Consider the following 72,089-nt stretch of genomic DNA (forward strand, 5'->3'; position numbering starts at 1 on the left):
CACCGGAATTCGTAAATATCATTTATTATATGTATATATTCTTTGTTTCAACTTATTTTTCCTCTTAATTGAATCCGTAGAAGAGTTTATATAGCTCTATAGCAGAGTTTCTCATAGTTTTGAAGTTATATGAAGTTTGAAGTATATGTTTTGAAGTAGAGTTTGAGTTATCTATTATTAATGACTTCATATGATTAACTTGGCCCTATCAATTACCATTCAGGCGGTTTTTTTTTCAACTGAAATTTTGATAGGTTAATGAAATGGAAGACGTTGATTTTGTGAATTTTACCAATATGAAAAAAAAAAGAAAAAAGAGAAGAAAACAATTATTAATCTTCAAAATCTTTATACGAAACTTTCAAAGAAATCTGAATGAAATCGGGAGATCGGATTTTTTGGATCACTCTAGCTTCGGAAAAATGAAATTTGGGTTGTTTTTTTCTAGAGCAACTGTCGACTTATAGACATCTTTCTTTTTAAGGTGACTTTTGTGCTCACTCAATGTACATTGCAGAATGTGTTCCTGTTTGACCGATGTAGCCTTATATATTGTAGATGTCCCATTTCTTTGTTGATGAAATGACATTTTTCGAGGGCCTTTGACGGAAGTTATGGGTGGGGGGAAGTCGATGGTATGTATTTTAACACGGTGAAAAATATGTTTGTCAATAAGTGCCTAATGTTCTTTTTATACTTAAGCTAACTATGCCTAAAAGCTCTACCTTATTTGAACAATTTGGTGAAACAGATAGTGAATTTCTCTTTGACTTGAACCTCTGTGTATAAGGTGAATGATTTCAGAAAGTTTTGTTAAACTTATTGGAAGATGGGTTGCTCCATTTACGGTAATAAATTTATAGTAATAAACCAATCATCAGTGATGAAACTAATGTCATAGTTGATCAGAGATCTTGATGAAAGAAGCTTTCAAACAATTTTGCTGCTTTTAAATTGCTGGTGCAAAAACCCCCACATTTCTATACTTAAATAATAAATTTTTGTCATTAATCAATATAAGTATATGTAAGTAGCTTAATTAGCGCTAACTACTCGCTAAATAAAATGAAAAATCAAAGATTTATTACTGTCAAATGTATTAAAAATTTTTTTTTCTTGTCGTTAAAAATAAAAAATAATGAAACTGTTTGATTCTGTCATCAGAATTATTCGAAGTAAATCACGAATCCATGATTTTGGACGTTTAATTTCTATAGTTCAGTAAAAAATGGAAGACCTCGAACACCATTTACTCAGAATTTAGTCTTTGTAAAACAATATATTTCAGTTCATTTAAAGAACAAGATAAATAGCCTACATATATATATATATATATATATATTCGAGTACCTTTTCGACACTCTTTCAGGAATTCGCATTGTATATTGCGGTTTTTCCTATCAGCTCAATCGCATAATTCACATTTTTAAACCTGTTCTATAAACAGTCTTTGAAGTCACAAAACATCTCTGTGAATGTTCAAACTACAGTTAGTTTATATCAAAATATGTGTATACCGTATTATATTTGGTATCACTCCGAATTCTTGAATACGAAAACCCGAGTAGGGGTTTTAAATAAAGCACGTATTTAAATCGAGTGACACATTCCAATTGCAGCTTTATATATTTCAAAAACGTTTCGAGTATTTACCTAAATAAAAAAATCTGTTTCATCCGAATTCCGTCATTTCGAAAACATAATATCACTGATTTCTAGAGAGAAATACAAATACAAATACAACGCCACAACAGGCAAAATGCCCAACGAGGTGGCTGAGATCTTACAGAATATACAACATACCATAAATTCCCAATAACTTTTTTTAGACATTTAATTTTGAATAAAATGGAGGAAAACATTCTCCATCAGCACAATTGGAAAATCTCCGACACTTTTATTATGTTTTGATATGCGTACGTACGCATATTTATGCAAGCGATATTCGTTCTGCTGGAGAAGCGAAAATGCCTAGAAATAGAGATTCTCTTCATACACATATCGTATATACACGTAATATTGATTCTCCAATATCTCTGTGATGGCGAAAAGAAAAATGAGCAGCGAGCGCATTAATGCGATGCCCTGGGAATAATTCAGCAGCTTGAGAAGAATATCTTTACCCTCGGATGGACGTCTTTTCTGAACAGCATTAATCGAGGTTGATAGTTTTCTTCTGCGTATATATGCATAATGTAATACAATATCTTCTTACAGGGAAAAACACATCAATTCCTTTCTCCCATAATGTTTTAATTTATTCGAGAGTATCTAATTGGAATATAAAATAACAACACAGACTCTTATTGCAATTTTTTACAGCACTTTTTTTTGTGAAAGTATAAATTTTGCTCAAGTGGAGACTGATATCAATATTGGGAGTAAAATTTTGTGTTTCTTATTATTCAAAAATTTGCGATGGAAATGGCAATTAATGGACGAGTTGCATGAAGTTTTAGATATTCTTCGTTAATGGTGCGTTATTATTATTTCTTCACATTTTGTGATTAATTATTCAAATATTCAATCATTTTTAATGCAGTTTTATTTTGCATTTCATATTTTTCTGGGAAAAAAAACCATCATATGTAGTGTGTAGTTAGTTCTCTTGCAACCAGATGTATATAGTTCTGGAAACGACTGGCTTGACGTTAACGCACAGAATTTTGGCAACAAATATGGACAATCTCCATCGTGGATGTATTCGCAATTATACTAAAAAGGCTGGTTTATTTGTTTGCATGTTAGAAAAATGTCGAAGGAGAAAAATGATAGAAGAAAGAAAACGAAAAGGAATATAGAAAAGGGGGAAAACAGCACACAGTTGTGGAAAGGAGTAGGTTTCTCTTTCTTCTCAACCTCTCATTCTTACCCTCCCCTACATGTCTCTTTTTCTCATATACATGAGGAGTAGGATGATATATTTGATCCCATGCTTGTGGTGACAAGAAAAGAAAAGAGGTAAAAAAAACCAGGGACAGTTGGAATGAATGAATATCTTCTATTTGCGTTTGGACGAGATATCTCGTCCGTGGTTGTTAAGGATCCGTTTTATAAATAATAGGAGCTTTGTGATGGCTTCACCTGGTTCGGTATACACGGCCACAGAGGGGAATCATCTGAAGTTGGTTTGGTGGTTTTTTTGCGGGTTTTCAACTTTCCAAAAAAATGGCCACCACCGGAACAACTGAGCGACAACAAAGCAATACAATCATTACTCATTCTCTGATTGCCAATTTCTGGTTTTCTGCTTGGAAGATTACGCTTGCAGCATCGCAATGTGTTGTATCATGCTAAAGTTTTTAGAAGGGAAAGCCTTCAAAATAATATAATGACAAGAAGTTTGGGTAGGCCGTGACATAGACACGTCTGTAAGTTTTGACGTGAATGCGTTCTTTGTGCCTTGAATAGCGTAGTAGGTACGGACTTGATGAAATGAATATCATTCGATTTGTCTGAGAGAAAAATATCTATCAGAAAGTACAGTTTTTATTTGCGTGAAGCTCCCGAGATATAGTGTAAAACGATTTCGTTAGGTAAGCGGGCCTCAGGTTTGGTGCTCAGACAGAAAGTTATCGAAAACCAAGTGATGTCATTGGATTTGTCCTAATGCGATCTACTCGCAAAAATAAAATATACTGATAGATTTTGAATACTTCCTAAGGTATGAAATTCACTTGGGTTTAGCATATTTTGTCACGTGACTTTTTGCGAATGCATCCAGTATCGTCAGCGGATTTCAGAAACGTATTCACGTTAAAAATCATGTAGGGCTACTACTTGAACCAGTCAGAGAAGGACGAAAAACATACTCACAAACTATCCACACACAACGGTGAGTTAGGAGAAACGGTTTCAAAGATGGATTTATTTTTCTCAGCCTACATGACATTCAGAAAAGAGATATTCTGGATATCAGACCTAGGTAAACATTGGGGGGAAAAAGTTAGTTGTCTCTTCCGGGTGTCGATCCCGTCATATTAAACCGAGCAAACGCGCTAACTAGTACATATAATAATATGTGTGCCTTAGCATAATACCCAGAAACTCTCTTTCCTTGATGTGCGTTCTTCGATCATCGGTCCGTGGGAGTTACTGCCTATCCACGAAACATTTCGCCCAATTCATGTAGCCACACCATAATTTTAGATTTCATTAATAAAGTGTCATCTCTCCAAATTAGCATTTATTTGCCTCAGCGTTTATGATGCTATGGTGATGCTATGGTAGCCCCATACTTTAGCTGGAAATAAACAGCCTACATATTTGCTATTTATTTTCAAAATTAATTGTACTATACAAAATATCATATCACTTATGGGCATGAGGCCCCTCACAAGAGTGGGACTGACAGAGCTACAGCCCGGGGCCTAATATGGTTTTCATCTTTTTTTTTGTTTTTCATACAATAAATTTCAAGGGGAAGGGGGTCTGAAAAATTTAGCCGGGGACTTGAGAAAAACCCCATCCTAGGGAACTTGTTGCAAAATGTAGGCGGTGAGGCCTGGGTGGTCCCATGCCCTAAAGAAGGCCCTGGTTTTATGGGTGGTTTTGCTGGATTCTCTTTCCCACTGTAAGTGTTAGTCACTAATATAAAAACTTTATTTCTTCACACCTTAATTTTTCTTCTCAGCTCTCCAAACCACTTGTCATGGCCCCTTTATCCATTTTCTTCCGTGGCCCCCTTGAAATATCCCAGTACCAACCATTAGAGAACCACTGCTCTAAATCATAGTTTCCCAACCTTTTTTGTCCCATCTCCCCCTTCTTCAGAAATTTTTTTCTCCCATCGCTCCCAACGGAATCTAACCCATAGGATCCTATGCTATATCCGTAGCTTCTCACCGCCCCTGGAACTTTCTATCGCCCCCAAGGGGGGCGTCAACGCCCACGTTGGGAATCACTGCTCTAAACGAACGGTTGATGGAATAAAGACCGCATTAGCACTTTATGGACACCTTGTATATTAACCACTATGCACATAATATTTTTATCAGATAAAAAATTTGTCAAAATCATAGCAAATATATTGTGAGTTAAGAGTTATAGGTAACGTATATAGATTTGGGACCTCGGAGTTTTTTCAGCACATTTAGTTATTTTTGTCCTCTGTTAGGCGCATAGGGGACGCTAAAATTTTTGATTAAAGTAGGAATCTTAAAACTTGTACAAACGTCATGGCTTTATGCATTGTCTTGAAATTAGAAAAAAAAAATTACCACGAAAAGAAACAAAATTATGTTTTTGCAAGAGATTCAATAGTTTTTTGTGTTTTGATGAATTGAAAAACAAAAACACAAAAAAAGCCAAATAATTACAGTGTTGAATTTCTGAATCTCAGATATCAATCATTAACGAAAATTCTGATGGAGACTGGCGAAAGAACTGAAGCTTGATCAGAAAACGCATGAGACAAGGGTTTCAAGTTGAAAGAGCCAAAAAATTAATTTATCAATGATAATATCAGTATCATGATTAGGCAGAAAAACAGATTAAATCACCAAAAAATTTCAGACTTTTTCTGCTTAAAAGTATAGTAACATAGCTGGCAGACTGCAAAATATATGGCATTTTTCAAAATAAACTCACGATGTGAAATTGCAATTGCATTGCTCTCCACACAATCGATTACCTCGCTTTATCATATACAGTAGAACTTGATGAATTTGAATTGAGATTACAAACTCCCTTTGAGTTTTCTATCTAATTTAATGTTAAAATTTCTAGTTTGATTCGAACTTTTTTTCGTAATTTTTGGATAATTTGATATTGGGGGAAAAAATCGTGAATATTATATGAGCAAATTTAGTTTAAAAAATTATACAAAAAGACAAGCTTTTCTGTTCTCGACCAACTTGTTTAATACATTTTTAAAGACAAATTAGAATTTGAAAATTCTGTTTTTTCTACTCTTTTTATCGATAATTTAATGTCCATTTCAACATTGTTCAACTGGAATGCATCGATACTGCGTACCACTTAATACTGGTTATGCTTCTTCAACCTATACTTTGGTTGTACCATTTAAAATCCAAATCTTTTTGTCATCATTACCAGAACGAAAAGTATCGGGAAGCTAAAATATATAGTAATATTTTAATGAAAGTATATTTCCTTAATATAGCATAAAAAATAATGATAAGCAAAATTTGTGAAATAGTTTCGTAACGGATGATCATGAACCATTTCTATAAATTAGGCTTTGAACATGTTCATGAAATTTTTCAGCGGCGCTGAGATTGCAGAACACTGGAATAATGCAGCAGCTAAGATCATTATTAAAATAATAAATTATTAAAATTTGGGAAACGGTTTGTTATCTATGATAAAATTTTAATAATTGATAGTCATTATTCTATGTGAATATTGATGATCAAGTTCCCAATTTGCAGCCGTTTTCAGATCCAGGATAGATTAATACGATATTTGGATATTTCGAACCTTTTTACAGTGACTTTGATCTTCAAATTGAACAAGATTCGACTGTATTATGTGCTGGAACCATTGGAATCCGTTCTAGAGTAGCCACATATACCTGGAAATTGATACTGAATATTCATAAGAAAAATAATTATACTTCAAGCTAGACTCTAATTGATGTAAATTGTGAGCAATAAAATCACATTCTCATTCTTTCTTGACTCTACTTCTACTTAAGGTAATATTACTACGTAAAAGCCTTCTTATACTGTATAGCAATTGAAGATTTTATTCGACAAAAGCGTCAAAGAGACACCCTGTCAACCTTCAACAGCTATAAATTCAACTCTTCGTTCCGAAAACCTTAGGGGTAATCAAACGAATCCATTTTATATCTATCGGCAAGTAATGCAAGACCATTTGAGAATGTGAAGTGAATTAATGCGAAATAAATCAAATGAAACGATAATCTCGGTACCATTTCTCAAAGCTGGGAGAAGTCTAGTCGAGTGGAGAGAAAACTGACGGAATGGAATTCATTACAGAAACCGAGAGATTTCCAAAAAAAACCAAACTTGGAAATTTAGAAACTCTTGAATTCGAAGAAATAAGTTTTTATTTTCTCCCCTTCACTTCCTCCTTTTAAGTGAGAAGTGAGATAAGAAGCAATCAGTCTGGTGCTAAGATGGATTCCGGCATTTTGAATCGATTTAGACGAAGGGAGTGAAAAACTTTAAAAATATATAAGTTTGGCTTCACTCTGCTCTCGGATATAGTATTTATTCCCTTCAGACTCGAGTGAATTTCTCCAGATCAGGGGGAGCATTGACAGAATTCCTGAAATGTCGCGATGTTTTCCCCGAAACATCCAACTAGTTTATCATCGGGAGAATTGAAACCTCCCTTTTTCACTTTTATTTTATTTTGGAAATAAGTGGAACTAAGGCACGCGTATATGCTCGAGACAATTTTATCTTTGATTCGGAATTTCGAGTAAATGAGGTTTGCGCATCGAGGTCTCATTACTGATAATATTGATCATAATATAATGAAAATAGCAAATTTTAAATATTTACTAAATACTACTACTACTGCTCACCCGTACATGCACCTCGTACACATTCACCTACGAATTTCTAACGTACTGGTGTATGTGCTGTGAACCTAACGTGAAGTTTGTTTCTGTGTAACGTTCGTTGTGCGTAGTGCTGCCATCTGCCAACAATTTATCTAACTATGAGCGAAGTGTAATGATTGAATGATTGTGTATTTGTGGGATTTTTTGCTCCCTGTGACGAGATTTTTCAACCGAGGGATCGGCTTGTATTTGCGGCTCGATGTTGGAAACCACAGGAAACCAAATTCAGCAGATATTGATCAGTCAATGGTAACTTAAAAACAATCATCTATGATTTTTTTTGTATTATACAAGTATATAAAACCATCTTTTGGTATGAAAAAGGTTGAACATTTGACAATTATTTACACAAAAATAATGAACTACGGTGAAAGGTTGCAAAAATAATTTTCAGAGCATTTACGCTGTTTTACATATTTAAAGTAATCTCGAAGATTGCAAATATTCTCCTTCTCTGCAATATTAAATAATCCAATTTCGCACATTTTGCAAGAATTATCAGTCTTTACACAACATAAGTTTACAGCATATTTCAGTTCAGAGAATGTATATGTGTATATACATGGAAACCTCCTCAATGTCATCAGAATTATTTGACGTGACATTTGGCAAATATATTAGACAAAGACAAAAGAGAGTGGAAGGTTACTAATTGCTATTAGAATTTACAGAGCATTAATACACCCCCCCTACGATAATACCCGAATCATTTGATGTTACTTTTGAGTATCTGACAATTATATTAGATACAAAATCTAGACTAAAACGTCATATAACAAATGGTTATATAATTGACAAAGCATTTATATTAAATTATATACCTTTCAAAACGTTACAATAATCAATTTAGCGAATAAATGTATTTAAATTAAATATTCTCACTCTCTACCATATTAAATAATATAATTTATCTGTAGTGATTAACATTGCCATCATCTGCAGCATTTTGCAAAATAATTTATATAATTTGTTTACAGTAATATTTGTCCATACTGTTGATACATTATTAATTGAAGGCGCATGGTTTCTTCAAAATCATAACTTCAATATGATTAGCCATTATCACTTGTTCTGTAACAATTAAAAATCCTTTTGAAAACTTGTAACCAAGCTATTCTTTGGTCTTGGCTGTACCAGCTGGGTAGTTGGATGCTGAGTTGGTGACATACGTTTCTGAAGAATGTTGTTTCTCAAATTGTTTTTTGTTGGCCAGTTTCTTATGGAATTTGAGGATCGGCGTGCAGGTCGGTTACTCTGAAGTATTTTGGAGCACCCGTGGATCTCCTGTGAGAATATAATTTTGATGTTTCTGGAGGTTGTAAGTATTTCCTTTCTGAGCGAAAAAGCCCAATGTAACCATATGTGCACCATGAGTAAGAACAGGTCTAATAATTTGTTCATACATTATTTTCTTGTTCTTTAGTGATACATCTGACTGGGTAGCAAAAACGAAGGAGACTTTCCATTGCAATTTCGGTTTTATCACTTGCTCTATATGACAGTTAGAATTCAGGCGTGTTTATATATACTGAGTACTTTGTCCCTGTGCTTGGATCAAATGCTTGATGTTCAATAAACAAGTGAGAATTTGGTGGAATTTATGTGTTAGCCACATAAAAACACATTTTTAGACATTTAATTTTGCCCTTTTCGCCAAATTCAATATTTTACTTCTTCCATCAGTTACTGTAGGTTGCTAAGAGAATTAAAAACCCTCCTCTCTGAACATATCGTTAGAACATCGTCAGCATATCATAAGAGAATTTCCTTAGGCAACTGTGGATAATCATCCCTAAAAAAATTGTGTAATATATTCTAAATTCATAAGACAAACTTTAAGAGGCGATATAAGACACCTAAACAAGCATTTTCGATCGTAGAATGTGCGGTCGGATAGCAATGTCAAAGACGGTAAATGATGTTTTTAGATAGTGCACAATAGTATTTCACCAAAAACAAATATGATATGTTCACGACGGATTTGCCACGATATGTGATGTCAACTACTGTATATGACGCTGTATATGCACCTTCGTATTGGGTATGAGTTTGTTTTTTTATTGGTACAAGGCCCATCAAAGTTATTCTGCGCCAAAGAGTTATCGAGCAGTATATGGTCTTGTGGTGGAATTTGCGTTACCCAGGTTGCACCATGAGAAGGTCTACCACATCATAATACCCTGCATCCTCGAATGGGTGATTTGCACGTCTTGCAGCAAATCCGTCAGAAAAATGAGAATTGCTTTTGATGAAGTGCTGTTGTGCACTCTCTAAAAACACCCTTTACCGCCACAATTGACAAAATTGCTCTTAAAGATTGTCCCATGAATTTAGAAATCCCTCCCCCCGTATATCATAACCGTTGTAGTGAACCGATATGGATTATCGGAAAGTTCACAGTGACGTCAGAAATACAGTGCTCCGGTAAAGAAGCTTGATTCGTGAAGTAATCTGAATTACTTCAGAATGTTCTGCATTTCAAGCCACGTTCATACCATGTGTATCGCTGCTTATTCCTGTTCGTCACTCACGCCGCTTGTAACATGTTGAATAAATTTTGACTATTCTTTTAAATTTGTAATGTTTGAAAGCGTCAATTAAGTTTAATTATTTCCTTTGTAATGTTGCATGCTCTTGTTGAAATAAGTAAAAACAACTATCAGAAGAAATTGAGTTAATTAAACGATGAACATTTTATTATTACACAAGAAATTCATCAACTTTACGAAACTTTATTCATCAGGTCTTATTCATAAGATGAAAAATGACTAATTACTGTAGAGATTAGGAAAACTGGATATCTGGAGCTAAATACACTGACATGAAATTATGAATGTCACACAAGTGAAATGTTGCTATAGATCAGAATTTAGACAGTACAAAATCTGAAAGTATGGTTTCATTTTTTTCTGCATGGGAATCAAGTATGTCTTATGTATACAAGTTATATTATATATATATATATTATCTGTGTCTAATAAGTATGGATTTTTCTCTCTCTCTTTCTTTCACTTAAAACGATTTATTTAATGCATAGGAGTCTAAGCTACAACTTCAGAAATCAAACCTTTAGTGAGTACGCAATGTTTAAACTAGAGCAACTATATTTAAGTTGATTCTTGAATTAAATATAACTACAGACTTTTTTGAGTATGTTTCAAAAAAAATATATATTATATATTATTAGTATAGTATAAAAATACAACTCTCAAAAATTCAAGAAATGAGACGGATAATTTTAAAACAAATTCCCCGCAATTCTGTCTAAATTAAGAGAATTGCTCCAAATGATTCACAAAAAAAAAAAAAAAAAACTAAGAAAAAATATATGTATAAATACTACTACTACTACTACACACACACACACTATTCGGTGCGAAATACAAATTTGTGGAAACTAAAAAGTAACGATAAACACCAGAAGGCAGTTATACATCAAAATCTAACCAAATATGGCGTATAATTGTAGTACATCAAATGGCCCGAGGATATAATGTGAAGGCAGAGAGAGTCAAAGATGGAATTTCAAACTTTCTTCAATATGTTGGATTTAGAAACTTTCAATAGAACAGTACTCTCCAATTTTTACCTCGAGAGTTGCAACCGCAATTCACCCCTTCAGCTATGGGTTTTAAGCAACAAATTTCATCGATACATAGTTGAAGTACGAGTGACAAATTTCACTGGTACTTCAACAAAAGAAACTGGTATCTTTGTCAACATAAACTTGAAAAACAATACAATTTTTTTAACATATTAAAATAAAGGGGGAAGAATATTTAATGAAGTAGGTTTTTTTCCCTTCGTTATATATATAAAGCGAACCATTGTTTTATAAACTGCACAATATATAGTGCATTCGGTAATATGGAATAACACATTTTCTCTACCTTCAAGTGTGGCCCCCCAAGTGGAACAGCGATAAATAATTTCAAAATGCCCCCGTGATGCTATAGAGTCAGTGTCGATCGGTTGTCACCATCATCACGACTACTATAGGAGAATATTTTTTCCCCACTTCCAGAAATTGGCTTAGACAAGTTTGCAAAGGTGTTTATTAATCATTGGAAATATGGCCAATAATTTGAAACTACGCACAATGTATCCCGCAAGTGATGTGTTTTGTTGTGCTGCGGTCAGTTTTAGCTACCGATTCTCTCTCCGGGTAGATGTAACACTATGTTTTCACATATACTATTTTGTCCGGTAATATGGAATATCAAAAGTACCATCTGAGTTGGGCGAGAATATCCCTTCAAGATATAAATTTTAGAGAGATAGAAGAGGAACGGAGGTCTAGAAATATAATGCGTGTCCTGGTCTCTGTGGACCCATCTTGACTGTTTTGGGATATTATGGGAAGATTGCATTTATGACTCTTGACACCAATAGACTATGACACCACCACATCATCAACTACTACGAAAAACGATGAATTTTTCATTGTCACGGACTCATTAAATCTTGTTTTTGATCAATTCGTAGTTTAGTTAATATTTGTAATATATTAGTTCTCTCTTAAACTCTATTTAACCAACGAAAATGATTTTGTTAATGTCTTTTTTTTCTTAAACGTAACATTTATTTTCAAATACGATATGCGCTTATCAATGCAAAGACAAGAAGCTACATTTTATAGAAATATAAGTTGTATCAAGATATTTTATTCACGAGACACGTGAGGATGAAGTTTGTATCGAGAGACGAAGACATTCTCTAGGAGTTCGATTTTAACCTTCATGGCAAAGCTGAAAAAAAATGAATAAATAAATCTTGAACCCCCCTTTGCTACATGGCGAAGGGTTGTCAGTTCCACATGTTAACGTAGAGTTGTTCTGTATAAACGTAGAATAAATGAATTTTCCATGTTCGCCGCTCCGTATACACCTCGCCGACACTGTCACAAAGTTTCAAATTTTTACTATTTTTCAAATCGGAATAATCAAAAAGTTAAAAGTGATATTTTATATTACCCGAATTTACTATACATATTTTTATGCTTCAAAAATGTAGCCTCTTTCCTTCTCACATGATTTTCAGTTCAGAATACTTATTTGCATAAATGACGGGGACGAGATCGAGGGAGAAAAAATACTGACGTAGACCGAAAAAAGAGAAGTTTCATTGAATACGTTTATAATGAAATAGAAACAAATTATAACACAAACATACATCTAAGAATACATAGCCATTGCCTGGAGAAGAATCAATGCCATTTCCAAGAAATAGATATTGATCGGGAATACAATTATTTAAGGGTATCGCAATACAGAATGAACTTAAATGGAACACGCACTGTGATATTTTAATAGAAAAGGTTAGAAAATATGCAGTGATCATTTACAAAATAAAAAACTTAATTGATGAACATTTTTTAAAAGATTTATTCTATTCATGGAATATATTCAATTGTCAATTGTGCAATCAGTGCTTGGGGAGGAACATATTACAAGAATACTCGGAAATTAGATTATATATATAACAGAATAAGATCACAAATATTAATCGATAGTTCCAAAACACAATGTCATACTCTAACATGAGACAAAACACTTTTTGTACGGAATCATCGAATTTTCACAATTAAATTAAAATTACTTAACGGAAAATCAAAATAGAACTACAAATAGATATAATCGAGTTTATTAAGTGCCAAAACCAAATAAAACATTATATAAAAAGATCTTTTCCTTCATTGCCCCTAAGATATTAAACATTTTTCACACTGAAAATCAATTTAATAATAATAAAAACATAAATCATGTGATTTTTCTAACTTCGTCAGACAAATAGATTGCGAAACCATTTAGATGAAACTATTGAAAGAGTACATAAAAACAATATTGAACTGAGTAAAAGTAAAGAGGGAGAATAATAATAAAAAAGAGAAATGATGTACGATAATTATATTATATCGAGCTTCACGAAAGCAACTTAGATATACAGTATACATAAACGAAAATACATGTGAACACATATCGTATAAATATAATAATGCTGATGCAAAAACAAAATGCTATAGCTTATTCCTTTAGACCTGCTGGAAGGACGTTTCAGTCCCTTAAGGCTACAAAGTGTTTGTAATATGTGTGCATCTATTTTTGTGTATTATATGTTTGTATTCGTGTAACACATGTTTGTATTCGTGTAACACATGTTTGTATTCGTGTTACACATGTTTGTATTCGTGTAACACATGTTTGTATTCGTGTAACACATGTTTGTGTTTGTGTAACACATTTCTGAATTTGTGTAACACATGTCTGAATTTGTGTAACACATGTCTGAATTTGTGTAACACATGTCTGAATTTGTGTAACACATGTCTGAATTTGTGTAACACATGTTTGTATTCATGTAACACATGTTTGTATTCATGTAACACATGTTTGTATTCATGTAACACATGTTTGTATTCATGTAACACATGTCTGAATTTGTATATTACATGTCTGAATTTGTATATTACATGTCTGAATTTGTTGTGTATATTACATGTCTGAATTTGTTGTGTATATTACATGTCTGAATTTGTTGTGTATATTACATGTCTGAATTTGTATATTACATGTCTGAATTTGTATATTACATGTCTGAATTTGTATATTACATGTCTGAATTTGTATATTACATGTCTGAATTTGTATATTACATGTCTGAATTTGTATATTACATGTCTGAATTTGTATATTACATGTCTGAATTTGTATATTACATGTCTGAATTTGTATATTACATGTCTGAATTTGTATATTACATGTGTTCATGTTTGTATTCGTGTAACAAATATTTGTATTCGTGTAACAAATATTTGTATCCGTGTAACACACATTTTTATTCGTGTAACACATGTCTGAATTTGTGAAGTAAAAAAAAAACGAAATTTTGCATTGATATGAGGGAAAGAAGAGAAAAAGCTCTGTGAGATGTGCATTTCTTTCATCTATTCTTAGACGGGATATTATATCGACCTTGTAAGGGTTGAATATCTTATCCAACTTGCTCTGTAGGTCCACGAAAAGTTACCAGAGCGATCGCGGATGGCGAAGTGACAGAATAGGTCTCTTGTGACGTTTGCACATTATCTCTAGTATCTTCGGAATTCAGAAATAAAGTTTTAGCTCGTGGAAAAACGTGTTATTCGGGAATCTTATCGCAACATGTGCTTCAAGAAAACATAAAACCCCTCTAAATAGCACCTCCAAAGGAAAAAAATCGCCCACTATTGACGAGAAATTATTGCATTGATAGCTTACTATCGCTTTTATCATCGAGATATTGACTTTGTCTAGGGCAGGAAGTAAGCTAACTGATCCTTTCTCTCGGGATTTTTTTTTTTCCATTCCTTTGTCCAGCGATGTCCCTCGGTTAGCTCTCTATTTTTTCGGCATCTTAGCGGACGAAATATCTTTGGCCATTCTTCATTCCACGGGCAATTGGACGATATCCTTCTATGTCCGAATTCATTTCCGGCCGATTCCTTGGCTATGGTCCAAAGTCTCATTTCAAGAACGTTTCCGTCCGTCGCTTTATTTACTGTACGGATCACTTACACTTTCCCCTTTTTTCCACGTCGTCTAGAACAATACTGTAGTGACTACGTACTTTTGACATACTATTTATAGATTGTCCAAAAGATGTATTCTATTATACATACGGTAGAAACGTTTGAAAACATATGGAACAAAAACAGGATCAACAAAAATATGTCTTACTTTGTATTAATGATTTGCAACATGTGTTTTACAGATAGGAAATATGCCAGGAAGAATATACACATCTGAATGCTAACACATTCAGGCCCCCATATCAGGGCCATAACTAGAGCGAGGTGGGGGGCAACTGCCCCCGGCGGCAAAATTTAGAGCGTGGCGATTTTAGGTGAGAACAAAGAACGCCATTGCAAAATTATCGAATTTTAAAATTGTGTGGGTGGCAAAATAATGTTTGCCTCGGGCGGCAAAAATCATAGTTACGGCCCTGCCCCCATATAACAAACTCCTATTTGATGAATTCTAAAATAGCATTTATCAAATTTACCAACGGTGCTTGTTCATTATGCATGTTGCCGGTACAGTTGAAAATCTTCTTAGTATTTATCAAATTTACTAACAACGTTTGCCAAGTTGTAAATGTTACGGTAAATGTGATAAATCAGTTGTCATCCATATTAACCGGTTATTATGCATCATCGCTAATCGGATCGGTAAGCTTTTTAAATTTATCACTTTTACCGGCTGTTAGACATAATACCCAAACTTCGTTGGTAAATTAGATAAGTACTAAAGATATTTTCACTTTTTATCGGCGATATGTATAACGCACAAGTACCGTTAGTAAATTCGATGAATGCGATTGTAGAATTCGTCAAATATGCGTTTGTTATATGGGGGTCTGAATGCGCATACGCAAAAAGAAAACTATGATAATTTCTTATATCGAAGAAGTTGTTTAATAAATTGTTAATTGAATGTCGCCATATCGGGGTGCGATCGTAAAATTTGTAACGTATGAATTCATTATATCGGGATAAATTGCTAAAATTTGTTAAATGGGAACTTTTTACATGTGGTGCGATCGTAAAATTTGATAAATAGGAGATTTTTACATCGGGGTACGATCGTAAAAATTATATGGGAGATCATTATATTAGGGTACAATTGTAATATCTGTTAAATGAGAAATTTTGTTATATCTGGTTACGATCATGAAATTTCCTTAAATAGGAGTTCGTTATATTCAGGTACGATTTAAGAATTCGTCAATTAGGAGCTAATTATAGGAAGTTATTTCGAATATTTTTGGAAAATTTCGTTGCATCAGATTCTATTATATCTGGTTCAGACTCTGGCTGTCAGTTGCTTTCATCTATATGATAATTCATATCACGGCAATAGAAAAAATGCATCATATTTACCAATAGGAAATGACCACCAAGTACGCATAATAACCGTTATGTGATGAATTTAGTACCATTTATCATGTTTACCAAAAACACTTCGGCATAATCGCAAAAGCGAAAGTTAAATTTAGAAAAATATATCAAACTTTACCAAAATGGTCGACGACGATTATGCATAATTTTACAGGATTCATTACATTTACAATAACATATATGCCGATCAAATTAATTTGCTCCAGAAAAATCCATAGAATAAACACTTTCATGAAACACAAGAATAAATAATAAAAACGTGCCATAGGTGGCGTGACTCAAAGTATGCTTCGACGTTGCAAGTCTTGCCTAGCCTTACAAAGCGATTCCTCAATGCCATATTTACCCCGGAATGCTGCTACCCGGGAGTAAGTACAACAGTAGCTCATTAAGCACAAGATTTGAATGCGCGTCTAGAGAAGAGTAGCATTCTTCAGTGTTAAAACTTTTTTTTTCAGGTATAATGGTTTCTTCTTCTTTCTTGCTGTACTTTATAAGTTTGCCTTATGGTAATATTTAGTACCCTGTATGTGTGTTTGCATTTTATTTATGTGTGTTAGAATCCCGTGCTAGCATCAGTATGCATGTTTGTTCTCTTTAAATGGGCCACTTTCTTCTTAGTGGAGCGCTCGGAATTGTTATTGAATACACGCCGTCTGTACGAAAGGTTTAAATATTTTCGGAACTGCAATATACCTCAAAGAATGTTACTGCCCATGGTTGTTAGTCTTAGACATAAAACCCTCCTTTGGCTGCATATATGGCTGAAAAAACAAATAACCCCTCGCCGAATGAGGTATTTGTTCACGTGGCCGCGATATTTGAGAGCTGTTTTGTAAATTTATTGATATTGCATTCCTTTTTTTTTTGCCATTTGTGATATTATTTTTGTGTTTTATTGTCGTGTGAGCGAATATATGTAATTTATTCATGCATAATAAAGCACCCGACGCTGCATAAAATTTTGATTCAATTTGTTGCTTTTCAAAGAGATGTTTCCCAACCTTTCTGATGACATGGCTGAAGAGTTCAACCCAGCGCTGGGTTCTCAGCTGGGATCCCGAAACCGAGGCCGTAACTAGGATTTTTGCTGCCTAGGGCAAACGTGATTCAGCCGCAAGGTGGCAAACAATATTTTGCCGCCCCCACACCTTTAAAACTATATGATTTTCTAATGGTGTTCTTTGTTTCCACCTAAAACTGCTACCGCATAAATTTTGCCGCCCGGGGCAGTAACCCTCTTGCCTCCTCTGGTTACGGCCCTGCCCCAACTCAAAGTCACTATGGCCGGCACCTGGACTAGTCGGCGACGTCGAGACAAGGCTGAGGCATTTGTTAGTTTGGCGGCGATATTTGAGAGCTGTTTTGTAAATTTTCTAAATTTATTGCTATTGTTATTTTGTTGTTCGTTTATATATATATATATTGTTTCACTACCGTACGTGCTCATATGTAATTTATACAAGCATAATAAAGCACCCGACATCGTCTAGCCCCTCATCCGGAAACGGCTAAAATTGACAATGGTCGATAGATCCTGGGCGGTGTACGGTATGAAATGATATGAAAACCTTTCTGATGTCGTGGATCGGAACTGTTGTTTGGCCTGCAAATTAACGTCTGTATGAAACATTGTACTCAGTTTTAACCAGGGTTATCAAATTTGCTTCTCGAATAGATGTCCACTTACCACACCCCCCGTTCCACCTCCCTCCCGGGCCGGGTTTTTTTGGGGAAAATGTTTTTTTTTTTTTCCGGGAAAATTGTTTGTTTTCGAAAAAAATGTGTTTGGAAACCGGAAGCACGTAACTTAGCTCCTGAAAGTTTGGTTTCGATTTTTTTTTAAAAATACTTAATGGTTCTGGTTACATAGCTAAATGTGTTATATTTTCGACGGATCAGGACAATTTTTGATACATTTTCTGCGGCGTTTGAAAAACTTGTAGTAAAAGTAATTCAGGCACCATTCATGATTTCTCAGAATGTCTCATGATTTCGAGAATTTTCATTATCCAAATTAATTTATTTCACCACAACCAATCTTCTTGCTACTGTTCTGCATGCAACTCAAGGTGCAAATAGAATTACGCAGAAGTGGGTGTGTGAACAATTATTCCCTTATTTTTTTTTTATACAAAAATTGCCACGTTTTTAAGACAAATAAATTCAACTGGTCGACCATTCGACCAGTTGAATTTATTTGTCTTAAAAACGTGGCAATTTTTGTATAAATTAAAACCAGGCAAAGTTACTCATTTTTTGTGATAATATTCCCTTATTGTATAATCAATTTTATTAATCAAATACACAGTCCAACATGCAGCAAAAATGTATATTCAGACATAATATACGATGTACATTATGTTAGATATTTTGAAGTTGTGGAAAAAGGAAATTCAATTTTCACCATTTTACCCAAAAAAAAAACCCGGATTTTGTTTTAGAAAAACATGTACGGGCTGGGTTTTTTACAACCCAGTTCTCACCACTTTCAACGCCATCATTCATAAAATTATCAGAACTCTTCGTACTATTGTAGTGTTTTCAGTTTCTCGATCGTTCAGCACTCAATGATTCTATCGTTCTAATGTCGGGTATCTTCATGAGTGCGATGTTCCACACTATGGAATATGAAAGATAGTATAGAACACTAACGAAACACGGAATGTAAGATTTCAAATCCACGGTAACAATTACAGCCTGAAAATCGCTGATCATGTTATTGCATTTGTTATTTCTATACGAACGGATGCAAATTGTACGTCGTCCTCGAAGTTGTAATAAAATACTTATAGAAAAAATTGAATTTTGCGTTCGAGCATAACATTGCAATGAAATTTCCATCGTAGATTTTCCTCCATCTTCTTTTGACAAAATAATGTGATAGCGAAACTCTCGGAAAAGTAATTATTTAAAATTCTTCTCTCAGAATCATGTAATAAAACTCATGTAAATAACTTCAGGCTAATTTATATTCCAGCTCGAAAAAATAGCGACAGACTTGATACGTACGTGGCTTTATACATAGAGAAAGGAAAAAAAGAACAAAGAGTGAGCGGAAGAGCAAATTAAATTTAGGAAATAAAAAATAGCATTCTTATAGAAATTTAATAAAAGTTCTATCTATAGAAATGCTTCATTCTCACGTTGTGAAATATATCAAATGCCATATGTGTTATGCATAATTTGTTCATTTAGTGTGGGTGGCAGAAAGGTTTGCTCTAATCAAATCAAAACAAACGGTATATCAAATAAAAATCATGTTCAGTATTTGATTTCTTCATTAATTAAAATTAGTTTTTATTAATAGAACGTTTATTTGCATAATATTAACTGCTAATAGGATTATATTTTTATTCAGCTATTCAGCAAACAACTATGTAATTCTAATATTTATATATTTTATTACACTTTTGTTAGTCGTAGCCGACAACGTGGTAAAAGTTTCGAAATTAGTACATTTTGAGCAGTTAGAAAAAACGTTTTGCGTATGACTGACAACAGATGGCGCTAATCCGCGGCTAAAAATAATTTTAATTATTTTGTGAATCAATTGAAACCGAAACTGATTACTCTGAGAGGTTATGCTATAAAAATACATTATAAAAATGACCATATATCGCTTATTCTGGGTTTCAGTTCATGCTACGACTATTTCTTTCTCTAACGCAAAGAAAACAAGATGTTTAGTTTATTGCTTCTCTTTGAAATGATCAGTGTTTTAAGGTCTTTGCAGAAATGTATTCATGTTCGATGAGAGAAACTACCACTGATATGGTTCCATTTATTTTCTTATGGAAATATTATAGAAAATATTATTTTATGCGAAAACAGTCTCTCTCTAGGTCCCTTACCTATATTTATGAATATTATGTAATTTAACGATGAATCGATTTATTTCAGGAATATTTTTTTTTTATGTTGGTTCAACAGTTGTGCTCATTATCGCCATAGAATAATTCACGATAATTTTAATAGGCTGCGAATTCGTCATCTCTATAAAAAATTGTCTATAATATTTAGATTGACAACTATAGGCTGCTGACCGCTATCACGCTTGGATCCAATTTGTGTTTTCTCAATAATTTAGAAAGTCTACCAAATATTCAGAAATATGTTGTAATTAAGCATACTTCTGAAACTTATATGGCTGTTATATAATTAAATTTATATTTGCTGTGAGTTATCGAACACTAAAGGACACTTCCCAGGAACCTAGAGTGTTATTTTCAAACCTTTTGGCCGCTGGCGGTGTCTCTGAGCTTTCAAAATCTGCAGGTGCCTTAGTTTTATCCTAAATTCTCCACGGAAATGCTTACAGAAGGTATACAGTGGGACCTCGATAACCCGATATCCCACAAGTATCGATAAACATGTCGACTTCAGCGGATGTCAAGTTAGCGAGGATTTATTTGATTTTTCACCCTCATAATTTTTAAATGTCATATATATATATATATATATATATATATATATATATATATATATATAAAAAAGACAATGAAAAAATTTTAAAAAAATACAATATTTGAAAAATATATACGCAGCTTCAGATAAAAAAGCTCAAAGAAGCATGAAAAAAATATATATACAAAGTTACAGGAATACAATAATTACAAGGAATATTTTACAAAGATTATGAAAAAAGTCAAAAATTTAATTAAAAAGTCCAAAAAAGTAGTCAAAAATCGCCGGAAATACCGGTATGTCCAGTGATTTTTGACTATTTTTAATTGAGATTTTAAAAACTACGCTTTTAATTATTTTATTATTAATCATAAATTAATTATTATCAGTAATCATCAACCACAAAACAGTTTATTGCTATTTATAATAAATAGTGATTGAAATTTGTGAAAGGAAACTTAATTAGATATCTTAGTTTATAGCAAATATTTTCTGTTTCGGACACAGGGGCACTCCTAAAGTTCCTTCCAAAGATTTTAACTGTTATCGGTTTTTGCTTTAACAGGAAGATTGGTTCATTACAGGAAGATTTGCTTTACACAAAATTACACGTTAAGAACAGAATTATTGCTTTTTTGTAACATTTCAAAATGTGTCTTTAATTGATTCCCAAATGTATTTCTATTATTTACCAATTATAATTTTTTTAATGGTTTAATTCCGATCTTCTCTCATTTCTCTCGCAATTATTGTTATTTTTTGCTATTATCTCTACTTTTTCCTATAATATTACTATTTCCTGACGCTCGCTCATGTCAAACCAACGTTTCCAAAACTTTTGACTCGAGGAGCCCTTTTCAAGAAAAAAAAATTATGTTGGGGCGCCTTCTGGGCATTTTTTTTCTATCTAGACATTTAATTGATTCATTAATTTCATTGAACTGATGCAGCCACGGAGCACACAGGTCGTGAACTACTTCAATGGAACTTCGCACCCAATATAGAGAAAATGTTCGTATATATCTACTGCAGATTAATGAAAAATACTTTTTCCAAAATTTCCTGCAGTAAATCGAATTTTTGACAAATTTGTTCAACCTCATCGACTGTGCATCTCTGTAGTTTAAATTTTTTCTATTGTATTTTCTATTTTAACTCCTTCTCTCTAACAAATTCAATCATCTCGTATAAGGCTTGAATTCAATTCAGGCACTTTTGACTCCTTTTCTTATAGAAAACAGTGTGTGAAAGCACTCTTCTCAATTTTTTTTCTTTTCCTTTATATGATATACAAGCTTTAATATGATATGCAGTACTTTCATGTCTCCATGCAGTCTCCATTTTCTTATTTGCTTGCACATTCAATATTTGGAGCGTCTTTAGAAAATTAAATGATATATACAGTGAAACCTCGATAAATTGTCACTCCGGCTAAGTCATCATTTTTGTTCAGTCTCGTCCGGCTTCCATAAATATTAATGTTATCAAGCCCTCGGTAAGTCGTCGATAAGTTCAGTTAATTCGTCACTATGGAAAAGTTTGAGAGAGAGGAACACGTGATTTCTATGGTTTCCGTCGAAGAAAAAGATCGATAACAACACTGCTATATGTTCGAAAGTGACCACAAAAACCTTATATAGCAAAACAGAACAGAAAGTGACACCGAGTGACAGGGCCGGTCCTAGAAATTCTGCCGCTTGAGGGGAATTGTATATTGCCGCCCTCAAGATACGACTTCCTGAAAGGAGTTTTCTTTTTTCACCTCTAATTACCTTGATATAGTGGTTCCCAAAGTATTTGCCACGACCCCCCTTGAGAGGGGGTGGTGTAATGTTGATGATTCAAGATGTCGTGAGAGAATTTCTTACATAAAAACGTCTTCATAGAGTAAATGTATCAAATCAATTTGAAAACTCTTATTTGAAGCGGGAGGGTGATCTCATATATAGTGAGCGCACCTATTTAGATTTTTTTCCTATGGGTTTTAGAAAAATGTATGCCCATCAAAGGATTGAATCAGCTTTTAGCGCATATATATCATGTAACGTATTAAAATTTTACATAAAAATTACTAAAAATAATTTGAAGAAAATTTTTATTCAATCAAGTATCATAAATGTTTCTCTCTCTCTCTGTGTGTGTGTGTGTGTGTGGGGCGTGTCCTCCCCAACGCAATTAAAATTTCAAAATGTTTTCAAATATTCTCTAGTAAAAAATTTAAATATAAAAAGAAAATATCTTTATACTGTATGTTATCTTTATCGATATCTGTTGATTTAAAATGCTTTTTTGAAGGTTACTAGCTCAAAATTTATCTGAGAAAGATTCCTTGCGCTCCCCCCTAAAGCTAATGTGACCCACTAAAGGCCTATCATGCGTACGCCAGTGCTCGTTAAAAGGACGCAGGGTATTGTAATGTGGTAGGTGTTCTCATGGTACAACCTGGCAATGCAAATTCTACCACAAGTCATTATACCGTTTAATTATTGTTTGATGCAGCATAACCTTGATAGTCCTTGCACCAATAAAAAGAAAACAAACTCCAATCCAATCTGAAGGTGCATATGCACCCTTGGATGAATGATAGCACATATGTGAGAAAATTCGTCTGATAACATGTTTTTGGAGAAGTGCTGTTGTATACTCTCCAGAAAACCACCCTCTACCGCCTTTACTATGATGAAAAATGCTTGTTTAGGTATTTTGTATCACCTCTTATGGCCATGGCCGCGAAAGTTTGTCCCATGAGTTTAGAATCACATGCGAGAAACATTAATGAAATAGAACCCCTTATGCCCCCTATCAAATAAAACTGTTGCAATTCTTCGATCAAAATCAATGACCGGATTTTGATTACCGTGCTGCATGAAAAAAAGCAATATGATATAATAGTTAATATTTGACAAGCAATAATATTAATTAAATTGTTAAGTTTGAATCAAAATTTTAAGTTTTTATTTGTGCATTGTGAATTCGCATTAGTAAAACGCGCAGTGTAGTCTTCATATGCATAAAAGGAAATATCATATGATTAAAATCAATAACATCACAAAAGTGAGTTTTGCTAATGTTAATTTACCATTCACAAATAACGAAATACCAAACTTGAGAATTTGAAGAATATATTATTGCTTTTATAAAATATTAACTACTATCATATCATATTGCTTTTTTCATGCGGCGGATTAATAAAAATTCAGTCGCTAATTTCAATTTAAGAATTGTGACTTTTTTGTTTGATAGGTGGAGGAAGTGGTTCTACTTCATTAATGTCTTTCTCACATGTAATGTAATACTGTACTGTATGGTTATGGACACAAGTGCCTAAGAAATTCACTATTTTACAAAATTTGGTCGTTTGGGGTCTGAGAGTGCTCCATGTACACAGAGTTTTTTACTGCGCAGGAAAAAATTTCCTATAAGGCAGCATGTTATTTTATCATTCCGCACAGATATCGAAAATCTGCGAGCAAAGAAGCAGGTCTGTGCAGGTGTAATAAAAGGCAATGTGCCTACTATCTGAAAAAAAGTAAAAGGCACATTTCATGTAATAAAACAATTTTACTGCGAAACGCTTGGTGGTTATCATCCCTTCCATCCTGGGGCTACCCCCCCCCCCAAGCTTGAGATCTTTGGTGGGGCCTCCTCTATAGTGAACTCATAGTGTAAAAGAACAAAAACAATTAGATTTGTCCCGCACACCGTTCTAGAACTCTGCCAGCCCTACCCTTGCAGGGGGGTCATAGTACTCACTTGAGAATAGATGCTTGATTTCTCATACTAGGAAATATTCACCGACAACACAGATGAGCATCTTATGATTCAATTATTAGCATCACAATTATTTCAGTTAAAGCCATATGTCAGAGTATGGTTGCTTTTGTTCTGGTTGCGGCGGCTCACCAAAGACTGTGGCCAACGGTCGCCAAGTGCGGGGACTGCGCGAGAGAATTTTTTGTGACTAGACAGACCTGAAGATAACGCTGATTCAACATGTTATGTTCTCGATGATACAATAAAAGTGGACAGTAACAGTGGTGACTTAGACCGAAGCAACCTTCTGATGACATAAAGATGACGAATCTACTCAGCCGAAGCCCAATGTGTGCAGCACCGCCGATGCCATTAAGATCAGGGTAGGACCTTTTTGTGATCGCTCTATTTTGTTTGGTCAGGATAACAAATGTTCTTATTTTTATTTTCGCAATTATATAACTAGATTCGCATAAAAGTCTGTATCCAAAAATGCCTAACGATAACTCTCCTAACCCTTCGCCACCTGACCCATCACCAGAAAACTTACAAATTTGTCGCGTTGCCTTGAAACTCCCGCCCATATGGCGGCAAAATATAAAGTTATGGTTCAAGTGGAAAGTTGTTTTTCAATATCCGCCATAACTAACGACGCTACCAAATACAATAACGTGATTGCGGTTATAGATCCAGAAACGCTCGCTTCCGTTTCAGATATTTTATTGAACCCACCCGAAACAAACAAGTATGAGACTCTTAAACAACGGATAATCGAAGAATTCTCTGATTCTAACACTTGTCAAGTACGCAAGTTGTTGTCCGAACTACAGTTGGGGGACAAAAAACCTTCACACCTATTAAGGGAAATGAGAGATTTAGCCGGCAAATCTGTAAGCGACGATTTTCTAAAAACTCTATGGTTCCAACGTATGCCGTCAGAAACACAGGCCATCCTATCAGTTAGCTCAGAGAGCTTAGAGACATTAGCGAAAATGGCCGACAAAATAATAGAAGTTAGTAAAGACACATACAACAACAGCATCTATGCCATTCGGAGAGCGGAACGCACAGGGACCCCGCAGCTACATGTCAACAACGTTGAACCCGATAATCCCTCCCCTCTGACAGAAATGAGTGCCATGAGAGCGGAGATAGCTTCTCTTAGCAAAAAACTCGACCGCTTGTCTAGAGAGAGAGAAACAAACTATACTAGACGGAGGTTCAGATCTCCTTATCGTCGTTTCACTCCCTCATCACAAACAACCGGCTATTGCTATTACCATGCTAGATTCGGCAACAACGCCTTCAGATGTCAACAACCGTGCTCTTTTCAAACCAAGGAACAGGGAAACTAAACACGGCCGTCGACTATAATATATCGGCGACGTCAACACCGATGGCCGTGAAAACTTGTCGCCTTTATGTATTTGATAAAAGATCCCATTTGAGATTTTTAATTGATTCAGGATCTGACGTCTCTTGCATTCCACTCACAAAACATTACACAAAAATAGTTCCTGATTCGTTTGAATTGTTTGCTGCCAATAACTCTAAGATACACACTTACGGCACCAAAGTTCTCAATGTTGACTTTGGATTAAGACGTTGTTTTGAGTGGAAGTTTCTCATTACAAGCGTACCAATACCGATCATAGGCGCGGATTTTCTTCTCAACTTTGGACTTTTAATTGATCTCAAACACCGCAGATTAATGGACAGTGTCACGAAACTTTCGCAAATTGGAAAAATTGAATATAACTCTGAAAACTATTCCATTAAGGTAATATCCGAAACTTCGGAATATCACAAAATCTTGGCAGAATTTCCTGAACTGACAAAAGTGTCGCACAAAGTGAAGCCTGTTCAGCATAACACTGTACATTACATCGAAACCACCGGCCCGCCTATACATAGCAAACCCAGGCGATTAAATCCCAAGCTCTATGATGCTGTTAAGGAGGAATTCCAATTTATGATGAATCAAGGAATATGTAGGCCTTCTAAATCGCCCTGGTCATCACCATTACATGTCGTATCAAAAAGTTCAGGCAGTATTCGTCCAGTGGGTGACTACCGCAAACTCAATGCCTGCACGGTCCCAGATAGGTACCCCATTCCTCACATTCAGGACTTTTCAAATGCATTACACGGTAAAAGTTGTTTTTCAAAACTTGACATTGTGCGCGCGTATTTTCACATTCCTGTTCATTCCGACCACATTCCGAAAACAGCTGTTTGCACACCTTTCGGCTTATTTGAATTTCCTTACCTGAATTTTGGCTTGTGTAATGCTGCCCAATCTTTCCAACGATTTATGAATGAGATTCTTGGTGATCTGAAATTTTGTTATGTCTATTTAGATGACATTTTGATTTTCAGTGACAGTGAAATTGAACATAAGGTTCACTTACGCACTGTTTTGCAACGGCTCAATAACTATGGCCTCACAATTAATGTTTCCAAATGTGTCTTCGGTGTTGCGGAGATATCATTCTTAGGCCACTCCATTTCCAAACAAGGCACCAAACCCTTGCCAGAAAAAGTTGAGCCGATTCTCAATTATCCAAGACCAAGAACAATTAAAGAACTACGACGTTTCCTTGGACTACTCAATTTTTTTCGTAGATTTTTACCACACGCAGCACATACACAAACTACACTGAATAATTATTTGAAAGGGTCAAAAAAAAACGACAACAGAGAAATTGCTTGGACTGACATAGCAAATAAGGAATTTCAAAATTCCAAAACACTATTGTCCAACGCAACCCTTTTAGCACATCCGAAACCCGATGCCAAACTCGTACTTCAGGTAGATGCATCCGATTTTGCCATTGGCGGCGCACTGTTTCAGGTGGTTGACAACGAGCTTCAGCCTCTTGCATTTTTTTTCTAGGAAATTATCTCCCGCGGAATGCAACTACAGCGCGTACGACCGTGAATTGCTGGCTGCATATGCTTCTATAAAGCAGTTTCGGCATATGTTAGAAGCTAGGGACTTTTCTTTACTCACGGACCATAGACCACTAACATATGCCTTCAAGCAAAAATTAGACAAGGCTTCCCCTCGTCAATGCAGGCAATTAGATTTTATTGCCCAATTCACTACTGACATACACTATATAAAAGGTAGCGAAAACATACCCGCAGATGCACTTTCCCGCATAACATCAATTTCAATGCCCAATCCTATTGACTATAACGAAATTTCAAAAGCACAAGAACGCGACCAAACTTTAACTGATCTTTTACAAAATCCACGAGGATTACAGCTCAAAAAAGTGACTTTGCCAGACTCAAATACTTCACTATTTTGTGATCTCTCCACTGGCACACCTAGACCATACATACCAGAACAGTTTCGTAAGCAGGTTTTCGAGACCATTCATAATATTTCCCATCCAGGAATTAAAGCTACAACTAAATTGATTCGGACTCGCTTCATTTGGTCTTCATTAAATAAAGATTGTAATAACTGGTCCAGACAATGTATACCTTGTCAAAAGTCCAAAATAACACGACACACGAAAACCCCATTAGGTTTATTTCCTGACCAAACTGAGCGATTTGATCACATCCATCTTGATATCATTGGTCCTCTTCCTCCTTCTGGTGGCAATGCCTATTGTCTAACTATGATCGACAGGTTCACACGTTGGCCGGAGGCGGTCCCGATTCCAGACATCAGCGCCGAGACTGTAGCTCGCACATTCTACGCAACATGGATATCTCGCTTTGGGGTGCCATCCAAAATCACAACCGATCAAGGCCGTCAATTCGAGAGCTCCCTCTTCCTAGCACTGGCAAGAGTACTAGGAATTCAACGAATACGGTCTTCACCATATCACCCGCAAGCAAATGGCCTCGTAGAGGAGCTACACAGACCCCTCAAAGCTGCCATCAAAGCCTATAACACAGAACACTGGTGTACTGCTTTGCCCACTATATTACTCGGTTTCCGTAGCGTCTTCAAAGAAGATCTGAAAGCTACCACCGCGGAATTGGTATACGGCACTAGTCTCAGACTTCCCGGAGAAATATTCGATCCCACTCCGAGGGAAACATCATCAAAAGAACTTATTGAGACTATCAAAGAACATTTTACAAAATTACGACCGCGACCAACATCTTGTCATGCACCACAAAGTATTTTCGTCCACCCTCATTTGAAAGACTGTTCACACGTATTCATTCGGCACGATGGAGTGCGAAAGCCGCTTCAAGCTCCATATGACGGACCATTTCAAGTGATTCAACGACGTGAAAAGACATTCGACATCGATGTCCGTGGAAAAAAAAGAACAGTTTCTCTGGACAGACTGAAACCCGCCTTCCTGGCTTCAGACGTGAACGATTCCAGTCCGTCACCAACAAGAATTACCTTACCTACGCCTCCCGTTCCTCAGACAAGAAAAACACGTTCCGGACGAACTGTCCATTTCCCGGACCGTTTCGAACCGTAAGTTCGCTACTGGGGGGGGGAGTGTGCGGCGGCTCACCAAAGACTGTGGCCAACGGTCGCCAAGTGCGGGGACTGCGCGAGAGAATTTTTTGTGACTAGACAGACCTGAAGATAACGCTGATTCAACATGTTATGTTCTCGATGATACAATAAAAGTGGACAGTAACATGGTGATACATGAGTTCAACCGCCCACGGCCCATTCAGAGACCCATGGTCCCACGTCCCGCAGTAGGGCCCTAGGCCGAGTTCTTTGATGGGTCCCCTCAGACTCCTCACGCATCCCCCAATATGAATTCGTAGTGAGGAAACCAAAAATAATAAAACTCCGTCATAATAAAGCTGTCATAAAAAATGCCGCCCATGACCAGGCCCGTTATTTATGGGGGGGGGGGAGGGTCTTATGAAAATACACTATAAATGGTGCATATATATACAAATATATATATACATACATTGAGTACATGTGCTTTGCTCCCCCCTCCCCGGAAAAAGTTGAAATGACGGCCCTGATCATGACGTCCTTAGCGGATGCCTCGTGGCCTCATGCCTGGCGCTGACCCTGCCGAGGAAATTCATTTTTCGACTAAAAAGACAGTTATTGAAGCGTTAGGAACTGTTCGAGCTAGTCTTAATTTTTTCCAATTAATTTAAATTCAATTTTAATAAAATTTAATTCGATTTCAATAAAATTCAATTAAATTTTAAATAATATATAAATTTTAATAAAATTCAATTCAATTTTAAATAATATATAAATTTTAATAAAATTCAATTCAATTTTAAATAATATATAAATTTTAATAAAATTCAATTCAATTTTAAATAATATATAAATTTTAATAAAATTCAATTCAATTTTAAATAATATATAAATTTTAATAAAATTCAATTCAATTTCAAATATAAACCAGACATTTTTTTCTCAAGTTGAGAAGGCTCTCCAATTTCTAAGTCGTGTTGCCCTGCCCAGGGATCTTTCAAGTCAAAATTTGGCCCGGATTAAATTGTGTGAGATTACTTCATATTTGTACCATGAACCATTGATAATAAATACAAATCATAAAAACTAAATATGTCATGTGGATATAAAATTATTCTGCATCAAATTATGTTACAGAGAAATGCCAACTATTTTCTAATAATTTGAAATAATTTTCTATGAACAGTTCATTGTTATAAAAAGTTCTGATATATGTATATCGTAAAGCTTAATTACACTTTAAAGCTTAATCAAATTACACGTCTCCTATTGAAACTTTTCCGACATCAAACGGTCCGTCTCTAGGACTCTATGAATATGAGTATGGTATATTCACGAATGTATGGAACGCGAATGCTTATTGAATGTTAAAAAATATGTCACGTCCAACGACAAAAAAAACTTCGAAGTGACATGTATATCGTTCTACCGAATAGCCATCATTGGTCTGTAAGACATTTTTATATAGGCTCATTGAATTGAACTTTAAAGACGTAAGAGATACCGTTCTTCCGATTTGATACCTCATAAAATGAATACAAAGCCACTTCAATATCGTCGAGGCTATTTATAAAATAAATGGATTAAAATTTCAATCACAGGTTTCAGGGCTGCTGTGAACAGCTTGACATAATAGATCCTAGTGGAAACAACTCCAATTCATCAGCAGTCACAGTTGGACACGCAGCTTCAAAGTGGAACCAAACACCGCGTTGAACTGATATATATTAATACATTTGAAATTTTTATTTTAGAAATCCGACCGGTGTTAGAATTTCCATGATTAAACGTTGGTCGTTAGAAAAGGATTATTTTTAATTTGAAACGAATGTACGTGATGTATTTATTTACAAAATTTCATCTCTCGGTGTTGACATTGAAATCGTTATTTATTCTGCTTGAACACGTTTATCTTGTTTTGAAGATACATCTCAGAGTAATAAGGATTATCGTCACTTTGTTTTGGAATCACGATGTCTTGGGGGGAATTGACATTAAATAATAATTTAACCTGAACTACTCTTTTTTTTTTTTTCTGTTTAAAGAATTCATTCCATCGTTTAAAAAGGTATCCGATCACCTTCTTTGTCACTTTATAAAATAGCACTGCATTGAGCTTTAGTAATATTTTTGGTATAAAGTGTCCCAAAATGATGAAAACAACGTGAAATTTTGGATTTCCAGTGCCATTTTCTATGAAAAAAAAATATTTTTTATGTTAAATTTTAATCAAAATTCATGTAATATTCGAAACACGATTGCAAAAAAATTATTATTTTTAAATTATATTATTAAAAGATTATTCTTTATAAGAATTAGAAACAGGTGGGGGGGGGGGTGCCCCCTCCCCCCGACTATTTATGTAGAGATACCGACTTTTGGAAAATTTCATTTCTGCCTCCACCGAGTCTCGATCCCGGGCGCTACCATCTATAGCAGAAAGCTTCCACGCGAAGCTCGTGACGTCACTGAAGAAGTTATTTCACCTGTAGCCATTGGATATAGCAGGCCGAAGAATGCGATATGTTTACTTTTTTTTACCTTTTTACCAATGACTATAGGTTAAATAGACGACTTCAGTGAGTCACGAGCTTCGCGTGGAGGCCTTCTGCTATTGCAGCAGATAGAACATTACTCCTTTGGCACACTTTTACTATATGTTGAATGGTACCGTGCCACGGAATATATATAATGGGAGAGAAATATTCTATCTGCCACTATAGTTTAATTGGTAGAGCACTTCGCCGGCATCCGAGGGACTTGAGTCCCGTTAGAGGCAAAGATGGAATTTCTCAAAAAAACACATATCTACATAAACAACCAGATTCAGTATATCTTGTATTAACAAGTGGAGAGTACATCTTCTACACAGCAAGTCAATTCATAATGATGATTCGGGCCTCTTTTGAATCCATAGAATATCAAATCAATCGGGTTTTTTACTCCATAGTTCAATTGGCCGAATCATTTATTTGCCGAGATACATGACCGCTGATCGGCCAGAGAGACTATGCATATAGAAATGTCCTCGCCACTTGTCAATACAAGATTCATCGAAAGACTGGTTATTTGTGGAGATGAAGATTACAAGGAAGAAAATTCATCACTGCCCCCACGGGGACTCGAACCCCTGTCTCTCGCTTGCCGGACGAGTGCTCTACCATCTAAGCTATGGAAGCAGACAAGATATTTCAACCTTGGAACGTATATATATGTTGAACGGCACCGTACGTGGAGAAGACATTTCTATATGCATGTGGCCATCTGGTTGGCCTATTTAATTCACGAGCTATTAGATTTTTACCAACCAGTCTTTCGATGAATCTTGCAGAGAGACTATCTTGGGATGGTTCGCACTGATTCCCAAAGGGATGGACGGTCTCGGAGATCCTGATGTGATTTCAGACTCGATAATGGAAAAACAAAAATCTTATCTAACTGCAGGAAGCACCATTAACATTTCCAACCTCTCACTGAGTATAAAAAACAAGCTTGCCGTTCGGAATCGGCAATAAATTGTAGGTCCCGGTCTAATTAGGCCTCGTGTGCATAAAATGACCGTGGTGCGACAAAAATGATCAATACCCATTAACATTTCGCGAACAGGAATCTAGTTCCCGTGGTGGTTTACGTTCTTGCATAAAATTAAACCATACATAAAACATTCATATGATCGCTGTGTGACCAATCGTATAAGAAAATCTTCCTCTTTCCATTTTCAACATAAGTTTATAACATGCAGTATTGTACAAGTTTCGAATATTTGCGTCATTACTTTTCAGCATTTATTTTTAACTATATTTAACTCAAAGCTATACACAGCTATGTTTCACTTGCATTCACAAGCCGAAAAATATTGGCGCAAAAATCATCCACATCTTGTTATATTTCAGTATAAATTGCACGTTGATATCGGTACAGAATACCAATATATTACTTGTGAAGCACGTCCCACGTACATCCCCACCAATACACACCGCATATTTACTACTGGTACTAAACCACACATGCACCTCGTCCATATTCCTCGGCGGAACCTCTAACGAATTGGTACATGCGGGAATGTACGTGTAGTGAAACCTGACGTGAAATTCGTTTCTGTGTAATGCTGCCATCTGCCACCAGTTTTTCGAACTATGAGCGAAGTTTAATGATTGAATAATTTATCGTTGTAGGCCTCTGTTGCTCTCTGTGACGAGACTTTTTAATGGGGAGATCGGCTCGCATTTGCGAAATTAGGAACCACAGGAAACCAACTTCAGCCAACCACCACTGCGGCGACGGTGGGGGTTCGAACTCGGATCCTCGCGATCCGAGGCCGTCACTATGACCACTCGACCACCGCATATTTACTGCAGAATTTCAGAATAAGCTTTTATTCAAAATACATTATTACCTCTCATCTCTATATTTTGCATACATTTTCCATTGCTATAAAATACGTATGTTACAAAATTGAACACATTATACACAAATACACATACACAAATCAATATGAGATGGGGGGAAAAATTAGTCCCCCTCGATTAACCGAACCAGAACCCAGCCGACACAAAGTATCAATCAGGTAGCAGGAACTGCTGGTGTGAACTCAAAACGATCGATATTCGCCAACAAGCTTGAAGAAACATCTGATTACTTTCCAGCTTTAGTGCAATGCCTATTTATTCACAGACATAACTTAACCGAGTTTAAATATAATACAGTTATCATAAAAATATGATATTCAGGTATTAAATCAAAGAAAATGTTCTACTTCCAAACCACACACTGATATTCAGCGACTAGCGCAATGCTACCAGATAAACTAGTCTAGTAAACATTATATAATTATACTAGTATATAAATAGTGTTAGAGGATAGGAATAGTTCAAGTGCAATTTTAGGGGATTTGGTGTTTCACTCTGCAATACGAATGCGTTACCCGACAGCAGTCAGGTGTTACAAATGTGATTCCATGGATGCTTATGAATCATTCATGAGTTCAGAAACCAGGAAATGGCTTTGTTTGAAATCCGTTTACTTCAAAAGAGAACATTTCAAACACTCCGGGGAATCTAAACAACGGCGTCATAGAACTATTCCGTTATTGTAAACTCACACACACGCACAATACCCCAATCAATAACTAAAAAATCTATAAAGCAAAACCAATAGAATGTGCAGACAGTTTTTCATTCTAGTTTTTTCGACACTTCCTGTATGTTGCGCATGCGTACGAGCTTCTGCAATCCCTCAGTAGTTCAATTTAAGGCCGTTACCTTCATGGTGCTTTTATGAACACGTGTCATATTGGTCACTATGGACTAGTTTTCCTAAAAGGGAAATAAATGGCTTGCAATCTAATGCACGTTTTCACGTATTTCTTAATTCTTCTTAAATAGTTGGCTCAGAACTAATTACCAGTCCCCGTGTAGACGAAATGAAGCGATGAAAAGCCGCTTTGGCTGCCAAAAAGTGTGCAGAAGAATAATTTCTTTAAGTAATCGACAAAGTAAACGATGAAGTATTTCTCAGTGACCATGACACTTACTCGCAGTTTATAATGTAACGGAACACGTGAAGAGAGCGAATTAAGCAATTTAAGCGATAAAAATGATAATAGTGAATTGGCCGAGCTTTAATGATATAACTCAAATGAGCATTGAGGTCTGATAGACCCAACACGCGTTCTTGAGTCAGAATATTAACGTGTGCGCTGCCAGGTTATTCTGCCGAAGTGCCAATTGATCAATGATACTCATCCAGTGGCTAGTGAGGGCGGGGGGAGGGCACCTCTAGCCTCGAGAACGCATGGATTCATCCAGTGTGTGGAAATCTGTTGGTGGTATTGTTAGAAAGACATCAACTGCAGCTGTGCATAATCAATGCCAGTGAACATTTTTACAGCCGGCCAAAGAACAGAAAGAAAAAATTTTGGCGGGCCGGACATGTTCGTTCATTGATTCATAACTGGAATATTTGTACGCTTAAAAATGAAATGGGGGATATGTTGTACGCCTTGTAGACTGTCAAGGTTTCATTGCAAATGAGAGACAATGATTCATCCTTCACAACTGTAAAAAGTAAATGAGTAACATATTTTAGTAACTTTGAGCATATTTATTGCATATGTACTCCTCTTTTGCATATGCAAACGTTTTTAAATCAATTTCTATTTAAATTCTTACAACTACATTCGTTCTCCATATGAAGAAAAGAAACACACACCCTTGAATGAATTTTTTAACACTAAAATTTGAAAATTTCTTTGCTATTATTTTCAAACTGGTGGCGGGTCGGATAAACCCTCTAAGCGAGCCGTAGTTTGCCCATCGCAAATCTATGCAATGTCACCGGTTTTTTCAGTGAAGTGCATATTCTTTCACCACAGTGCTTCAAACGTGCTCAATACAATCGTTTTAGTGACAAATTCCTTACAAAGAATTCCACGAGATGCTCTGGTTAGAATGAAGTTAAATTTCTGCATGCAAATCTTAGAGCACCGTTCTTCTGTGTATAAGATGCTTGTGATTTTTATTACTGATTAATTTATATTTACAGGCTGGCACATATGTGATGAAAAATATACGACTCTGGGAATAACACACAATGTCGATATGCGAGGTTATTACCCGAAAGACAGACTTCGGATAGGGATTGACACAAAATACGGTTCTTCTGAAAACTCTCTTTGGACTTCTATTTCGTTCCGTTAGTGCTTGAGACACTGGATGTATAAAAAGAAAAGACTCCATTACAAAAGAAGCGTAAAAAAAGCGATGAAATCCCATTCATTGGTACAACTACGGTACAATACGAAATTACACTCCCCAATTTCCGCTCTGGTCTCTTTTATACTAATGCAATATAGATGGCTGCTTTTCCGCTATTAACGTCGGCGATCATGTTATCATCAGACATTCATTCGAACTCTATTAGGCTACTTGGAGAGATACGACGACGGAGAGAGACAGAGAGAGAGAGAGAGAGAGAGAGAGAGAGAAACTCGCAAACGATCCCCCTGATACTTGGTTAAGAAAACGATGTCCCGATGTTCACCAGAGGAAATGAAATCTCTTGGCCATTGCCCGGAGCTTAGCTGGAATGCAATTACGGGAAAACGTAATTGAGATTAATAGGCCTTTCCCCGGTAGTACGTTGAAAATGCCGAGTAGTCAAATACTGTAGAAGGGTGCTGCGGATATAGAGTCATCGAGTACTCCTCTCTGCCGGCATATTCCCTGGGTGTTATATTATGTACAAAAGCCCCTCCATTACGATTCTGGTGATAATGAAGGAACTCATTTCCTGAACGATTTATAGCATTTCAATTGCCTCGTGGCACGCGGCGAAGTGCTTGAAGTCTATTCGCTTCAAGTATTCAAGTACAACCTTTTGTGTAAGTTGCAATGTGGTGTGCAATATAATAGGATCTCATTTGTTAGGTGTGTGTTCGATCATCGGGTTCCAAGTATGTGTTTTACGATGCATCTTATTCCATTCCTCTGGTTGGCCTTAACGACAAGGTATGTGTGTTGGTCATAATGCAGCATATTTTACGACAGTTCAGCATTTCGCAGCTCTCTTGAATGAACCTCTCGTAATCAAACAGACGTAAACTCTACTGTAAATTAACTTATCGAAAATTTCTCTTGAACCAGAACACCGATATGGCTTTATTGTAGGCTCGTTGGAAAACTGGTGCAAAGGAGGAGAAGTTTTCGGTAATTGTATGACCGGTTGTAGCTAGAAGAGTGATTGCGGAATTGACGGTTAAAATTTATGACGACGATTCGATTTTTAACATTTACAATCTTTCAGCGCTTATAGCCCGTAATTGAATCCGCATATTCTTATGGAAATGGTGTCACCTTAAAGGATTTTTTCCGTTGTTTCCGAATATGAGCTTAGTTTGCATATAGGTCTTGCAGAAAACACCATAACTCAAGGGAAGCAGGGGGGGGGGGGGTTCATACTTGTCACGTTTTTCTTCCATAACCAAATATCCACTAAAACTCGAAAACGGTTCGAGATGGGCAGTGTTGGTAGGGTGTTTCATGTTCCACTTGGGCTCGTCTTATCACCCTTTTTTTGTTTGCCAGAACAGACCACGTTCATATTCTTTTATGTGAACGTGATTTATATATATATGTGTGAATATGTTTTTTATGGTTTTATATTTTGCGCACTGTTTTTTGCGTTTTTTTGTATTTTTTTACTGTTTTTCCGTTTCCGCGTTTCTTTATTCGTTTTGTATTTTCGCATTTCCTCATTGCTTTTGTGTTTTCGCATTTCTTCGGTGTTTCTGTGTTTTCTCATTTCTTCATTGGTTTTGTGTCCTATTTATAGTACCTAATAGCATTGTTTTTGTATTTTTGTATTTGTTCATTGTTTTTATTTATTTTTAAAATTTTTCGGGCTTTAATATTGTGTGTGTATAAGATACCATGCATGTCCATTGTGTATAATGAAGTTTTCTCCGACTCGGTCCCGCCCCTTCACAGGGGCAATGATTAAAATCAGCTAAACGATTCAACTTTACACGAGTGTAAAGGTGATAGAGTCTGGGCCATGTTCGGTTTGAAAGAAAGAAATGTCACGTTCATTCGGTATATAGTATTATACACACATTTTTCGTTTTTTGTGCTGAAAACTGGTTCAAAAATTAAACAACTAATTTTATTTCAAGAATCATAAGACAGTTCTGTATTTTTTTATTTGATTGGGAAGCAGGAATCGTAGTTGAAGAATGCTTTCTTTTGTATAATCGTAGAATGTGAAATATAATAAGTCGGCAAAATAGAAAAAATAATAATTTAAAAATTTTAGAAATTTAAAATTTGAATTTCAAAATTTAATTTTAAATACGATTGAGGCAATGAAATCTCAAACTTTTGCTTCATTCCATGAACCGAACCATATAATTTATTTCGAAGCAATTTTTATCGAACTAAATTCATGTCATGGTATTTTATCATGCGCGCAAGCTGGTTTTAAAACATTTTTTTGAAAACTTACAAAAAATTAATATCTAAGATCTATGAAACTTTATACCAGCATGGGATAGCACATACGATCAAGAGCATGTGTAAAAAATTTGAAATAAAATAAATACTTAAATACTAAATACTCTCTTGAGGCACCCGGGCCGTGCAAGAGGGGCCTCACAAAAATGAGATTCGGTTGAAATTTTCTAGAATTTACCAGGTAGGGCCTCAGAAAAACCACTTGGCCTGGGGGGCCCATGATGCTCTGAAGACGGCCCTGAATAAGATAGTTTTTCACCATGTTAAAAGACGAAACAAATCACTTGGATAAGGAGCCAATCAAAGGTAGGTATATGATATCATGGAAAGAATTAAACGTCTAAAATGAAACTGGGCTGGACATGTTGCAAGAATACGGGACAACAGAGGGGCCACAAGTGTTCTAGTTTGGTACCCCCTGGTGTTAAACGTCCGAGATTTTTTTGAGGATCTTGTGGATGAAAATGCATCACGAACTTACTCCCAGTTGACTCAAAAAAGTTTTCTAATACCGTTGTTCTTCCACTCGATTCTTCAAGTTTCATGATCTCTTCCATCTTAAAGAAATTTGAAGAGATGAAACGCGTCGACCATTCGACCAATTAAATTTTATTTGTCTTGAAAACGTGGCAATTTTTGTATAAATTAAAACCAGGCAAAGTTTCTAATTTTTGTGATGAATGAATAATTGTGGAACGAATTATCCGAGTTTCCATTATTTCCTATGGGGGGAAGTTCGAATAACGAGCTATTCGGATAACGTTGGCGGAACGAATCAAGCTCGTTAACCGAAGTTCCACTGGATAACAATAACTTCCATTTTTTTTCGGAATGTTGTATCTGCATTCGGAAAAAAAAAACAACAGTTTGATATTGAAATCGAAGAATTTCAAATAAGTCCAGTTTCTTAATCAAGCCAATAACTAATATGTCTAGACGTATTCATGAAGTAATTAGAGATAAAATTTATATAAAATTTTTTTTTTTTTTACTCAGGGCTTTGAAAAGTCACTGTGAATGATTTAATTAAGAATTTCGAATCCGAATTAAAAAAAAAAATTTCATAAACTATTTCAATTAATTTAATGAGAAAAAATTGAGAAGAGAAATAGTTGTTGAATTATTTTATACATTCAAATTTACTTTGCTGAATTCTTTTAAGTACCTCTATATTGATTTAATTGACGTAATTGCGAAGGAATTTCTGTTTAAATGAACACCATTAGGTAATCAATATTTCTTTTTCTTTACTGTAATTCTATACTTCTCATGTATATTCACTTTTTGCCGGTCGGTTAGTTATTTCTTACATTTATTTTTTTTTTTGCTAGTCCGCGCAATTCAATTCTCCTATACATTCATTTTTTGTCAGTCTGCAAAAAATCGGTGAGATCAATTGTGATTGTTCGTTTGTTTTTCACCAATCCGCTAATTAATCAACCCATTTATTTATTTTTTTGACGGTCCGCAAATTGTTTATTTCATTCGTTTATATTTTTCCTCTCCCCAAATTATCTCATATTCATTTTCTTGCTGGTTTTTAAATTATTTCTTGAACTTATTTATTTGTCTCCGGTCCAAAAATTAAAAATTATCCGGTATATTGATTTCCCACAAATAATTTCCCCTATTTCAGCCAGTGGGCAAAATAGTTTAACTACTTTTACCGGTCCGCAACTTTAGAAAGGTTGAAGAAGACTGTGATATATTCTGTCCTAAATATTTTAGACTAAGTGTGGTCAAACATTTGAGAATGTGGGCTACTTAATTAATCTGAAGACCTGTCGTGAGCCACTTAATTAAAAGAACTGGAACAGCGTCGCCGGTCACTTGAGTTATCTGTAAATATGCAGCGGGACACTTAAGTGATCTAGGAATGTGACGTGGGGTGCTTGGGAGATCTGGAACTGTGCCGCGGCCGCTTGAGTGACCTGAAAATGTATCGCGGGACACTTAAGTGTTTGGAAATATGTCGTAGGACAGTAGTGAGAAACGCGCGTGGTCTGGAATGATATGCGAATGTGTCACGTGGCACTCAAGTGATGTGGAATTGCACCACGTGTCACTCAAGTGATCTAAAATGTATACTTAGTTTATTTCTGAAAAAAAAATTGGTTTGAGGTCGCGAACTAAACATTAAATGACTTCGAGGGCCACATTTGTCCTACGGGCAATAAGTAGAACATGTATGACTCACACACAAAGAGTATCACGGTATACCAGGGATGCACATGCGGCCCCTCAGGCTCACTAAAGAGTTCCATTTGGCCCGCGAAAGGTGTTCCGGTAGAAAATACACACAAAATAAATACCTAGCAGGCAGTATTTCCTTCATAAAAATTGGGATCCATACGGGACATTGTCAATTACCGACGGATAAATTGCAGAGGCAAGTAAAGTAGCCAATGACAGCCACCAAATGCAATTAAAGTTGCGGATTACAGTTAAAAAAAGTAACAAAGCAGCACATTCAATCAAAGTTGTCCATTGCGATCGAAAAATTGTCAAAATGAACTATATATTCGTCAATTAAGCCGGAAAAATTATCAAAAGCAAGTAAGTTTGTCAAAGTTAAGTTGGCAATCACACAGAAAAAAACTGTCAAAAGCCAATAAAGTTGACAACTATCGCCAAAGTTGCTGAAACATCACCAATAACGGGAAATAGAAGGCATTGCAAGTCGTAATGGGTAAATGGTCGAGAAAATGCAATTGGCCAAAAAGAACCCATAGATTTTAGACAAATGTGATTGACAAATTTTTATATGATTATAAGAAATTATAATAGAGTCATAACCATCATAATATAATTTTTTGAAATTAATAATTGAATTAATAATTTTTAAATTAAAAAATAATCCTGATTCTCTTCATTTCAAAATTCTGACTAAGTCTAGTTGAAAATAAGGGAACAAAACGGGGCATTGTGTGTTGAGAGAGAGAGAGAAGTGAGAAAGTTGGGCGGTAAAAACTGCGGGAACATCTTGTAAAATACAGGTTATAGTGATTCGGTGCAAATAAGTTTCTGGCCCGCAAGGGGCACAAATACCGTATATCTGGCCCGCATACAAAAAGGTTTCGTGCCCCTGCGGTAGACGGTGCGCGGGAAAAATTATGAGTTCTCGTGTTGGAAAAATATTTTCAATGGTATTCTCTGGAAAATTATCTTTTTAATTCCTATATTTCTTAATTTTTCTTTCATAACAATTATTTTTGAAAAAATTGAATTTTTTTATAACAATCCTATTCAACCGTTCTCCAGATGTAATCACCATATCTGTGTTCAATTCCAGTTTGTGAACACAAATTCCAGGAAAATATGTCACCCATTTCTCATGGAAACTTTGGAGAAACATTAGCTGCTCCTTTCCCCTAATGTGTATAGTGTTAGAAATGGAACAGGATATGAGATAAATCTGGATGCTAACATTTTCTTCGAAAAACGATTCAATGGAATCACGTTCTCAGAAATGGGGGAAATACTTTGAAAATAGGAAAAAATTCAATGAAGCCAGACATTGAATGATTCAGGAAAAAAGAAAGAGGGAAGCTCGTTTTCTTGCAGTTTTTATTTACTTCGTCCAAGGTGATGAGATCTGAAAGCTTTCTCGTGTTATTCTTTGGCAAGTGCAAAAATGCTTTCAGTAGAAATTTCGCTTGTTGTATATGCACTGATGAAATTTTTCCTTAGAAAACTTACAAATCCGTATACCGATTTCACATTTTATTAATGTTCTTGAAGGGAAAAAAGTTCCTGAATTGAGCTCAACGTGAAAAATACATGAAATAGCGTCAACAAAAAGACGTAATGTATCTTCGATTCGTGTATCTCATACTTATTTCATTTTGTCCATTTAAATGTCAGGATTTCGTTACCACAAAATTGCATGTTATTGAGCTATTAATAAACGATGCGGTTTTTAGGAAATTTGTAATAGAGAGGGAAAAATCATTGATACATTTATTTGAAAATATTGTCTCTGAAATAATAGCCTACAAATAGACAAAGTTTCTTCTACTTCTCGTGAAAATTAACAAATTTATCAAGGACATGATGAGAATTCGAAATTAAATTTTCATGGTATGACTCGATGTACATTTTAATTTTATTTTAGAAGTATACGGATAAATGAGGAATGAATTATGTGTGTGATGAAAATATCGAATCGCAATTTTGTGCAGTCCCGTTTTTTGTCCTGATCACAAGATGGAGCACCAGCAGGTTATTTGTCTCCAGCTTGGCGCATTGTATCAACGAATACTGTGAGTCTTGCTGATCAAATGCTATGTTTGAGTCTGCATGACCCGGGCCGAGATTGATTGTCACATGCACACATTGTTTCAAAGAATACCATGACTCTGCTGATTACAAGAAAAAATGATGCTAGTAGAAATTAATCGCCACATTTGTGCATTGTATCAATGAATATCATGAGTCTGCTAATAAAACGAAAATATCGCGCCATTGGAGATTCATTTCCAGATTTGTGCGATGCACCAACCATTATCATAAGTCTGCTGATCAAATGTAAGTGCTAGTAGAGATTCAGCAATAGATTGGTGCGGTGTATCAACCGATACCGTGATTCTGCGGACTTCAAGAAAATGACGACAGTATAGGTTCATCACTTGGTCTGCGAAATATATCCACGATAAATCTGCTTATCTTAATAAAACAACGATATCAGGGATTCCTCTCCATCTGTGCATTGTATCAACAAATTCCGTGAATCTGCTGATGGCACGAAAATGACGCGTGCAGAGATTCATCACCAGGTTTGAGCAGTTTAACAAACGAATACCATGAATATTTAGGCTTTTAATACGTGCAAAAAATGTAAGTATAATAATTAACATAATTTCGATAATGATGGGAACTACGGAGTGAACCCTTATATTGCTATTCTTGTGCACTAATAGATGTGTGTGTGTGACGTTCATGTCACATATTCAAACATTCCAATAATTTTCTTTCCGCTCGACAGCAGCAGAAGCAAAAATCCCCAACTGTGTCTTCATCTCTTTCCTCTCAATATTGATTTCCCATATCTTATATACCAGAAATGTCTTGTTCTGGACGATAATGGAGGTTACGAGTTATTTTTTCGCTAAAGCGGCATTCATCTTCTTCCTCCGAACCATATGTTAATATTCCAAGATTCTCCTTCTCCTGCGCTATGCAGAGCATTACATGTAGAAATAGATTTATTTGTCAGAATATAATGCTATTCTTTTTTTTTTTTTTGAGCAAAAGACCATTTTTTTCAAATATTTTACACAATCATATAAATTGAAAGGAATATACTGTGTATAAATCTAAAATATGCCGTATTAAAACATCAGATATTTTATGCATATTAATAATTATTCTAATCATTTCTATAGTACATGTAATATTTGAAGATTAATATTCGGTGGAATTTTCACTAGGCGAAAGTTCGAACGTGGGATACAAAAATTTATTGGAAGATTAAAATGTTATCACAAACACAAATATATTTAAATATTTGATGTTAACATTAACATGTGAAATCTGAAATTTTGATATTAATATTCAAAATAATATTGAAACTCTTTTCTTCCTTATACTGACTGACATGTTGACAAGCCTAGAACTTGGTCTGAAACAAGGATGCTCAACCTTTAGGAGAAGGTGTATAAGAATCAATGCCTATAAGAATCATTGGTAATACAAAAATAAAGACCACAACAGGTAAAATGCCCAACGTGGTGACAAAAAAAAGTTGCTCATAAAATGTGAATGTCAAATATAGCTAAAACACAGTAACCCCCGAAATAAGATAGATTATTATCACTGCACATAAAAAATTATGGTTGTCTTATTCAAGTCCAGATAGCTTGAATAACTTTTGTAAGAATGTAAGAATCAAAAATCTTCAAAATAAAACGCTGTTTTAACGTTGGAAGGTCATCCGTTATAAGAATCAACCGTTCACAAGAATCAAAATGGGTGGACCACATAACATTTTCTCCCCTAACATACAGAATGGACTAATCCTTCATTAAATCTATAATAAATAATCTTGAATAATTCAACCTCTGTTTATTTCTCGTTTCCATTTTTTTTAAAGCATCTGGATTATCAAATGTGATGTTTCATCAAGTTTATTAAAATAATCTTCATGTATGCAGATATTTATAGAAATCTTCTACCAAAATAAAAATTCACTGAAAATATCTCATTTAAATAGTATAAGTCGAATTTGTCTAAATTAATTGACCTGGAAATGAGTTTCGTGCATAATTTGCTCCGGAATGGACAAGACATCCGTTCAAACTCTGGTGGATTCTACGGTATTTTTTTCCCCTTTGTGATGTTTTCCGAGTATTAAAGTGATGCAAATTACTAATTTATATTCAAATCTATTTTATGTGCACATTTGCTTTTCTTATGCATTGTGATTTCCAAGCTAAGTTGTATGCATTGGGAATAAAGTACGTTATTAAGATAGCTCCTATAGCTACAAATGAGATTAGGCCCTATAATGTATCTTGAATATGTATTTTTTCGTCTAATCAGAAATTCTTCCATGCTTTAAGTATATGCAAAAATACAAATCAAATAAAGCCGATGAGAAAAGTAACGCTATCATTTCATATAGACATGAATGCAGTACAATTCCTAACATTCAATATCGCAAGCTAAGATCGCTGCTTTGTCGCTTTCTAACAAAGTGCTCTTTTGTATGATTTAAATTAATTAAAATTCCATGATATTTTTTGTCGGAAATTTTATAGGATTTGCGCGTATATTCTCGCCCGCTATATTGATCTAGGAGTGTCGTGATTGAAAATAAATTCTATAAACTCTACATTTGATTAGTCTGGATGTATTAGTTAATAATGTATGTTAATTTAATATTTTCAAAGGTTAATTCTTTTTTAAATAAGTATTTAAAGAATTATTATTTATTATCGTGAAGTAAATGTTTCGAAAACTTCTTATAAATATTCTAATGTAAATTAATTATTACCCCGCAATAGAGACCAGCGATCTGCACCATGTTTTTCATTTTCAACACCAAAATAACCAAATCCTAAATCCTAAATATGACATAGTGGCCTGTGGGTTCCGACTGAAATTGGCAAACAGTGCATACCCCTGAGTCATTTCTTAGCCATCCTGGACTAGTAGTGCGATTTTCGCCATGGTTGTATATTTTATTATTTTTAAACTACTTAGAGTTTAATATTACCCATATTGGGTTATTAATCTAGGGGGAAAAGAAAGCTTAAGTAGGCTGGAGGGGAAATAAAAAGCAGAAAGTGTCACTCAACAGGGCAGTGACAGAATGTCACTTCATCAGCCTGTTAGGACGTCATTAAGTTATAATTAATGCTATTCTTTTAACACTAATCATTCATCATAATGCATATATTACCTACTCTCATTTTTATATTTAGCGTCAACCATATATCATATTAATAAATGCGATTATATGTTATTAAATGCAGTTAATTATGATTATTTGATTAAATATATATTATCTACAAAATTTGATATTTTGCAGTTGGTCTAATTATTTACACTATATATAGTTGCTTATATACACTTTTCACAATCCCGGTACCTCCGGTCTTTTCATAACCAGAAAGTTTTTGGGTCTGGAAAAAGCTGATATCTGATCTTTTGGGTAAGTGGATATTTCCCTAAGATGTTGGTATTCTGACTCTTCAAGAGTTTGGAAGAGATTATTAGCCAGCTTTTGAGCAAAGGCGTGTATGGTGGGCATTCCTATATCGTTTCTTATACTTCTATTCCTGATGAACCAATTGGCTCCCAGCATAGCTCTTATTGTTTTGTTTTGATATTGTTCTAATTTAACCATGTGTTGATTGCTCGAGTAGAGCCACACTGGTGCAGCATATAAAAGTATGGATCTGAAAGCCATTTTGTATACATTTAATTTGTTCTTGATTGTCAATGTTGATCTGCTTGCAAGTATGCGTTTTAAAGTGTGTTTTGCTACGTCTGCTCTTTGTATTACATAATTGCGTTGTTGCACAAATGTCAATCGTTTGTCAATGATTATTCCCAGGTATTTAGTACTTATAACAGGTTCAATGAATTTTCCCTCAACCAAAAAGAATTTTTAGATTTTGTCAGTATTCAATACTTTTTCAAACAATCAAGTGTAAAGTCAACGAGTTAAGTGAGACAAATTTGTAAAATATAACAAAATATTATTACATAAAAGCTACCCTTTATTATTAATTTCTAGAAAATTCCATGAAATTCATGAATCCTTGTCCTTAACAGTTTCATTATTGACATGAGGACACTGCTTCAACCTTTCGAAGGCAGATGACGCTAAATGATACAAAATTGAATTGTTTTTAAAGAATGCGTCTACCATTAAGAAAATTTGTGATCTCATAGTCATTATTTTTTTAATGTGCAGTAAAAATCTCGATACGATATTCTGCGAAAGAAGGAAAAATTGTCGTGTAGAGCAGTGGTTCTCAAACGGGGGCCGTATGGCTCCCTTGTGGTACTGGGATATTTCAAGGGGGGGCCACAGGAGAAAATGAAGAGGAAAGGGGGCCATCAGAGGTGATTTCGGAGGGGGGGGGACATAGAGAGCTGAGAAAAAAAATTAGGTGTGGAGAAGTGAAGCTTTTTAGTCAAAGATGCTCAACCTTTTGAAGTGCACGGAACACTTCATTGGTTTGAAAATGTGCCATGGGACAATCCAGTAATCTGGAAATATGCCGCTGGCCACTTAATGTGCCATGGGATCTGTAAATGTGCCATGGGACAATCCAGTAATCTGGAAATATGCCACAGGCCACTTAATGTGCCATGGGACAATCCAGTAATCTGGAAATATGCCGCAGGCCACTTAAATGATCTGTAAATGTGCCACGAATCACTTAAGTGGTCTGAGCATGTGGCTGGGTCACGTAAGGAACCTGGTTATGTGCTGCTTCATTCATTTTTACAAAATTAAGTTTGAGGTCGCGGGCCACATCAGATGACTCCAAGGGCCACATTTCGCCCATAGGCTATGGGTTGAGCATATATGTCTCAGATAAACTATGGTGGGGGAGAAGGTGACTACTTAGAGAATTCAACACCCATAAAAACCGTGTCATCTTAAGTCCCCCAGGCCTGACCCCCCAAATATTGCAACAGGGCCCCTAGGATGGGGTCTTTCGCAGATCTCCTTGCTAGATTTTTCATGGGTCCCTCCATACTAAATTTTTAGTGTAAAAACAAAAAAAAAAATGATGAGAATCATATTGGGCCCCCAGGCTGCTGCTCTGACAGTCCCACTCTTGTGAGGGGGCCACGCCCAGGGGTTCAATGTCCATTAAGTGACCTCTCCTCATGAGATGTAGTACATTACAATGACTTTGAAGATAAGTGGTAAAATGTGGGTTGTGTTACTTCCAACTAATTATGGGTCTACTACCACATCATTTTGCCTAGGGCCCATGATGTTGAGACAGCACTGAATAAAACTCGGACTAGAGGGGAGTTCAATAAATTTTAGCACGGTGGTCTAGAGACCAATCCTATTTACAAAATTTTCATTCATTATAAATTTACTGAAAAAATCATTTCAATACGTAGGAAGGATCTCTTTATGAGGGTCGAAGATCCTGGGTAAAACAGGGGAGCCACGAGAAAAAAAAATGGTCTAAAGGGGGCCACGGGCAAAAAAGAGTTAAGAAACACGGGTGTAGAGGAATTACGGATATATCGAGTTGATACATCATCATGTGCCATCCAATAACGCTGCTATTGGCATTTTCTCTAAATTGGCATTATAGTATCACCGAAAAGCGCATGTGTGTATGCGTTCGTGCGTGTGTGTCGGTCGCTCCTGTAAAGATATTTATCGTGATATATATACTTTGGTGTATCACACAAAAAGTAGCGAAACCAAAAAACACCATTAACACTTTCGGTGATCAGGTGATGTCTAATACCGAAATTATGAGACACCCTGGGAAGATGATTGGAGATATATTGGAGAGAATATTTTTCGAGCAAAATGTAAAAAAAAACATAGTTGTTGCGTTTCAAAATGGACTTTACATTCCCTTGAGAACACAAAATGTTTTATGTACTGCATTGAAATGTTGTATATAATATTTATTATTTGTGAAATAAATAAATGAAAATATCGCCAAAAAATTTCGTTACAGAAGGTTTTATAGTGATAAAGGGCATGTTTGTATCGAGAGGAGTCAAACATTAAACAGGTGATTTCGAAAACAAGATTTGAATAAAAAAAATCATTGTAGGGAGAGGGTTTTAATCTTTCGGAGAAGGCAGATACGTAAGTGATCTTGAAATGTGCCGCGGGCCGCTTGATTGGTCTGTAATTGTAGCAAGACAACTCGTGTCGACGGTAACTCAATCGATGTGGAACTGAGCTGTGGTTCACTCGAGTGATCTATAAATACGCCGCTGTTCACTAAAGTGATCTGTAAATGTACCGTGGCCACTTAAGTGATATGTAAATGTGCCGTTGTCACTTAAGTGATATGTGATCTGCAAATGGGCAACGACCTGCTTGAGTAATCCAGAATTGTGTCGTGGCCACTCAAATTATCTGGAACGATGATGCACGCGACTTAAGCGAGCTGGAAATGTGCCGCGGAACACTAGTGAGAAACGCGTGTGATCTGGAATGATCTGGGAATGTGTCACGGGACACTAAATTCATGTAGAACTGCGCCGCGGGTCACTGAAGTGGTCTAAAATGCATCATACTTAGTTCATTAGAAAAACAAAATTATTAAAGTTTGATTTCACGGGCCACATTCAGTCCGTGGGCGATAGTTTAAGCATGCACGGTATAAATAACTAAACAAAAATCAGACTCGCACAAAATTTGGCATTTTCTCTTCAAAATTTATTGCATTCCATTCCTGAAGCAAGTAGTACCCAGAAAATATTGAGCAATATAAAGATGAAATATATTCATCCGAAATCACAGTTTCATTTCTGACGGATTTCACGGCCGTAACCGAAAGTTAACTCTTATCTGTTCTCTGTTTTCGTTTTTATTTATATTGGAGTCGATATTCAAACCCGTCAGTGTTAAATAAATTCACACTTAAAATATATAAGAATATATACACATAGTATATTTCTTATACGAGAAAATTCTCCATCCCTGGTGGGACTGAATAAACGTCGATAAATCTTAGAAATTGGCCGCGACGCTCGCGCGGAATGAAGTCATATATCCCTACGCTTGTATTTATAGACGGATATACACACTTATACGGCGGAAACGATCAAGAATCTTATCGCGAGAGAAACGTATTCCAAATTTATATAATGGCGAGAAAATAAACAGAATCCGTATTATATGTATTGGAGTCATCTGAGAGAAGAAATAGGTTTTATCAATGGTCGTATTAATGCCATTTTGAATTATTTTGTGTAAAGGGTATTTCACGAAAAAAATCATTCCGATTTACAAAAAAATCATAACTATTCAGCTTTTATTTCGTTCCGATCGAATAATGGTAGAAAGAGGGAAATCTCGAGTTTCACGCAGTTGCCGACAGGTCGCGCTAATGCTCTTCCTTCGGCCACCACTTCAGTGTGTGTCAAGATTGGCTTTTCCCACTGTAGAAACCAATTCGGATGACTTGATTTTCCAGCTGGACGGAGCACCATCATATGGAGTTTGGACGTTCGAGAACTTTCGAACTATCGCATTCCTAAACGATGGATCGGCCGTACGGGACCTGACGATTCAGTTAAACATTACTGTCCTTCAAGATCGCCGGACCTCACAGTGTACAATTTCTCCTTGTTGGGGTTTATAGAAGACTACGTCTACGTGCTTACCCTTCCAGCTACATTAGCTGAACTGAAGATACGCATAACAGCAGCCGTGGATGCAAACATGATTGCAAAAGTTTGGGACGAATTTGACTACCGTATAGACATATGCCGTGCATCCCAAGTTGGACATATTGAGCACCTTCAATTTGGTTAGTAAAAAAACTTTACGATTACATAGCCCTGTAATATAAAATTAATCTTAAGTTTCTAGGTGTTCAATATTTTTCGTAATATACGCATTTCAAATCGGGTGATTCTTTTTTGAAACACCCTGTATTGTTCGCTACGATATTAGTCAGAAGATAGGTATTTAGAATTTGCGTAATGTCTCCGATCTCTCTCTCTCTCTCCGAAAGGAGCGTTAAAATTATTCGATAACTTATAATTTGATCTATCGTGATCTTGTGTAGGTAGTAAAGTAAAACACAGGAATCCTCTCCCCCCCCCCCCCCAATGCACGTTAACGCAGCACTTAAATCAGAAAAACAACGCTAAAAAAAATGGCAAAGAAGCAACGGATGTTCAAATACTAAAATTTTAGTTTAGCACACTGAAAACAAAGTGGTGAAATCCTGTGGCAGATATGAAAAAAATAAAGTAACCGATATCAGCACTCATAGAATTTACACCTGGGTGTAGCATTCAAATGAAAAATATGTGGTATTATACCATGTATGTGTGGTGGTCGCCATGCCGCTGTGGTGGTCGAGTGGTTATAGTGACGGACTCGCGATGCGAGGATCCGGGTTCGAACCCCACAGTGGTGGTCGGCTGAAGTTGGTTTTCTGTGGTTCCCAACTTCAAGGCGCAAATGCGAGCCGATCTCCCCGTTAAAAAGTCTCGCCACAGAGAGCAACAGCCCTACAACGAAAAATCATTCAATCATAACACTTCACTCATAGTTTGAGAAACTGGTGGCAGATGGCAGCACTACACATAACAAGCATTACAGAGAAACAAAAAAAAACTTCACGTCAGGTTTCACTACACGTACACGCACATTCCCGCATGTACCGATTCGTTGGGGGTTCCACGGGGGGTTGTGGGCGGGGTGCATGTGTAGTGTAGCAGTAGTAGGTAGGGCTCGTAGGTAGGGTGAAAAAAAGGGCTCGGGGATCCATGATGTTCTTAAGTCAGCCACCTCGTTGGGCAATTTGCCTGTTGTGGTGTTGTATTTGTATTTGTATATACACTACAGGGTGACTGTAATAAAAGTTCCCGTACTCTGAGTAGTTTTTCTAATAAACTGCTTATCTGATGGACAGCCAAATTTTTATGATATCTTGATCATAGTTAAAGTTCAATTTTCATATATAAAGTTCAATTTTCGACCACCAGGTGAAAAAAGCGGTGTTTTATTATTGCATTTTACATTTTCCTATGGCGCATACAGCGTATATACCACAAGTAATTTTCAAGAGAATAGATCTACCAGAATGGGCGCTATATAGGTAGGTCTGAGTAGTTTGAGTATACTGACACATAGTCAACTCCTCGCAACCGCAAATTACTGACGAACCGTTAATCCTACAGGCAATACTTCCAATAAGAAGCATCCAAATAACGTGTAGACCACAGATGAATCATTCACATTGCAAGGGTGTTGTATAGTTATTAAAATAAAATAAAAGTTACTTTTTATACGGATGCCCTGTCCTGAAAGGTAGTCCTCAAATAGGTGGCAGCTAACTTGTGGTATGACCGGTAATGCCTTGCCTCTTTTTCATAACATTTCTATTTTTTTGAAAGAAAGCTAAAAAAGAAGCTCATAAAGAAAACTCAAAACTTTAAAATGTAATGCTCTTGTCTTGAAAAATAGCACTATAAATAATATTCATTGTTTCAAATCCACTACAAGCTTGTTGCCACTGCCAATTGGTCGAGGATTATCGATTTTCATTATGATTTGGCTCCTCGGATACCAAATTTCATCGGCTGTGTCGGAACATGAGTAAAATTTGCCAACTTTCTTTACGGCCCTTACACGCGCTTTCCCAATACGATCAAACTTGGTGAGCAAAATTTCTTATCGCACGAAGAGCCTCTTCAAGTGTTTCATTTGAGTAATTGCGGTAGGGTTGACCACCCAGCTTCTGCACGTACTTGCGTACCATAACTGGAATAATAAAAAATAACAAATTAGTGAAAAAAGTCAAAAACGCTGAAAAAACAGGTGGCGCAAAGTCAACACCCGAATCCCCATTTCTTTTTTTATGCCTCATATTTCTGCCAAAATGCGGTATTTTTACTATTCAAATAGGTATTTCCAATCGAAAGTAACTTCTACATAGCTATATTAACTTTCCTAATTTCCACGAAACACACACTGCCTGCACCACGAGAGGTTTACACGCACTTGAAAAATTTCGTGTGAATCACAATACGAACAAAAAAATTCCCCAGACAACAGCTGATAGATGGTGGAATAAATGTTGTAGGTGAGGCACCTACAGCTCCTGAATCAGCATAAAATATCTCGAAACCGATAGTTCATCCGTACGCTCCCAGGAAGCGCTTGTGTTCTAGACACTTAAAATTAATTTTATATTATCTGGCTGGTCATAAAGTTTTTTTTTACAAATAAAATTGAAGGTGCTCAATATGTCCATCGTGGGATGCACGGCATATGTCTACCTACCGTAGGTAGTCAAATTCGTCCCAAATTTTTTCGAGCATGTTTCCATCCACTGCTTCCACTGCTGCTGTTATGAGCATCTGCAGTTCGGCTAATGTACCTGAAAGGGGAGGCACATAAACGTAGTCTTTTATAAACCCCCACAAGAAGAAACCGCACAACGTCAGGTCCGGTGATCTTGGAGTCCAGTGATGTTTAACCGAACCGTCAGGTCCCGTACGGCTGATCCATCGTTTAGGAATGCGGTTGTTCAAAAGTTCTCGAACGTCCAAGCGCCAGTGTGGTGGTGCCCGGTCCTGCTGGAAAATCAAGACATCCGAATTGGTTTCTAACAGTGGGGAAAGCTAATGTTGACAAACACTGAAGTGGCGGCCGAAGGAGCAGCGTTATCACGACCTGTCGGCAACGGCGTGAAACTCGAGATTTCCCTCTTTCTACCTATACATTATTCGATCAAGAGTGATTAAAAGCTGAATAGTTATGATTATTTTTAAATCGGATGATTCTTTTTGAAACACCCTGTACATTAGTTACATAAGTTTATAATATTGGGAATTCGCAAAATACGAAAGCAAATGCACATTCATTACTTTCAAGGCCAGGATTACGCTCTAAAAGTTCTATTAAAGTGTTTTTATAAAACTTAAAAAAAATGAAACTTATAAGCGTATCTATCGGTTACATTGGTTAATTAATATCACCGGTTACATAACTAATTAATGTAACTACCGAGCGTAGCAAATGCATACCAATGGTGTACATTCCATATAATGTATATAATGGTATCCAATCGGTATTTGGTTCAAGTTTTGTAAAAATCCTTTATCAAACTTTGATAGAGTAAATCCGGGCCTAACTTCTTTGACTGAGATAATCAGTTTGCCTGATATTGATACCCAAATTCAATTTAGCTCTTGTCCTTAAAGAAAACCTTTTTCCTTCCAGAAAGTTCGATAAACTCTCTTCCTCTTTCTCTCGTTGCTTTTTATTTATTTATTCCACTTATGTTCCGTTTTCGTAAGTACTGACCACAATCCTGGAAAAAGAAGCAGCTGTTGCGTTTCTCTAGCTTAGGTTTTTTTTTTCTCCGATGTCATGCCGAGATTTTCGATATTACAACAACTGGATGTACAATAGCTGGAGTGGATGCAGGCTTTCGACTCACTAGATTCTGATTCAGAGAAACTGTTGACTTCAGAAGTATTGTTTTATATTGGAATCTGTTTCTCGAAAAGTGATTTTTATATGGAACGAAATTTAGTTATGAAATACTGCGATGTTTTGTGTGTGTGGATGTAAGTTTATGTTTGATAATTAAAAATAACTCTCAAGTTTTTTGGAGAGTGCAGTTAACGTCATAGGTTGGGAAACGTGTCGCGGGTCACTCAAGTGTTCTGGAAATGTGTCCGCGGGTAACTAGGTATCTGGAAATGTGTCAGGGACACTTAACTGCTCTCAAAATGCGAAGCGGGTCGCTTAAGGGATCTGGAAGTGTGTCGCGGGTCATTAAGGTAATCTGAAAAGGGTGATCTTTCAGAAGACCATCCGTGACACATTTCCAGATGACTCAAGTGATTAGGATAGCCACTTTGTAAGCAAACAAATTACTGGTGTGAAAAATGATTTAGTTCATTCATATTAGTTTTGAGGTTTCGGGCTACATCGGATGACTTCAAGGGCCACATTTGACCCGCGGACCATAGATTGAGCATGTATGCTCTATATAGAGTTTCATAAAGCCACAGGTACAAAGTAATCGTACGTGTACCTCGTTAAAATAGATCTGGGGAATTTCTATAGAATTTTTACTTGTCAAAATGTGTGTTCTGAAGCCCCTAACGTATTTATGTTGCCAGAATTATTTTTGTTTCGTTGTGTAAATGCTGCCATATGTCTTCAATATTAAAAGTGAAAGTAGCATTGAAACTGTCTTGCATTAGCACCTCGAAGTCTAAAAACTACGATAAAGCAACTTAACGGAGTAGTATTGTGCCACTAACGGGATTCGAGCCTAGATCCTCACGATGCGTGTCAGCGACGTTGCTCACACGGCAACACAGAATCCATCATTTTAAACTGATAGTTGTTTTAATTAATTCTCTTTTATGCCTGATTAACTAGATCATACAATTCAGTTTCAACCAAAAATTTGGCAATCTTCTATTTGGCTCGATTTTGTTTTGATTGGGGTTATCACCTTTCCAAGGGTGCATATGGTGAAGAAGAATAAACACATTTGCGGAGAAACATGAAATTATTCGAACACTGCAACTCTACGAAGATTTTTTTAACAACTGGCTGTTGCGAAGATATTTTGGAAAGAGAGAATATTCACCTACCTTGGCGGGGAATCGAACCCACGTCCTTTCACTTTCCGGGTGAACGTCCCAGACTACAAAGGCAACGAATCTCTCAATCTTTCCTTGGAGCTCGTGTGTACTGAAAGGGACCGTACATGGACTACATGGACGGCCTGACCTGACTCGGGCCAAGCTCACAATTGCTGACGCTGCCATCACATGGCGACTTATGAAATAATGACGTCACTCTCCACTACCATACGAAGGTTTTTCAACAACAGGCTGGTTGCGAAGATATTTTCTCTTTATCCAAAATATCTTCGCAACAGCCAGTTTTAAAAAAAAACATTCATATGATAGCGGAGAGTGACGTCATCATTTCAACGGATTGAATACGGCACGCCTTTTACGTAGCGTCCGTTTTTCCCGATCTCTCCTTTCTTTCGATTTCTTTCCGCGGGTCAATCTTTTGAGCATAATGTAAGCAACACCCATTGAAACCCTCAGACACCCAAAATGGCTGTCATTAATACGTAACCAATATGTTTTGGTTCAGAGTTTATACCTCAACCTTTCATATTCGATCATACATTGCATGATGAAAAATGCTTGTTTAAGTGTGCTCTATCACCTCTTAAAGTTTGTCCCATGAATTTAGAATCACCCTGTACATGGGGGCTGGATTTTTAAATTTCAACTTCATAAAAACTTATATATGTGTTTATATATGTGTGATATCAAGTTTTCAGATGATGTCATATGCATGGCTGTAAATAAAATTCGTATCGGCAGAGTTTTGCTTCATTGCAATTCGAATGCAGCAGAATGTGACACGAATCCCATGATTCTTTTGTGAGTTCAAAATGTCAATCGTGAAACGCGCGAGTTTTGTATGAGAACTGCGAGGAAAAAATTTGAAATGTAACATTCAAAAATACCAAGCATCCATTGCTTTAAATTTTTAACTATAAATACTTGAAACTGAGAAGAAAATAATACATTTCATGCGTCTCGAAGCAAACGTTATTTTTCAAACAAATGTTTTGACTTCGTATCCAGATCCATCCCTTGGAAGTTATAGATGGTAGAAGAGGATAACGTATGTACAAATATCATTCCAGACATTTATCTTCCCAGGGAATTCCTCCAAAACACGCAGTTATTCGTACATCAGTGAAGAAGGAGCGTTACAACAATCCTAATCCCGCCATCACGCATCCTGTGTGTGAGTTTCGCCATCCTCTTCCACTCACTTTTACAGGATCGATTTTCTGTTGTAGAGAGTGTGGCGGCATATCGCGCAATATCTTCTTATTAGCTTCGATACGTTCTCTCAAAATTTACTGTTTCGAAACTTTGGAAAGAGAATATTTTTAGACAGTGGCTGGCTTATCCGATATATCGTTTCGCCGGTGAATGTGTTAGATGATGGAGCACTATCTCCTCTCCTCTCCTAACCCGCTTCCCCGAAAATATACTGCTTCAGAAGTGCAGTTTAGGAAAGTGAAAACATTTCATCTGGAACGTTTGAATGGAAATTTTAAGTGCGTGTTTCGTCGCGTTTTATTTATGGAGCTGTAAAAGCTATGATTGGACGCTCGATCTTTTCTCTTCCAGTCATATTTCTCGAGGAAATTCGAAAAGCATCTTACGCAAAGTACCTCCATTCGATGACTCCTATTTCAAAAAGCTTTATGCAGGTTCTAAGTGAGCCGGTTGTCGTGGATATGAATCTTACCAAGACGTGAATGAATCGGAATTCCATATGGAATAATCTGAAGCGGATTACGCAACATACATTTATTTTGCAATGCATTGGATATCAATAAAAATGTCAGAAGCAAAACTTCTTCATTTCCGTAGTTCAAGATGGATTAAGCGTAGGGAAATGAATCCCGTCTGGGGGGTTTTTTTAGGTCGTGGACGAAAAAACCAAAGGATTACCGTAACAAATAAGGAAATAGGAAAAATATTATTGATTCAAAATATGAAAATAGTTTTTCTACCACGACGACGACTACTACTACACCACAAATTCAACACTCAAATAGTCCCCTGCGGAACGAAATGGTTTCATATTGTCCCCCTCATGCCAGAAGCATGAATATGCTCTTTTTCCTATTTTGGATTTATCATCTGTTAGATCCTTTATTTTGCAATCTAAGTTTTGCCAGAAACGCTAAGCTCAATCCTTATTGAAACGCGTGTTACAAAGCATTTTAGGGAAATGGCACTCATAGAGAAGCATGGGTGGAGTAACATTCAAACGTAATTTCCCTCGTTTTGAATATTTGCACATTCATGCTTAGGCCTGCTTTTCAAATGAAAATTCTGCTAGCATTTGCGCCTTGACATTAGATAATCACAGTAAACCAACTTCAGCCGACCACCATTTTGCCGTCAGTAGGGTTGGGACCTGGATCGCCGCGATTCGAGTACGTCTCAATGCTCACACGACCTCATAGGTTTGTTACACTTCCACAGCATACGCACAGTTTTTTTTTTCTCGTTGTCTCATATTGGGAAGGTACCGTCTTCAGCCACTACTATGCTGAGATATCCGAAACGGTTTGATCGCGTTGTGTTTCCACCGGAATTATCTTCTGCCAGAATGTTTCAGGAATTCTTCGTCTCAATTGCGATAGTATCAAATGTTGCAAAGTGAGAACTCGTCTCTTCTGGTGTTCATCAACCAGTAGGGGGAATTGGAAATACATATACCGCGGTATCTCTGGTTATTATGTATGCATATGTGATGAGCAATAGGAAAGGGATACAATGGGATCAGCGAAAACATTTTGCATGTCACTTTTTTTCTTTTGTAATTGCTTTCTTTGTCAATTTTCGCAACATGAGCATTGGTCACGACCGTCTGTTCTGTTCATACCGTAATTGATCACCATTCTCTCATGGGCATTAATGAACATTCGTAATCAATCAGTAGTGATCTATCGATATGCAGCTAAGGAACTACGGTTCAGTTTGTCGAAACATCCGAGTGACATATAAATAAAGCATATAGTGACAGAAGACGGAAGATTGCACACACACACCAAAATATATATTCCGGACAAAAAAAGCATGTGCATATGCAGTCACAGATCACATGGCGACTTTCAGCCCTATACTTACAAAGACACGAGAATTCAAGCATTCACCTATTTCGCTAATCCAACAAAAGCAAAACTCAGATATCATAATTACGTGGAACACTACGTATATACAGTTATTCTGCTTCACCAACTCTTAACATATCGCTGTATTGCAATTTACTGCCATTAATGAGATGGATTGGAAATGAAGGCTCTGTCTCTTGGTGGTCGCCTCAAGTTCGTTAGGGAAAATGTCTTATCTACACCCTCCCTCGGATTCAAACCCAGGCCCGTGACAGCAACCTTCACGGTGGTAGACGAGCATCTTACCACCACGCTACTCGGGCGCTATATACAATTATAAATCCCCAGAAGAATACTTACGAAATGTGCATGTGCGGAGTAGTAGTAGTCTTGGAGCATGCCGATTCCAGTCTGACGGAGCACCTACTGATGTAACAGCAGATAATGGAAGATAGATTCGGCAAGCACTTTCCTCCATACACAGTTGCCAATCCTCCGTTGATTTTCCATTGACATTGCATCCTCAGAAGTTTGACGTAGTTCATTGCATCCCACAGCTATCCCACCAAAAAGATGTATTTCAAATGCATCCCAAAATTCCGCAACCCTTAACTCATACAGCTTTCTTTGACTATTTGCGTTCAAGAGTGGACTAACTGATGTATAAGCAAGCAACATTTTTCATTTGAGAGCCTTAGGTAGAACAAAACAGTACATTTGTTTTCGACGCTCGCTTCTACCTCTTCGCTCTCCTTCCGAGTATGTGTTCGGCCTTAGAGTTATACCATGAAGGTCTCTCTTCATGGTATGTGTGTAAATTGGTTGAATCCAACAAACTTCATACACCTTTTTAACTAATATATAAATAAAGATAAATTTTCTATGATTTTTCAGCAAAAAGAGCGGACTTTGTATATTCAAATTTGTGTGACTGAGTAATATTAACGTTTAGAATGTTCCCAACATCCACAAACGATGAGCGCAGTAGCCTGTTTCGATCATCTTGTGGTGATCTGATTTTTTTTTAACATGAAGTTCTCAAAATGGCGTATAGATGACAAAAACGCATATATATACTTGTTCTTTTTATAATTATTTCTCTATTGCGAAACGGGACAACACAAGGGACTGAAATAATGTTTATTTTAGACAGGTTTCCGTTTTATGAAGGTGCACGTAAAACCATTAATCAACGAAGGGACTGTTTTTTTCATTCCGCCGAAGGCAGTTTACCGTCTCAAACAATATAATATCCGTCTGAGATAGATTTCACTGCATTTGCAACTTGTGAGTTTGAGTGTCGATCTATCTTTCACAAAAGACAACTAAAAAGGTAATTATTTTTAAGCTGACGTTGTGAGAGAACCATTTCCCGACTATTCCCGCTGCCTATGGGTGATGACTACCTGCTTCACGATTGTGCTTCTATGTGAATTACTGTGAGTCGTGGTGCTTGAGGATATCTGCAGTAATTCATGGAGTGCAGTAAGCGATCGAGTGCTGAATCCATGTAGTGCAATCCTACTGTTTTGTATAGTTGAGCCCTGAAGTCATATGAAATCCGTTGGGACATAACATTCATTAGCGGATAGTTCGAATTCTGCCGGTGTTTCCGCGAACAACACGTGCATGAAACACGAGTGATGAGTATTCTGCATAGTTTTAGAATACGAAACGAGCGGATATAACAAAGGAATTATCGAGAAAGATTCAGCTCTATCGATCTTGGGAATAGCTAAATATAGTGTTTAATCATCAGCATCCCACGGCCATCTCAGCTCATCAGCTTCGTCCATCTGAACAGCGGCCCCATAATACGTTACTCGATTCCGGGATATTCAATTGTGTAAGCGGAGTCCATTGATTTGCCGGTTTACAGGTATGGATGATTGTATGAAGGCAAAACCGTGCATTTTCAGATACGTAGGCACTGAATTTGAGCATAAAATATGCAGGAGTTGACTGACGTTGGTCTGTTCGTCGAAGATTCTGTTTCCACTGGATCTGTCAAAGCGAAAATTGCATTATCCCATATAGAAATCAAACACAGTACAATGAATAAAGGACTCGAACATAGTAATTATGGCTTATGCTAATTCCTAGATGATTCTTTGGTAGTACAGAGCGCTTTTATACATCCGGGATACGTAGCTAAGAGCACGCACCGCATTTTACTGACGAACCGTAGATCCTAGAGGAATACTTTCAGTTAGAAAAGTATCCAAATAGCATGTAGAGTTCAGATAAGTCATTTCATATTGCAAAGAGGTATAGTTATTCAAATTAAATAAACATAAAAAACTCTTTATACGGACATCGTGTCCTCAAAAATAAAAATACAAATACAAAATTGGAAACCACAGCAGGCGAATTGCTAACAAGTTGGTTGGAAAAGGAAAAAAATAAAAATAAATAGTACTAGAAAAACGCCCGTAAAATTTTGGTTCTCATGGGAATAAATAAAGTTACCGAAAAATCGAAACAAGTCCCCCCTCCGGCTGGGCGAGTGCCCCAGACTCCCAGACCACAAAGACAACGAATATCCCAACCCTTCTTCAGACCTCCCGCGAACCGACCAATTCAAGACAAAGAACACTTCGTTATATATGTGGATAGTCTCTCGATTACTCCCACACGTCTAATCATATTTCGTCTTGAAGGTGCATATCCTCGGAGAATTCACGACATGAAAAGGTAAGCTATTCCATGCATTCACAATCCTGTTGGAGAATAACTTCCTGCGACAATATAACAACCAGGAGAATTATCCTTAACTAATCAGAACTGGTGGCCCTGTGTCGAAACATTTGATAGACTGCGTAACAATATTTCATGATCCGTCGTATCGATACCCTTGAAAACCTTAAATACTTAAATCTCTCTTGCATACCCGCCAGAGTACGGTTCTTCTTCGCACCGCTTCAACCAGGTCTATGTCCCTCTGTACATATGGACTCCAAAAATTTACAGGTTACTCCAGTCCAGGACGAACTAATCCTCGGAAAAGCGGAAGGAGACCGCGAAAAGACCTATTTTGACAAAACTACCGAGGATTTTGTTCGATTTTTCGACCACCGCTGAACACTGTTCAGAAAACCTAAGCCACTCGTCAATGAGGATTCCCAGATCGGTGAGCCTAGTTGCATCCCGAATAGTTTCCCCACTTAGCTCGCAAGTGAAACGTGGGTTGTTCGAACCAAAATGAGCGACCATGCCCTTGCCAACGCTGAAGGTTTTGCTCAATTTTCATTTGCGCATGCTGCAATCCCATTTAAGTTGACCCCTAGCAGCTCCCTATCACTTTGATTACCAACTACACCCATTAATTTAACGTCAACCAGAAATTTTCTGACAATCCCATCAATTAGAAAAATCCCAATTAAAAATTGTTGCCCTGTCTCTCCTGAGGCTAAGAAAAACAAATACCACGTTTCTAGTGCAATATTCGCTGAATTATTTGAATTCAAAAAAAAATCTTAGGAAGGTTGGGGAAAAAACAGGATAAACGGGAATAAAAGGCGTTTTACACGCATTCATACATGTACATGCACTGATACAACACTTTTCGCCATGTACCGCTTCGTTAGAAATTCTTCAGAGGAATTGTGTACGAGATGCATGTTCATTAATTTATGTAATATAGCATTGGATAGCACTTAATATGACAGAGCAGAACAGAACACCGACACGACCAGGCTCGGTCGCTCAAGCGATATTACCTCACGGCCCCGGAGGGCGTGGTCGTGCATTAGAAAATTCTGAAACTCAAGGAAGGGAAAAAACTTAATTGGGGGTCCCAATAATGCGGCATCTAAATGATCCCTAAACATGTACGTGAATTCAAATTGGCATCATACATTCATAATATACATTCTTCATCTACTAGCACCAGCATCTACTAGGAAAGACGATGTTCATTTTAACAAATGCTAACACTTTTTTATTGTTCAGTACCATCTGCCGGAAAAATATTTTCTAATTATATTTCTTAAGGTTTGAAAAAAATCCCAATTCGTTTTCACTCATGTGTGTCTCAAAATGTAAATTTTTATCCCTCTACGTACATTATTCTGTATTTTGTTGAACTTTCAAATGTTAACTGACTTTTGGATCACCCTGTATTCTAAGACTTTGGTCATTTGAACCAGTACGCTAACTTCACCTAGTTATTTCGAAGTTACAAAAAATTCAGGAGTCTCCACATTTAGAAACAATAATCTAAAAACGCTCTGCTATATTTCATTATTTTCTTTAGTAATCGAGGGATTCTAAAAGTGCCATAAGAATTACAAAAAAACAATTTTTATTTATAAATGAAAAAAATTGTACATGTGTGTCTGAATGAAATCCTATTGTCACATGCATGTATTTGTTATATATATATTTAATTAAGAAAAAAAAATGCATGCATTTCTTACATTTCATGTTCTCGACCGAAAGTCAAAGACAGGTGCAGCTAGTTATATGCGACGTTAAAGGAAAATCTGTTTGCGACTGAATAACTCGGACAGAAGAATACCCCTGGATAACGATGTCGTTCTAAAAAATAACGAGTTGCACTGAAAATAGAACCGACTTTTATCGTCTTCCAACGCGGATGGTTCTAATGCGCAAAAACAATTTCTTTTATGTATGGTATAATAATAAAACCAATATGTGGTGACATAAAATTTAATTGAAGAAAATATCATACGTATATTCAAGTCGCCGATTCTGGGGAAAAACGTCTCTACATATTTTTTTTTTCAAACGATATTTTCCCCATACAAATTTTTCTAAGAATTATTAATGGTTAGTTATTCTGAGAAATAAACAGCCTTCTTAGAAGATTTGATTCGGAAAAATATTATCCTGAATGGAAATTAATTACAGATTCGTAAAAGAAAAGATGAATTTTAAATGAATACTGAAACATTCAAATTTAACTATTTTTTGAATTTATAATTATTTTACATAATGTTATTACAGGTAATAACTGTTATTTCAATATAGACTAATAATGATTGTGTTAGGAGAGTGGTAATGAGTGAAAATTAATTAGACTAATAAGGCTACTAAACCACATACGCACCCCGTCCACATTCCTCTGCGGAATTTCTAACAAATTGGTACATGTTGAGATGTGTGTGCACGTGTAGTGAACCTGGCGTAAAGTTGTTTTTTCAATTTGATGCATGTAATTTGTAGTGCCGCCATCTTCCATCGGTTTTTTAAACTGTGAGTAAAGTGTAATTGTTGCATAATTTAATCGTTGTCAGCCTGTTGTTCTCTGTGGCGATACTTTTTAACGAGGAGATTGGCCAGCACCTCCTAGAGATAGAAGGGCTCCGCACGCTGCTCGTGACATCACGCAATTAGTCCATTTTCCCTCGGAATATTCAGGGGAAAAAATTCCCTGCTCGTGTCAGTATCAGCGTTGCGTGGAAAAGAACTGATTGGACTCAGAATTTGCGATTTCTATACACCACATCCAATCGACATGCAGTATGTAGCTGAAATTAAGCCGAAAAAGACTCATTCTTAGATCTATATTGCTCTATGGTGTTTGGGGGGGGGGTTTCATTCTTCGAGATCACCAACGAATAAGACAAACGTACGGAAAATACAGAATTCCTAATGGATTTCGATACACAGTGGGTGTTTTCTTCAGAGGAACAATGTAAAACCATTAATAACGCTGGCCGAGGATCCCACTTGGGTTGGATACCGAATCATAACTCTCGGTTGCTCAGCGGAAAAAAATACTCCTGTTCAAACGTCGTGGTCAGAACGAAACGTGTAAATCAAATGCAACGCTCTGATTGGCCTTTAGCGAAATTGAGTTTTTGTTACCCATTTTGCTTCATTTTTGAAGCGACCAATCAGAGAATTGCGTTAGTTGCAACAGAGTTACGATTTGGCATCCATACCAGGGGGGATCCTCGCCTAAGGTGATTGGCGGTTATATAATTTTACCCTGAAGACGACACCCACCGTGTGTGGAAATGCGTTAAGATTTCTTATGTACAAGAAATCGCCGCATTAGCCGCCTGGCAGTCGAGTGGTTAGGGAACTAGCCTCTAATTGTGCAGGTCTGGGTTCGAATCCAGGTTCGGGCATGGATGTCTACTAACACTAACAAATTCCCTGGACGGATCATGCTGATCCCTTGGGAATACGTGAGGATCACGTTATTATTATTAAGAAGGGAAAAAATGAGAAAGTATTCGTTATATACGCAGAATTCTTAATATCCGTACTGGCTTGAAAAATTATTGCGACTAAGCAAGATGAAACATTCTACATGCGCGATACGCATTTTTTAATAATCTGAGCATTGTTTAACATGGATAGAATAAAATAATATAATTTGATAGCAATTAAAAATGCAATTTTTAATCGTTCGAACGTTTTGAGTTGAAATCATTTTTGCCAAATTAGCGTCCACAATGTGTAATGTCTTTTCTTTTAGTAAAAGCATGGAGTCCAGAAATTTTTTTCGAACCATTCGAAGAGTAATAACAAAATTCAAGTAATCCCGGATTTTTTTGACAGCTTTCTTTACCTATCATTTGCTATTTTTGGCTTTTGACAATATCACAACCAACGTCCGAATCTAGCTTCTTGAGAATGGCAAATGGTTCGATTGTTGGGAATAAATAACCTCAAAGCTTTCTTCGTGTTGAGGTTTCCATGAAAGAAAATAAGATTTAACAGAGAGAAGTGTGTAGGAAAAAAGCAAAATGGGATTTTACGGCACCCAAAACAGCACTACTAGAATGTCTTTCAAGGAGAAAAAGAAACATTATCTGTTGCAGAAAGGTAAAATTTACATGTAAGAAGATTCGGATAAGATTACAAAGAACTTCGCGAGAATTCCATATTCGGCTGAAAATTCATTATAACAGGCTTCTTTGCTGAAATCGGTGCTGGTTTTAAGCAGCAAAAATAGCATAGATAAGGAATACGAAATTAACGGGACACATAAAATTTCGTAATATCCGTGTACGTTATGAGTTCAACTGTATTTGTCTTATTCATTGCTAAATTCTTAGAATTCTTTGGCAAAATTCATCTATCTTTCCAGATTCCGTTATCGTTTTGGTTTTCTGAATATCTGGGTGCCAAATTATGCATTTATAAAAGCTTATTTTCTGTGAAACATTGAGTTCAACACCTCAACAAGTCAAAACTCTAAATTCAGTCGTAACAAAAGCAAAAAGACTAGTTATCCACTGATCACCCAGGATAAGACGACTATATACCCTAGCAGCCCCCGTGGCCCACTTTCAACCACATTTTCTTCTGGTGGCCCCCATCTTACCCAGGATACCAGGATATCTCCTCTCCCTTCGATGAACCTCCAAGGGCAAAGGCGGGTTTATGGGTTTCGCTCTGTCTCTCTAGGCTGCATTCAGCTTAGCCCCCCCCCCCCTCTTCTGTCGTGAATATGCCTCTGTCCAAAACCGTGACCCGTGCTACTTATTGAATAGATTTCGTTTCTTTTTTTTGAGTGAATTGATAAACAAAGATTTCAATCAAAAGCAAAGTCCACTTACGGGTTCCTGAGGCTTCAGTGAGCTTCCTCTTTGTGGAGCTTTTATACAGGACCCATGGAACACCATGGCTCCCTCATGACATCCACGAGGGCTCGTATTTAACTGAAAGTAACATCTTACATTATTTTACATACTTTCTTTCGAAAAATACATTAACAGATTCCACATAAGTAGGCCCTTCACCCTTAAGCCCATGAGGTTCCTGGCCATGCCCGGATGGGCAAATGTTTCAAGGTCAAGATGGTCTTTCCCATCTCTCTGTGACTCCCTTAACTCTTTAAGTGGTTTTTAAAATTTTCCTGATCCACATTATAACTGTCACAGTGGAAATCACTAAACCGTCTACCTATATTGAAGAATATATATATACTTTCGATTGTGCGAGCTGATAAATGCTCTCTGTCCTCCCAACAAAAAAAATAATAATGATAAAAAACAAGAAAGGGAAAAACCGGCATTTCCTGTTATTTATGCTGGAGGCATAATCGCGTACTACCTCAAAGAGCAAGGGGGAAAAAAATAGAGATCAGACGTTATCAGACTTTTTGTACAAAAGCTGACTCCAACCACTGGCAATTGATTGACAGGACGAGGAAGGGGGGGGGGGAGAACCATGTTATAAGAACTTAAAAAAACCATACAATTTCAACTGCGCTCGAGTATGTCGAAATAAGAGAATTTTAAGAACCCGAGGTATTTTTCTCGGTTGCCGACACTAAAGCACATCAAATTAGACGAGATATCTCGGGATTGCCACAGTAAGGGTTAACCTCTTGTCTTGGCTTTCTTAAATTTGATTTTCCCCCGTAGCCCTCCCCCCTCCCCAAAAAAAATACTCAAGTATCTTTCGATTAAGAACCACTGTCATAGCAGTCTCATAGAGGAGGATGAAGCCATTTTTATATTCATATGACGTCCAATCGTTAGTAAGAAAAACAGCGTAGCGAACAACTACTGGCTGTATCGATAATATTGAATCTGCACATTGATGACGGATGGTATGTCGGTCTGGGTTTCCAGTGTCGGGCGTGGATACTGGGAGTGTTTTTCCTGCATGGCCCATCCGCAAGATAACCTGCTTATATCCCGCAAGGGACAGAGCATGGGCCATGTTTGGTTTGGTGGTGGGTTTCCAGTGGCTACAATCCAGGGTATGGTATCATAACGTAGCCAACCGTCAACCACTCCGAAGTTCCCGCCGTGCATGCAGACCATAGTTTCCCAAACGTTTCGTTCCATCGCCACCGTTCTTTAAAACTCTTTCTTTTTCTCATCGCCCCCAGTTCGAATCAGCCCATAGGATCCCATACTAAACCCCCGAGCTTCTACCGCTCCCCTGCAATTTTTCCATCGCACCCCCAGCAGGCGATATTGTCCAGTTTGGGAGACACTCATGTAGACGAAACGTCTGTTTCATGAGTAAAGGCTACTACTACTAAACCAGACATGCACCTCGTCCATATTCCTCTGCGGAACCTCTAACGAATTGGTACGTGTTGGAATGTGCGTGTACGTGCAGTGAAACTTGGCGTGAAGTCTGTTTCTGTGTAATGCTTGTTATGTGTAGTGCTGCCATCTGCCACTAGTTTTTTTACTATGAGTGGAGTGTAATGATTGAATGATTTATCGTTGTAGACCTGTTGCTCTCTGTGGCGAGACTTTTCGATGGGGAGATCGGCTCGCATTTGCATTTCGAAGTTAGGAACCACAGGAAACCAACTTCAGCCGACCACTACTGTGGTGAAGTAAAGGCTGAAAAGCTAAAGAGTAAAGGTTGAAACACACTACCCTGACGTGACGTGGTACCACACGTCATAATGCGTGTGATATAAAATTCCACCAATGAGTATTCTGTAAGTACGTTCCCCTGCGCCGACGTAACGTGGGAATGTGTCAGGTTATGAAATCTGACGTAACGCGCCTTATTACATGTCAGGTGCGTAAAAAAAAATCAAACCTTTCAGATTTTCGTCAGTCGTGTGGTAGCATGAAGACGCCATATTTGTTTTCCTCGTTCTTTCAGCTTCGTTCGTGCTTTGATCAATTTTGCTTTTGTTCGCGTTTCGACGATGAAAGAGAAACTAATCCAACACGTTCGGTCAAATTCTCTGCTGTACGACTGAACCATCATAGCTATAGCAGAAAGCCTCCTCGAGAAGCTCGTGACATCACTGAAGTTGGCCATTTCACCTATAGTCATTGAATATATTGCAAAAAAAGGTAAAGCTTTCCCATACGTCGAACTGATATATTCAATGGCTACAGATTAAATGGACGACTTCAGTGACGTCAAAGCTTCGCTCGGAGGCATTCTGCTATAAAAGGTGTTGGCTAACCTGACCGCTGTCGATCGGCATTTATGGGAATCAGAGCCATCCTTAAGGGTGTTGGATAGGTGCAGTCGCCCGGAGCTCTGCGTTTTTTTTGGGGGGGGGGCTGCGTTTACAGTAGCAATAATTTCTTTTATAAATTCCGGAAATCTGCATTTTCATTTAGAAAGAAATAAGTCTGAATTTCCACCGTATCTGGAGTTGTTTTTTAATAATTTCTGAATTTCCATCATTTCTTGCGGGACAGCAATATATATGATGGATACCTTTCCATCATTTCTTAAATCCTGAATTTCCATCATTTCTTAAATTCTGAATTTCCATCATTTCTTAAATTCTGAATTTCCATCATTTCTGGAATTACAGTGAATCCTCGATATAACGATATTCTGCGAACCTAGGAAAATATCGCTGTAGAGGGATTTATCGTTGTATCGACTAATGTTGTATCGAGGTTTTACTACATTTCTATTATTCGAAACCAATTCTGCATTTTTTTTTCTCTCTGCATTTATATCATATATTCATGATTTTCATTTTCTGAATTTTTTCAATTCCTATCTCACAGAAGAAAAAAAATTGGGGCTAAATGGCCCAGCTATTATTTTCGCGACGGGCCGCATGTATGGGATGCATTCACATTATTCTCGAACACTATACTGAAACGATTAATGCAGTAATTTCTTCCTCTTCCTCATTGAGATCATCCAAAACACGTCTCGCGTGCATGGGTGTTGAAAAAAAAGACTATTTTTCAGAAAGTCAGTTATGAGTTCCCAAAACGGTTGTAGATATCACGACCAACACACACACACACACACACACAATGACTTCACTTCGACTGATGACGTAAAGGCTGAAACACACAACACTGACGTGACGTGATTTCACGTCATACCGGAGACGCGGTAAATTCTGTGACATTTGAATTCCACGTCACAGAATAATTATCAGGAATAAGATTTCACAAATTCGTCATCGCAGTGTGATTCGGCCTTAATGCATCTCTGAAAACACCAGACCAGCGTGCACACCATATAGTGCCTGATATGATCCCGCGCCATCTGACGTGACGTAGTTGCTTGTCACGTCATAGTAGTGTGTTTCAGCCTTTAACTCGACCATTGCAACGAAAGGAAACAGCCTGGAACCATTTCGTCAAAATTTGCTTTAAATAATATAAATGATTCTGACCAACGCATCGCTTTGCTTTTAAGGGATAAATTTATAAAAAGATATATGAACGTATTATGAAAGAAATGATTCTCAGGCAAAATGATGTCTGTTGGCAAATATTACAACTATTGGGACGATGTTATTTTCATCATATGAATAATAAAAACCCACTTAACCCATAAAGCGGCAACGAGGAGATATCTCGCCTAACTTTGCACCTGCCGGCGAATCCGAGATATATATCCTATTTCTCACCTCATTAAAACCCTCTCATTTCGTTAATGACAAATCCAGCTATTTCTGTAATGAAAACTTTGGTCACAAACACGTTTAACATCTCCCAGCATCTCAAGTTCACTGCCAGTGGGCGGAGTCAGCTTTTATTCAAAGTTTGATAACAGAGAGTGAGAGAGAGAGAGAGAGAGACGATTTTTTCCCCATTCCCTTCGGGATAGTATAGAGATATGCATATAGTATAAATAATAAAAGAAGCCACACAGAGTATATTTCTCTTCTTATCATTCTCGGAGTTGGCGGGAAAGCTGTACACTTGGCGGCAGAAAATCGGAAGAAAATATTCTTCTTAAAAAAAGAAGACACAGAGAGTTTTAGTGAATTCCATTGCGGCAGTCGCAATGCGAATCAGTGAAATTTTGAAAATCGCTTGGAGGATCAACCTACAATGCCTGGTTTATTTTTTTTTTAAATCCTGATAATTTTTTCCATACTTAATGAAACTCATAGAAAATAAGAAAAATATTTAAAAACATCAATTTTGAATTGTACTACGTAAAATCAAACAGAACAGAATTTAATTTATTTTGATTCCCCGTTAGAGGGCAGGCAGTTGAATTTTCTCTTTCCCATAAATTCATCTTCGCAACAGCCAGTTCTTAGAAACCTTCGTATGAACAGCGAAGAGTGACATCATCCTTTCATAAATCGCCATCTGGTGGCAGCGTCAGCAGTTTTGAGCTTGGCCTGAGTCAGGTCCGGCCGTTCATGTACGGTCGCTTTCAGTGCACGCGAGCTCCAAGAAAAGATTGAGAGATTCGTTACCTTTGTAGTCTAGTGCAGTGGTTCTCAACCTGGGGTCATATGGCCCCCCTTGCGGTCCTGGGATATTCTAGGGGGGCCACGGGAGAAAATCAGAAGAAAGGTGATCCACGACAGGTGGTGAAGGGAGTCATAGAGAGCTGTGAAGAGAAAAAAACTTTAAAAGTGAAACATGGTTGAGAAAAAATTACTACTTTCAGAATTCATCAGATTCGTTCATAGAACCAGGGTCATCTTAACCCTTGGGTCTATGTGGGCATGACCCGGGTCTTCATGTCTATAATGGAGGGAGGGGGACTGCACTGTATGGGAATCTGGTACTATGATTTTCATCTGTTACTTCCAGCTAAGGGCCGCCAGAGCAACGGTTGATGTGTTGGGAGGGTCGATTTATCGTGCATGTTCGTTGGATCGTACCGTATTTTACACAGATGATTTTTTAACATATAATTTGACTCCTGGGAGAGATAATCTGCCATTTTTGAGTCCGTACCTAGCCAGGATTCCAGAGATTGATCTGATTTATTAAAATTTCATTCATAGTAAAAAAATAGAAAGTATCTCAATCTTTGATGAGGAGAGAGGGGGCCCTGGATAGGACGGGGGCCACGAGAAAAAAATATGATCCATAGGGGGCCATGAGCTGAAAAAGGTTAAGAAACACTGGTCTAGTGCGTTCACCCGGAAAGTGAAAGGACGTGGGTTCGATTCTTTGCAAGGGCATTGAGAATTATCTCTCTTTCCCCCCAAAATTCATCTTCGCAACAGCCAGTTGTTAAATACCTTCGTACAGAAGACCTGCGTTTCTTTTTTACTTTAGTTGTAATGCCATCTATGAATATGATTTTCGAAAAAAAAAAAGATAAAATTTTAATAAAATAGAATTTTGAAATTTTTTCTTCAAACATGAAGTCGTTTATTGTCAACGGAAAACAAACATATTAAAAATGGACGTTGCCAATTGGCAACCGCATGCATTGTAGGGTAAATTCCGTGAATTTTCCAGGACAAAATAAAAGCGTTTTACTATTACGTAATATACAAAAGATGTTTCGAATTTGCTGTGAAATCACCTGCGGCACTTTCTTCCGCCTTTATTTCCCGTTTCCTTTAGGAGTTTCCTTGTTTTTCATTCCATTACCGCATTCATTTAATTGTGACTTTAGAGAGCTGTTGCCCATATGGTTCGTCAAGTTGTAAGAAAACACATTCAACGTCTTCGTGAACGTTGGAAGCGTCAAGATTGACGGCAATCGCTTCCATAAAACGTTGATGTAATTTTTATCGCGCACACACATAGCAATGTATCTTAATAAGTTATTACATAAAATATATATACACATAACATATATGGCCGTGGCAGTTCACAGCTGCACAATTTTCGTTTCCCATCAAGTTTCCTTCGTCACTTGACTGGTACAAAACCAATTAAGAAGATGTACACACAAAAGAAGCTACTCTCGAATCCTGTTTATCCAGACGCAAGTCATGCAAGAGTTTGTTGATTCAGCTGATGCCTTATCGTGACGGATATCCTCGGCATAATAACACACTGAGAATTTGCCGCTTTTATTTCTCTTCCTATTGAAGACCTACAGCGTACCGCATAAATTCGTAAATAGCTTGAAAATTCGTTAAAATTGAAGAAATTTACATATTCGAATGCAGTTTGCGAGAAAGGTATTCTCACGAAAAGGAATCTTCCCGCTCTACCCCCCAACAGAAAATAATTTGTTCAAAATCTTGTCCATAGAGGGTGTTGCACGAATGAAAATAACGGGAAATATATGCAAATCGGAGTCCCGAAAATGCAGTTTTTTAAATGAACAGATCATTTCTGAATTTTCCTGTTACTGGCGCTGACATGATGTGTTCATTTTGATGTTGACATTAGTGGATGGAGGTTGGTCAAGTTGTTTTACCTCAGCCACAAATCGTCGATTAAAGCTTTTTGAACGTTTCGGAAATAGAAGAGATTTAAGAAAGATTCAGGTCCAG

The 72,089-nt window shown here is 36.7% G+C and overlaps 1 protein-coding gene across 1 annotated transcript; it reads left to right on the plus strand.

The window, feature by feature from the left end:
* The first annotated feature begins 25,237 nt into the window (after positions 1–25,237).
* Positions 25,238–26,008, plus strand: LOC149068650 (uncharacterized). The gene has a single exon (XM_089251179.1). The coding sequence runs from the start codon at positions 25,238–25,240 to the stop codon at positions 26,006–26,008; it is 771 nt and encodes a 256-aa protein (XP_089107305.1).
* Positions 26,009–72,089: the final 46,081 nt, after the last annotated feature.

Source organism: Pholcus phalangioides, unplaced genomic scaffold (genome assembly GCF_987345545.1).
Source record: "Pholcus phalangioides strain wild (caught in Gottingen) unplaced genomic scaffold, Ppha-v1.0 ptg000024l_1, whole genome shotgun sequence".
Lineage (NCBI taxonomy): Eukaryota > Metazoa > Arthropoda > Arachnida > Araneae > Pholcidae > Pholcus > Pholcus phalangioides.

Bases quoted from the DNA above. Each gene is read 5' to 3' on its own strand.
- LOC149068650 (XM_089251179.1), top strand. From the start codon at position 25,238: ATGGCGGCAAAATATAAAGTTATGGTTCAAGTGGAAAGTTGTTTTTCA.